At 38.2% G+C, this 72,089-nt stretch overlaps 4 protein-coding genes and 3 pseudogenes across 4 annotated transcripts; 5 read left to right on the top strand and 2 right to left on the bottom strand.

Annotated features, from left to right (window-relative positions):
• Window positions 1-6,211: 6,211 nt before the first annotated feature.
• LOC147476462 (uncharacterized) lies at window positions 6,212-6,870 on the top strand. Its single transcript, XM_086585740.1, has 2 exons — window positions 6,212-6,726; window positions 6,820-6,870. Exons 1-2 carry the CDS (start codon window positions 6,214-6,216, stop codon window positions 6,868-6,870), a joined length of 564 nt encoding a protein of 187 aa, XP_086441866.1. The 5' UTR covers window positions 6,212-6,213.
• Window positions 6,871-26,497: 19,627 nt separating this feature from the next.
• Window positions 26,498-28,879, bottom strand: LOC147476461 (beta-amyrin 28-monooxygenase-like). The gene is made up of 3 exons (XM_086584217.1): window positions 27,842-28,879; window positions 27,223-27,410; window positions 26,498-26,923 (listed from the first exon to the last, which is right to left on the bottom strand). The coding sequence occupies exons 1-3, from the start codon at window positions 28,806-28,808 to the stop codon at window positions 26,612-26,614; spliced, it is 1,467 nt and encodes a 488-aa protein (XP_086440343.1). The 5' UTR covers window positions 28,809-28,879; the 3' UTR covers window positions 26,498-26,611.
• A 1,986-nt stretch (window positions 28,880-30,865) lies between these two features.
• Window positions 30,866-31,627, top strand: LOC147476460 (uncharacterized). Its single transcript, XM_086585739.1, has one exon. It carries the CDS (start codon window positions 30,866-30,868, stop codon window positions 31,625-31,627), a length of 762 nt encoding a protein of 253 aa, XP_086441865.1.
• A 7,034-nt stretch (window positions 31,628-38,661) lies between these two features.
• Window positions 38,662-39,279, bottom strand: LOC147476459 (uncharacterized). Its single transcript, XM_086585738.1, has one exon. It carries the CDS (start codon window positions 39,277-39,279, stop codon window positions 38,662-38,664), a length of 618 nt encoding a protein of 205 aa, XP_086441864.1.
• Window positions 39,280-56,808: 17,529 nt separating this feature from the next.
• Window positions 56,809-57,292, top strand: LOC147476458 (senescence-specific cysteine protease SAG39 pseudogene; annotated as a pseudogene).
• Window positions 57,293-61,357: 4,065 nt separating this feature from the next.
• On the top strand, window positions 61,358-62,030 carry LOC147476457 (chaperone protein dnaJ 3 pseudogene; annotated as a pseudogene).
• Window positions 62,031-71,856: 9,826 nt separating this feature from the next.
• The window catches only part of LOC147476456 (beta-amyrin 28-monooxygenase-like), a 12,361-nt pseudogene continuing 12,128 nt past the window's right edge, over window positions 71,857-72,089 (top strand).

Here is a 72,089-nt window from a genome sequence, read left to right as displayed (position 1 = left end):
TGCACTCACCAATATATTGGAATGAAAGGAAATGCACCAACACAGAAATTTGAGTGGTTTATAGTCGGATACTCAAGACTTTATCTAAAACATATGTATGAACATCACGGTTGATCATATATCAACAACCGAAATAGTTGTGGATCATTCCATAAATAAATATCACAGCAAACATATCCAAATACAATGAAACACCAAGATTTCCCTACGACTCGACCCTAGTGGAATCAAAGCGAAGTTGGGTAACCCTATTGTGTAACCTATCATGCACCTTCTTTTTCATTTTTGAATGAGTGGGTGTTCTAGTAAATAAGTGTGGAAAAGTGAATGGTTGTGGAGAATATGGTAGATATGGATAAGTTCTAGAAAGGCGGCACTTTACACAATGAGGATTTGGTTTTAGCACTGAACTCATTCATTGTGTGTGTAGGGACTGTCTCAATTTTGAAAATGAAGGTGTCACAAAGTTTGTCCTTCTGAAGTATCTGTTTGCTAGGAGGATTTAAAAAATTATAGAGCACAGAAGAAACAACAGGATCGAGTGCAAACTCGGGGTTCCTTTGAAAGGGTGGAAGGAGGGGAATCGAGGTGGATGTTGTGCTAGTTAGTTCTTGATAGGGTGAATTGTCACCTACTCGAAGAAACTCATCAAATTCCTCATCTAGATTGGTCATATCCACATTACTATGGTAGTCCTCTACATCTTTGAGAAAGTCATCTATCCCATCCTCGTCAATAACATGTGTATCGACTAGTGTAGGAATGAAAATATTGGAGTCTGACTTTCCAAAGGAAAGAATTTTGGGCATATGACTATCAGGGAACGTGTTGTTGAAATAATCTCGAGCAAAGCTCGATCATGCTAACCTCTCCATCCATAGGCGAATCGGATAGCTTGTGTCCTTGTTTTAAAAACATTGACCTCAATGACAAGATGGCCAAAGACATGGACATTGAACCATCCGCGGCAATTAATGGCGCATTGGCGGTTGCCAAGAAAGGGCGCCCTAAAATGATCGGGACAGTGGTTAGCGACTTACGTATCGAGGACTACAAAATCACCCGGATAGTAGAAATCCTGAACTTTTACAACACATTTTCGACTACACCCTTAGGATACTTAATAGACCGATCGACTAATTGCAGCGTCATTTTTAGTGGGTTGCATTTTGTCTAGACCTATTTGTCTATACAAATAAAATGGGAGTAAGTTAACACTAGCCCCAGTCTAATAAAAGCGATCGTCGTATAGGAATCTCTAAGGTGCATTATCTGATGGGGCGACCGGGGTCCTTGTACTTAACAATTCCATTATGTTCGGATAAGGTTGGGAATTGTTACGTTAAAAAAGCGTCTTTTGGTATATTGGTCTTCGCCTAGTAGTACACAATTCCTTAAGAAACTTAGCATGATGTGGTAGCTTTTTAATAGCCGAGGAAGGGAAGGTTTATAGTTAGATTCTTAAAAACATCCCTAATCTCCTCATAATTTGTATCCTTAGTTAACATGGCTAATTTTTGTGGAAACGGTGGTTTCTGTCTATATTTAGCAATGGTATCACCTGGATGTTTAACCGTGGCTTTTTGTTTCTTAAGTTGTGTTGTGGCGGGTACCTCTACGGTGGTAGGCTCTTGGTTTCTATTCCGATTATCTAGTAATATAGCGAGGTGTAGGGGGACTCTTGGTGGGGTAACTATAGGCATAGTTACTTTGTTATCAACCACTCTGCCCGAGCGGAGTGGTGATTGCATTTATCTCACCTACATTTTCATATTCATTACTAGTATTATCCGTTACCTCAAAGGCTGTGTTTGTTGTTTTAGGATTAGGTATTGCGTTACACGGAAACACACCTTTGGTTTGGGCTTTATCTTGAGCCAATTTGTTGGGTTAAATTAGTTTACGGATTGTAGAAATTTTGTTGGTTGGATTGAGCCATGGTTTGGAAAAGTTTTTGGCTCACTTGTATAAAGGTGTCAAAAGATCGATCGTATGTGTGGGTGTAGTGGTCCGCGGGTGGTATTCTTTGGAACTATTTCCGTGAATTATTTATTGGTGGATTTTGATAGTTATTATTTCAGGAGCGATACCTCTATTAGCATTATAATTATTATAATTACCTTGACCTTGTGCTTGACCTTGTCGAGGTTGCACTTGGTTGTTATAATTATTAAAATTACCACGACCACAATCCTTGTCGTAGTGGAGCTTGGTTAAAAGCTCTGCGTTGGCCTAACATATTGATGATTGTACCGCTTGAGGTGTGGCGTTTTGGTTATTTCTCCAACCGAAGTTGGGATTTTGTCTCCAAAGGCGTTAGGTTCACTATTAATGGAACAAGCACTGTTCATAGGCTATAGGGGCCGATGGGATTCGGGATGCTTCGGGGCTCAACCAGAAACTACATGGATTTGAATTTACATTCATAGCGAGGGGATTGGCTTTTGTTGTACTGAAATGGCATCTACCTTTTTGTGAGGGATTCAATTAGAGTTTTAAGCTCGGGATCTGATTTAACCTCAAACATCTTGGTAGCCTTAAGCGTGGAAGAAGAACTAGCGGGCGGGAGTAATCGTCACTACCCCCAATTATTATTAAGCTTAGTTTGGTCCTCTAAAAATTTATAAGCCTCAGGGCTCCTTTGTTTTAAGAAACTACCCCATTCATTATGTCAAGGACTTCTTTATGGTGATGTTGAAGTCCTTTGAAAAAGAAACACGAACTAGCGCGTGTCTTTCGCTAAGTTATGATGTGGACACTCTATAAGCAGATCGGTGAAAGCGATTCCAAGCCTCTGAAAATGTTTCATGAGGATTTTTGTCGAAAAGAAATGAATCTTAGAAAGCATCTCATCCGTCTTTAGGGGTGGGTAAAATGTTCCATAAAAGCAATTTGAACAAGTTTAGCCCACGAGTCCTGAAATTAAGGCTTGGGCAGTTAACCAAGGCCGCCCTTATAAACTAAGGTGAAAGGGAATACCCTTAATTTAATTTGTTCGAACCAACCGTAGGATGGTGGAATGTTGTTAGGACTTGTTCAATCCCTACGCGTATCTTTGGTAAGGTTTTCATGGTCTAAACCATGAAAAATGGGTAACAAATTAAAAATATTTGGAGGGATTACGAAATCCCATTTGGGTTTTGCTAGAACGATGCAAGATTTGGGGCTATCGCTCAAGGCTTTGTAGAAGTCGAGAGAGGAGTCTCTCTTTCTTCCCCATTATATCGGTATGGTGTGTGTGATAGTAGTTAGAGGTGTAGTGTGTGGTATACTAGATAGACTTGATTGTTGATGTTGTTGTGTATTTACGTTTGGTGTTTTATGCGACCGGACCTTAATCTCATGCAAGACTAAGTCGAGCTTAACTACACATGCAACACTCCAAACAATTCGATATACTAGTATAAACCTCTAACGAGGAGATCGCGAGGTGTGGAAGAAAGGAATACCTGATTCGTCCTTGCTTAAGCTTATGAATAGCGTCTTGGAGTGCAGCGTGTTCGGTGTTTATAAGAGAATAGAACACTGAAAAGCTTGACAACTTTCGAAGTTCAAATCAAACTGTGGAAATCACGGAAATTCAGAGAGAAAGCTATCTTATCTTGCGGTCTTCAAAGGCAAAGTCGAGCTCGCTCGGTAAGATAAGCGGGTGGCGCTCTCTTTGAAGCGTGGCCTTCGATGTATAAGCGAAGTCCGGTAAGATGGCGGGTCGCGCTCTTTTCTTTGAAGGCCTTCAGTCGTTTTCGCGGAATTTTTCCAAAACTGAAAGCGGCAAACCACGGTATGAATCAAACAAGGGTGGGTGGGTGAAATGGGACTTAAAAATTACTAATTCTATTATGAAAACAATGATAAAGTGCAACTAAGATGGCAGCGGCGCCATTTGATAATAATGAAATGAATAGTCTACCTACGAAATGAACTACGAATCCACAACGTAAGTAAACTAAACTTTCTGATGCTATAAGTTTATCAAAGAATTATTCTACTCTCAACCAATTGAGATATAGTGGAGTAGACAAGTTCGTTCCACTCCTAGTGCTCTAGCATGGATGTTTTCTAATCTAACTAGTCGTTTTTAAGTCTATGAGAGTTTTACGAAGGGAATTATACTACGATGCAACTACCCACAAGATGCAACTAGTGGGTTATCGAATACTAAAGGGAATGCTCGTTGATTCTATGATAAGGAGTTAGAGGGGATTGATTCCACCTTAACTCAACTTAATCCACTAACGGCGAATAATCGTAAGTAATCGAATTGAAGCTGCCCATGAGAACAATTTGGTTATTCCTAATCCCTAATTATACATGGCATTTCTACCAATTCATAACTAGCATGTGAACAATTAAACCCATTCTCATGGTGAACTAATCATTCTAGAGTGGAATAGAAAATACGACGACTCTACGATAATCGGAATCAAGCTTTCATCAAGGCTTCACAACCCCTCTAATGGAGGTTTAGCCTTGAATCATTCATAATCATTTCCATTTATATTAAAACTAAACATAATATAAAGCATTGAAATTTATTTAATTAGACAATAATGAAATCTAATTTAATGACTAAATTGAACTAAGGACATAAATTGAAATTAGATCTAGAATTGGAATTGACAAAATCGAAATGGATAAAGAATACTACTTTATTGATCTAATCAAATGAAGAACAAGATTCAAGGTTTAATCTAATGAAATGAATTAGATATTGAAACTATACTTAATCAAAAACAATTAAATAAAACTAGATCTAGAAGCTATTTTAATGGCTACTTTCTATTCTAAGCTAACTATTATTTTCTAACTACTGGCTACCATTATCTATCTACCATTAACAAAGACTTAAGCTTTTGTTTTTATACATCCAGATCCAAAATTCGTGCATGGGCTTGGAGCCATGGGTTGGGCCGGAGAATCGGCCCAAAACCCAGTCTTTCGATCAAAAGGCCTCTTCAGCTGCAGTTGACTTCCACAGACTTTTCGTCCACTTCTGCTCCTCTGATTGGGTCAAGGCTTGGACCATTGCAAAGCTCTTTTCGAGCGGTCGTTTTGACATAAGGTATGCCCAATTCAGTGGTCTGAGTCCAAAGATACGGCTTCGGAAGTTCTGCGACTTTTGCTCCTTTATCTCGCTAAAGTGGTACATTTCGCACATAATGGACTTTGAAACCTGAAATGCATAAAAACGCGTAATCAGTGTTAACTCTTACTTATTATTCACATAATTGGTCTAACAGTATGATTATTAAGGGGTTAAAACTACAGTTTTGGGCTCTTATCAATAACCCTTTAGAGTAATGTTTATGTTCTTGAGTCTTGACTAATGAGTAATGACCTTGATCACTGCAGCTTTTACGAGTACTTGCATAAGGTCTAGATACAGGGTAACAAAACTGAAGCGGTAAAGCATTATAAGTGAGAAGCTCTTTCTTTGGTTATCAAACTTACTGAATGTATGTTATCAAGGTGGTTTTTTTGGGTGGTTTCCCTTATGCTTGACGAGGGACAGAGTCAAGTTCATTTTGTTGTAGAGAGAGTCCAGTTATTTTGTTGTAATACTTGATGTACATAAATGATGGTTCATACAGAAATAGTCTTGTATATATATACATTTTCACTGTTGTGTAAAAATTAGGTTATATGTACATATGGTTGTTCGATCTCACATGTCAGTAAAGAATCAGTTGTTCGATCAATGTATTCCTAATATTTACTCTTTGACATCTGTTAATAGTTTCTTGTAACTTGTAGTGGTTGTCCTTTCTTAATACTGTTAATATTGTTAACAAGTTACAAGGCATATAACCATGGCGTTTTGAAAGAACAAAAACTTTTCTTTTGGAAGTCTATCTTTTCCTTCTACTTGCGTCCACCTATTATGCGGCTAGAAATTGTATTGTGGGTTGCATATTTTATAGGGTGTTATGTACATATGGTTGTTGGAAGGATGTCATTATTGATTTCCAGGTTATGACAGGTTTAAGTATACGAAATATTGAATAAACAAAGGAAACTCTGCCCAAAATTCGATAGAATTTGGATAGTGTAACGCCTCATTCTATTTCTTCATATATACTTGGAGTTATCATAGCAAGCTTATAAGTATATTAGTTTTACGACTGGGATGATCTCTTTTTTCTAGTGGTTTTCTTTGTACATTGTTTATTTAAATATGGTTTACTAATACTTGTTTTATTTTTCTTTGTAGCGATGGGTCCAAGATCAAAGAATGTGAAGAATGTAGCGAAAACTACATTCAAGGGTGTTAAGAAATTGTTTAGTGGCGGTTCCTCTAGTGGTGACGCAGTTGGAAGAAAAAGACAAAGGGCAGACGGCTTAACGGCATCAGCGCGTAGAGGGGACCATTTGGAAAAAGAGGTTCCTGAGGTTGATTCGTCTAGTGAAGATAGTGTAGATAGTATAGATAGTGATACTAATGTAGGTTTAGATGTAAATATGGACAAAGGGAAGAGTATAGTAGAAGAGGAGAGTGAGGAGAGTGAGGAGGAGGGTGAGGAGGAGGATGAGCAGGATAATGATGTGGAAGAATATGTGGTAGAAGACATACCACCAGTGGAGGAAGCACCTCCGGTATTGGATTTCATAAGAAAATCCAATGATGATTTGGAGTTTCAAAGAGGTGTGTATGGGGGAGGCCCGTATGAGTCAGAGTTGTTGTATGACTATGTGGTGCATGTCGTTCGCGATGTTTGGGAGAGAAGGGTAATATTTTGTTTTTCTTGTGTACTTTGATTTTCTTTTACAAAATCTTTTGTTTTTGTTCATATATATCTAATACGTGCTAGGTTGTTTTAGGAGGATCGCGGAGCGTTGAAGTGTGTTTCACACTTAGCGAAGCTATCCTAATGGAATTTCAAAAATGAATGTGAAAGGTCTTCGAGATTTGCCGTGCAGTTGAGAAGGACTGGGTTGTTTGATCTCATGGAAGGTTATCACGAGCATATGGATCCACCATTGATCTCTGCGTTTGTGGAGAGATGGCATCCGGAGACCAACACCTTCCATATGCCAGTTGGGGAGATGACTGTGACTTTGGACGATGTTGTCCAAATCTGTGGAGTCACAGTTAGAGGAAGAGCGGTGCAAGGGGATAGTGAGCTGAACTTACAACAATCGATAAATCTCCTACATCTTGGTCTGGGGCTCCCTATTGATTTGATTAGGGCAGAGATGGAATCTAGCAGGTTCACTTCAAAAGTAAGGCTAAAATTCATCCGGAAGTATTTTGCGAACAAGGTTCATGATAGCCCTATATGTGACGATGCTGGGAAGGTGGTGGAGAAGGCCTCGAGTTTCCAGGATGTTCAATGGACTGTTAGAGCTTTTATCCTGTTTTTCTTTGGATGTGCCATTTTTACTGACAAGTCTGGGACTGGAGTGCCTATATGTTATCTGAGGCCGTTGTTGAAATTCAGTGAGATAGAAGAGTATGCATGGGGTGTAGCAATTTTGGCGTTTTTGTATAGAGGTCTCGGGGCTGCCACATGTGCAAAGGTGAAAGAGGTTACAGGCTATATGACTCTTCTACAGGTAAAACTTGAGTATTTTAGAGTTTATTTTTTTTAATGTTAATTTTATTACTCTATCAATATGTTAACTATTTGTGTATATCTAGGCGTGGATCTATGAGTATTTTCCAGTATTCATGACAGTCCCAAACTTCAACTATATCTCATCTCAGCCGCGTGCTCATAGACACATCCCATTCGCTCCACACTATTACGATACAACGTATGCATTGCAGTTTTATCGAGCGATAATTGATGATTTGAATGAGTTCAATGTAAGTGTTAAATTCAATGTATGTAAGTATTTAAGTTTGTTTATATTTTTTTTTAGTAATTGATCATTGGAGTTGTTAATGACACATTTGATTTTATTTCAGGTTGTTTGGCATCCCTACAAAAATGTCAGAGATACAAACCCGATCGATGACATTGCATTTTTTGAGGGATTGCCATGTTTTTCAACATTGTCGAGCTTTACGCTATCGCAAGGGTGGTGCGTCAATTGGGTCACGTGCAGCTTGTACCTAAAGATCCTCTAATACCAAATTGGAGAACAAGAACTGTGGCAGGACACGGGTATGAGGTAAGCTGGACCAATATTGGGCCACTTTACTGGGAGTCGTGGCAGAATCATGTGATCCAACCCTGCAACCGAGGACCTATCTCGTCTTATCTATGGGAGTGTCATCAAAACTACATGACTTGGTATGCGAGGAATTCTCCTGTAGTTTTGGTGAACTCTGAGCTTCTTCCTATTCATCCCTCCCTGGAGACACTACCTAACTGTTCACCGATTGTAAGTATTGTGATTTTTAATTGAGTTTCTTTAACTGTGATTTTTTGCATTCGATTGGTAACTTATCTTGATTTTCCTTTTTTCGACAAAACGACATCATCGATGAAACCAGTCGTTTGCTAGAGAGACGTCTGCAATTGGCTGGGAATGATATGCCAGAGGAAGCAAGGTCCTCCTTCGAACAGGCGTACAACTTGACTAGGTGCAAGTACATTGGTGGGCGCTATAGTTCATGATTTGTTTCAGTTTAGGGTTTGTAACTTTGTAATTTGTTTGATGGATGGATTATTTGAAACTTTGTTAACTTTGTTTCAGTTTTAGTTTGATGGATGTAATTTGTTTCGGTTTAGGGTTTGTAATTTTGTTAACTTCGAATGAATGGATGGATATGATGTTTGAATGGATGAATGATGTTTAATGTTTGAATGGAATTTGATGAATATGAATGGATGAATTTGATGAATGAGTGTTTGATATTTGATGTTTGAATGGAATTAAGTGGAATTTGATGAATATGAAAGTGTTGTAAAAACAAAATGAATTTTGAATTTTTTTTTTCCAAACGATCCAGCCGCATCATTTGGCATAAAGGCCAAACGACCTCATCAGATCGTTTTCCCTTTATACCAAACGACTTCGGCAGATTGTTCTCTTTTAATCCCAAACGACCCATCCACATCGTTTAGGATTAAATTCAAACGACATGGTCAAGTAGTTTGGCCTTTATACCAAACGACATGGCCACATCGTTTGGTCTAAATGCCAAACGACTTCGCCAGATCGTTTGACTTTTATACCAAACGACATGGTCACATCGTTTGGTATAAAATACAAACAACTTGTTCATGTCGTTTTTCTTTAATCCCAAACGATGTGGCTGGATCGTTTGGGATTAAAGCCAAACGACTTGACTGTGTAGTTTCGGTCATTATTGACAACATACGAACGTTATTTCAAATCACTCGATTGCAGTCCGAATCAACTAGTCGATCACTCAATTGCCATCCGAATCAACTTAGTCGATCATTCGATTTCCAAATCACTCGATTGCTGTCGAATCAACTTAGTCCATCGCTCGATTTCCAAATCACTCGATTGCCGTCCGAATCAACTTAGTCGATCACTCGATTTCCAAATCAAATCAAATAAAAGCCTTAACATTATTTCCAAATAACATAAAAATAAAATCAAATTACACTTGTTCCAAATTACATCAATATATCACTTAGTCAATCGCTCAATTTCCAAATCACTCGATTGCCGTCCGAATCAACTTAGTCGATTACTCGATTTCCAAATCAAATCAAATAAAAGCCCTAACATTGATAACTTAAAAATCAAATCAAATTACACTTGTTCCAAATTACATCAAAATATCATATCGACAACATACAAACAACTTAGTCGATAACATATACTGTTGGGTCTTAAACAAACTCGTTTTCCCATATTAAATTGGGAATGTTCAATGCCATAAATTGCAATTGCCTTGCTGTCAAAGCCAAATTCCAACTTTCAGCAATATCATATCGAGCTCTAAGCCATTCATGACATGGAGGAACCGGACAATCTTCAACAAGTTCAACATTGACAAAATGATTTCCACCAACATGTGCGCTACCTAACACTTGGGTCACTCTCTCAGGACTTGCTTGGGTTCTCAGCGGCATGAGAAGGAAGCACTGACGAGCTCCTAAATTCAGAAGGACAACATTAAATCTTGAAGCAAATAAGTATCCAACAAAGGGTATGCTCATCCACTTATTTAAGGGTGCGTAACCTTCTTCATGTAGAATTTCCTTCATCGAATAAAAAACCTCACTTTGATTTTACAAAGTACAATAAAGGGGGAGGTTGTCAGTGAGCTCTTCGTACAACTCCCTTCTCATCTGTGGCCATTCTTCTTGACTTCTTCCTAATGTAATGCAGAAAGCTCTACAACCGCAGTTGCCATCGCCAACAGGGTCATGGACTCTAACAATGTATTTATGCATTTCTTCAGGAATATCCAACCCGTAATCCTTAGGACCCCTCGTCTTTCCAAAGTCTAAGCCATCTCTCACATTTCGTGGTGTGACTATTTTTGGAAAAGGCTTATTTCTTGGTATGGTTATTTTTGGTGTTTTTGGAGAAGGTTTATTTCTTGGTGTGGTTGTTTTTGGTGTTTTTAGAGAAGGCTTATTTGTTGGTGTGGTGTGGATGTTTTGGGTTAGTATTTTTGGAGAAGACTTCTTTCTTGGTGTGGTGTGGGTGTTTTGGGTGGGAGTAGTGTTTGGTTGTGACGAGACCCACTCTTTCATGGTCACGTTGAGAATGTTCAGAATGAGATGTAATTACTAAAAAAAATAATATATTTTTTTTAGTAATTGATAACATAAATGTAGTTCTATAGTGTCCCCAAACGACCCGGACATGTCGTTCTATAGTGTTACCAAACGACCCAGCCATGTAGTCCTATAGTGTAACCAAACGACTCGGACATGTCGTTCTATAGTGTTCTCAAACTACACCGCCATGTAGTTCTATAGTGTTCCCAAACGACCCAGCCATGTCGTTTGGGCTCGGGTTTTGCATTCATTCAAGTGTTTTGCATCCATTCATTCATTCAATCAATCAAATGTTTTGTATTCATTTTAATCAAGTGTTACCTCATTATTTAGGTTTGCACTTCGTCGTCGACGATTTCTTGGCATCTCATTTGCTCGACTTGTCGCATCTTCAAATTCTTCACCTTGACCTTCAACATTTTGTTCCACTTCTTCACTTTCAACATATCTTCTATTTTCTCATTCTCTAATTTGTTGTTATTCTCTAATTTGTTGTTATACCTCAAACATTACCTCAAATACTTCTTCTTCGTCTTCATGTTCCATTTAGAGAAACTTAAGTATTCTAATATGTAGAGAAACTTGAGTATGTAGAGAAACTTGAGTATTCTATGTAAACCCTAAACTCTAAACTTAGTGAATGAGTATTCTATATATATTTGAAATTTTGATATATTTCGAATAATTGAGTGAAATATATTTGTAAACTCTCAACTCGAAACCCCCCAAACTAGTTTATTATTTACAATTGAATAAAAAAAATGGAAAATAACAAGTTTAGATATAAAACAAATTATTATTTTAGATTTGGATAATTGAATGAAATATGTTTGAAATTAAATTTTTTTTATGTCGGTACGAAATTTGTAAACCCTAAGCCCTAAACCCAAACCCCAAACCCCAAACCCCCAAACCCCCAAGTTTATGATTCAAAATTTGAAAATAAAAAATAAAAAATAATAAGTTTATAAATAAAACAAATTATTATTTTGAATAATTAAGTAAAATATGTTAGTACGAAATTTGTAAACAACTCTAAACCCTAAACCCTAAACCCCAACCTAGTTTATGATTCACAATTTTAAAAATAAAATAAAAAATAACAAGTTTAGATATAAAACAAATTATTATTTCAAATAATTAAGTGAAATATGTTGGTACGAAATTTCAAAACCCTGAACCCTGAACTCCAAACCCCAAACTAGTTTATGATTCACAATTGAAAAAATAATAATAATAACAAGTTTAGATATAAAACAAATTATTATTTTAGATTTTAGCATGTTTGATTACATGTTTTAACTTGGTTATAAAGATACTATGTCATAAATGGATAAAGAGTCTTGCGAGTGCATGTAGTTTTATTGGTGTAATTGTGTTGTTTCTAACCCAATTTTTTAAATCGGATTTCAATTTTTCTAATTCAATTGAAATTGTTTGAGTGCGTTTGGGTGTGTTTGAGTGCGTTTGGAATCATTTGAGTGCGTGTCCACGTCATTTGAGTGTACACTCAAACTACGTGACCAAGTCGTTTGAGTGTATACTCAAACTACATGTCCACGTCGTTTGAGTGTACACTCAAACTACATGACCAAGTCATTTGAGTGTATACTCAAACTACATGGACAAGTCGTTTGAGTGTTACTCACACTAACACTCAAACTACGCGGCCATATCGTTTGAGTGTACACTCAAACTATGTGACCAAGTCGTTTGAGTGTATACTCAAACTATATGTCCACGTCGTTTGAGTGTACACTCAAACTACATGAACTATGCGGCCATATCGTTTGAGTGTACACTCAAACTACGTGACCAAGTCGTTTGAGTGTATACTCAAACTACATGTCCAAGTCGTTTGAGTGTTACTCACACTAATACTCAAACTATGCGGCCATATTGTTTGAGTTTACACTCAAACTACGTGACCAAGTCATTTGAGTGTATACTCAAACTACATGTCCACGTCATTTGAGTGTACATTCAAACTACATGACCAAGTCGTTTGATTGGATACTCAAACTACGTGGCCATATCGTTTAAGTGTATACTCAAACGACTTGGTCATATAGTTTGAGTATACACTCAAACGATATGGTCACTGATAAGCACCCAAAAGTGTATTATGAAACCCCATTGAGACATATAAATTTGGTTAATTATGTGTTTAATAATCATGAAATAAATATGTTTTCATACTTTTGCGGTATTTGCAAATAAACATGGAAATATTGGCATGAAATAAAGCACGAGGAACGGCGATATATCTGAATTCTCCCAAATCCACGAGAACATCAAACTTCCAAAGCTCCTACCCTCGAACCGGGAAGTCGCATACGACCACGAGAGATGCTTTCGTTAATCGAGGCGATGAACTCTATGCATACGGGAAATTGTAACACCGCCCCAAAATACCGGACCGCCATTGATCTGCACATGGACCCACTCGGGGCCACAAGATTGGATGAGTCATCAATCATGGAGCATGTCAAGACAAAGATAACAAATTATTGGTGCAAAGTTGACACCTTGCATGTAATAAATTAGATTAGGTGTTAATAGTGAAAAAAGAAGGCAAGTTGTCACTTTGTTTTAATGTGGTGGATAAAAATTCATTAATGTGGTTTGATAATTCACGTGGGAGGAAATGAGATTTCTCTCAAATGGAGAAGAAATTAGACAAGGGTGGGGGACACTCCATTTACTCCCTTGACTTATTTTCCTCACATGGCATTATTTTAGTTCCTTAGTGAAAGAAATGTTAAGTTAGTTTTTAGTTTTTATTAGAAAGCTTGTAATAGTTTTAATGGAGGAAACACTTGTTTTCTTCTAGAAAATAAATAGAAGTGAGTTTGATTGTTTAGCTTCCCTCTCTCTCTCTCTCTTTTGTGTTTTTTTAGTTTATAAATCCTTGTCCCAAGGATCATGAGCTAACTTCCCTTTTGGGGAGTTAATCCAACTCATGTGAGGGTAAATCAATTTTTGTTGGTTTGGTAGGTTGTTAGGAAGAACAACTAGCTCTACACCCTATCCCAAAATGATAGTTGGTGTAGTGTCTAGTTAGGAATCAAAGCAATGAGCTTAGAGATAAGTCATTGCTTAGTTCCACTTGCTAGCATGTGTGAGCTCTTAAGTGAGCCATACATGCTAGGGATCAAATCTTTTCTTCCATTAGGGGCTTGTCTATGAGTCTAGGAAGGATCAAATAACCTTTTTCAAATCAACATCTAATGATAGTTTCACATGAGGAGGATTAACTCTCCACCTTTTCTTTCAAATCTCTATTTTGGTATTAAGTGCATGTTTTCAAACTTTAATGTCTTTCTTAATGTTTGTGTAGGAAGGAAATCCTAGCTTTAATATTATAACCTTACTCCTTAGTTCCCTTAATTGTAACATCAAATTTGTAGTTGTTCTAAACTTTAGGTTAGTTCGAATCCTTATTCAAACTCTACGAAACGAAGATCGTGGAGTAAGGAAAGTGCTTTTGCATCAATTTTAGAGTTCAAACCTCTAAGTAGTGTTAAAAAAATATATATCAAATGGCGCCGCTGCTGTTCTAAAGCCATAGAACTTGTGCTAAAGATTGGAAGTTGCATCAAGGGGGAACCCCCATTCTCTTCCTTCCTTTCCTTTTCGTTCATTTACGTTTTTTTGTTGTTTTTTCGTATTTTTGCCTCATGATAGATTTGTAATCTAAAAAAATTCGTTCCAAAGTACCAAAAGTTAGGATTTGGGAAAGATAAATACAGGCGATTATAAGACTTAGAAAATTTGAAAGTATTGAATCATCGGACAGCGAGAATTGCTGTTCGAGTCGCTGTGAAGCGAGTGGGACCCGCGTCTGCGGGTGAATTTCTTCAGTTTTTGCTCCTGTTCAACCACCAGCATCTCCTGATCTACCTTTATCCATTTCTAGGCCTAAATATCGGACTGTACCGAAAAAATTCAATAATCCTTTGGGATTAATTCGAATTAATTGAAACGTTTGTTTTCAAAGGGAAAAACGCGGAAGCCACAGGGTTCCAATTTTCAGTATTATTGTAATTTTTTTTTATTATGTTTTTCTGCATGTATGCCATGTATATAGTATTAGGAAATATTTATGGATTATTATTTAAGTTTTAGCCTTGAATTATGTATAAATCAAGTTCGTATACCGGTAAATATTTATATATGATTACTTGGACATGATCTGCATATTAATGTATATTTACATATTAATGGTACTGTTTTGCATGGGTATATGTCTTTCTACGTATAAATGTTTATTGTTACATGTTTGATATTTCTCTACGTATACGTACACGGTATTGTCTAATAAGTCGATTTTGTCAAGAAAGAGGAGAACATTCCAACGAGGGTTAAAATCTGAGTTGGGTAAGTTGTTTCTAAACCCTACGGGGTAAAGTTGCTCTCAATAGGACATTCGCAATCTCAATGAGTATTGTCGAAATCGATTTATTATGCAATACAAAAGTCGTATTTTAGTTTAGGTATAATACTTTGCATATTTAGTTTTGTCGTCTATTCTGGCAGATGTATAATCGTATTAGGTATGCTAATGTCTTTAGATACATTATGGGTGATTCAAATTAAGCTGTTTCTTTGTTGATATACATTTACGTAATATCGATTTACAAATTAGCGCATACATATCATTATTATCGATGTATATTTGCCTGCAGACGTATGGAAATATTTATCGATGACACAAGCTTGCCTATTAGGTATAGCTATATTATGAGAGTAGAGTATCTTCACATGCTACTGCACTTAGTATTGTATGAGTAGATCGTATTTGCATGTTTGTATTTTAACCCTTGCATAAATCTTAAAAATAAAAAAAAAAAAATAAATTAAATTAAATTAAATTAAATTAAATTAAATTAAAATTAATACCACCTTTGCATAAATTTTAATTCCATAAATCTTAAATCATATTCCAATGGTGTCTAGGAAACTTGAAAGATTGAGGTTACTTAATTAGAACCGTGCTTGCACGGAAAGCCTCCCTCATATCTCTCTTTTGACCTGGCTGTTGGTTTATGCACACGTATTCCTAGCTTCACTGCTACGTTAGCAGCAACTTAGGCATATGTTGTTAAAATATAATGCTTAAGATAATAATAAAATTCGAGTCCTACTAAATTCCTTCTGCTTGCATGAGATTAAGGTCCGGTTCCACTAAAAAATTGAACATACCTATCGCCGAAAAAAATACGATAAGCAATTGCGTAAGTTCTCACCCTAAAAATTGTTCTTTTTACGCTAATTACCTTCATCACAATCCTTCGCCGCCATCAACTTCTATCATTATGGCCGACGATCCTCCACTGCCAGAAGCCCCTCTCGGACTTCTATCTTGCATTACAGGAAGGACCTTCTTATATCAAGATCAAACTTGAGGACATTGTCGGTGATTTTCGTATCCCACCAAACGTTTTCAGTTTGTTACCAATATATCATGGTTTGGAGCACGAAAAACCGTACAATCATCTTCATAGGCTTCAACAAGTGGCAACAACATTTCATCATCTAGCAGTCTCTAAGGAACAACTCTTGCTTCGACTGTTTCCATTCACTTTAGCGGAAAAAGCGTCAATATGGCTAGCAGGACAACAATCACAATCCATAGACACATGGAATAAACTAGTTCGGGCTTTCATGCTTCGGTTTTACACTCGAGAAAAAAACAACCTGAAATGCTTGAAAAATTCAATTCTTTTCGTCAAAATCCTCATGAATCTTTTTCTGAAGCATGGAGTCGCTTTTCTCGATCTTACGTTAGAATGTCCTCATCACCAACTGGAAAAGTTTGTCCATGTTCGTTCATTCTTTAATGGTCTTTTCGATCATCAAAAGAAACTCTTGATATAATGAACGGCGGTTGCTTCATGGACAAAGGACTCTGAAGCTTATACTTTTCTTGAAAACAAGCGAAAAAGGGTACACACCGGGTAACACCGAAGTCGTCTAGGTCATCAAAGGACAATGTTACAAAGGCCACATCTATTTTTGAGATAAAACCCGATCCCGAAATAAAAAATTTGATAGAATCCCTAACTAAAAAAGTAGATGCCCTTGCGGTTCAAGTAAACGATCAACTACCAAAACCGGTCATGAACATTGACACGCCCCCTTTGTGTCCTTTGTCTTAGTCCCGACCATCCCGATGCATATTGTCCCTTGTTATATGCTTCCCTACTCAACAATCGGAGGAGGCATGTGCATTCAACATTCCTAATGCACCGTGGAGACAACATCCGAATTTAAGCGGCGCCAAAATAACCAACAAATGGGGGCTCCTCCGGGTTTCGCTAATCCACTGTTAAGCCCTACCAACAATTTTATTCCATACCGCCAAGGAAATAATCAACAATACCAACAAGGTCAATTTCCAAATAATTCCAATGCTAATTATCAAACCAACCGCGAGCCTTGTTCCAAATTTTAATCCAGATCCCAACTATAATCAACAACTTCTAAGCAATAATCGAGAACTACTACATTTAACAACTGCGCCAACCATTATGGATAGGACAAATGAGACTTTCTTGGCTTACATGAACCAACGGTCTCAAATTTTAACGTCTATCCAATAATCACTTCAAAGCAATTGGCACAAGAAAAGAGTCGAAGGCGTGTTTTCTGACAAGCGGTTCAAACCCTAAACCAAAGAAAACACGCCTTTGAACTCGAATTAATGCCTCGGTACAAGCACCCACAACCAAGGTGAGGTGCATGCAATCACTACTCTACGATCTGGAAAAACTGTAGACAATCAGATACGTATGCCAGATGATCAACCAAAAGAAAAAGAGGGTTCCAAGGAATCTATTTCTAATAATGAACCTACGGAAGATTCCCCAGATTCAACAGAGTCAACACCTCCGAATGTAGGAAACAAGCAAGTAAACCCTTTTGCCAAATTCCGCCCTAACGCACCATTTCCTGCGCTTTGGCAAAGAATAAACCCGATGAGAATTTTCTTTGAAATTTGAGACTTTTCAAAATTTAACAATCAACTTACCTTTTCTCGATGCCTTAAAATTATTACCAAAACATGCAAAATTTCTGAAAGATATGTGCACCACAAAAGGAGAACTAATGTTCCTCAACCAAGCGTTCCTCACTGAACAGTTTCCCTCCATCACCGAACACAATGGTATAGTAAAATACAAGGACCCCGGTAGACCAACGGTTCCATGCACCTTAGGTGACAAATACACGGCCTACTCTTGACTACTAGACCTAGGAGCTAGTGTGAACTTACTTCCATATTATTTATTTAAACAACTAGGTCTTCATGAGCTCAAACCTACCACCATGACTCTACAGTTAGCCGATCGTTCCATAAAGTATCCAAAAGGAATTGTGGAAAACGTCCTTGTAAAAGTCCAAGATTTCTTCTATCCTGTAGACTTTGTTATTTTGGATACAGAAGTTGCATGTGATTCCATTCCGATCATCTTAGGGCGTCCGTTCGCCTCGCCACCGCTAATGCTCTTATTAAGCTGTCGAGATGGTTCCATGACCATGTCCTTCGAAATCTTCGGTCGAGGTGAATGTGTTCAAGTTGATGAAACAACTTCCAGAGCCTGACATTGATGGTGAGGTCAACAGGATTGACAGCATTCCGCAAGAGTATTTCACAAACTCTTTTCCTGAAGATGAAGTGTACCAATTTCTTTCCTTTAGCGAATCTGAATTTGAGGACGATGATTACACACAAGAAGTAAATGAGTTATTAGAGTCAGTACCATTATTTGACCCTACAACAGTGATGTCAAGTAACTTGGATGATCATCAATCTGTTTACTACATGGATGATGACCTTCCTCAAGAATCTTTAATACCCACTCCGCCCACCCCTGAATTAAAACCACTTCCTTCGGAATTAAAATACGTACAGCTTGATGCTGATGGTCGTCACCCAGTTATTATTTCTTCACAATTAACTGACGATCAGGAAGCTCATTTAATTAATGTCATTCAACAACATCTTTCTGCTATTGGATGGTCCCTCGATGACATTAAAGGCATTGAACCTAATGTGTGCACCCATCGCATACACCTGGAAGAAAATGCTAAGACGTCGCGTGAACCACAACGTCGCCTAAACCCTACCATGAAAGATGTGGTCAGGGAGGAAGTGTTAAAATTACTAGATGCGGGTATTATTTACCCTATCTCTGATAGTGTTTGGGTGAGTCCCCGTATTACACGTGGTTCCAAAGAAATATGGCATTACTGCCAGCGAAATGATAAAGATGAATGCATTTCCATTTCGTATCCGATAAAATGGCGAATATGCATTGACTATTGCAAACTTAATGTCGTCACTCGTAAGGATCACTTTCCACTTCCATTCATCGATCAGATGCTCGAACGTTTAGCCGGTCATGCCTATTACTGCTTTCTTGATGGTTATTCAGGTTATTTTCAGATAGTCATCGACCCTGCTGATCAAGAAAAGACAACGTTCACCTATCCATTTGGTACATTTGCATATAAACGAATGCCTTTTGGCCTTTGCAATGCACCTGGTACTTTTCAACGGTGCATGCTTCATATTTTCAGTGATATGGTTGAACGGTTTATGGAAGTATTCATGGACAACTTCTCAATTTATGGAGATTCTTTCGATAGCTGTCTATCAAATCTTGAAAAGGTCTTTACACGTGAAGAGAAAACCTTGTTCTTAATTGGGAAAAATGCCATTTCATGGTTACTAAATGAATAGTTTTAGGACATATCGTTTCAAAGGACGGAATCGAAGTCGACAAAGCTAAGATAGAAAAAATTGCTTCACTTCCTATACCAAAAGCAGATTCGAGACATTCGGCAAGATTCTTAGGACCGCGTAGGTTTCTATAGGAGATTTATTCAAGATTTCTCAAAGGTTGCTAGACCTTTAACCAATCTCCTGCTTAAAGATGACGCTTTTGATTTCAGTTTCAGTTGCAAACAAGCCTTTGAGGTATTAAAAACCGCATTAACTACCACTCCCATAATTCAACCACCTAATTGGTCTAAACCTTTTGAATTAATGTGTGACGCGAGCGACTATGCTATTAGAGTTGTACTAGGGCAACGCCGAGAAGATAAGTCGGTTGTCATTTACTATGCGAGTAAAACCCTTAATGAAGCTCAACGTAACTATACCACCACTGAGAAAGAGTTTCTCGCCGTTGTATATGCGTTAGATAAGTTTCGTCCTTACCTAGTGGGTTCTCCAACTATTGTCTACACTGATCATGCGGCACTTCGTTATCTATTAGCGAAAAAAGATGCAAAACAAAGGTAGCGAGGGGCACATGGGGCAAGGAGAGTGACCCTATCAAGCTTCTATGCCCATCAAAGAGAGAGGTAGCGGAGGGGATAAACCCTTCGCTGACATTAAAGCTGGGGGGGAGCCTGGAGTAAGATGAGTTGTTCCAGCATGCTTCATGGCCTGATCGAGCCCGCGGAGTAGGATGAGCCCTCCGCGGATCAGAGATGCGAGAGACACATGGGGCAAGGAGATTGAACCCATCAGGCTCATATGCCCATCAGAGGGAGAAGCAGCAGAGGGGATGAACCCTTCGCTAACACTAGAGCTGGAAGGAGCCTGGAGCAAGATGAGTTGTTCCAGCAGGCTTCATGGCCTGATCGAGCCCGCAGAGTGGGATGAGCCCTCCGCAGATCAGAGATGCGAGAGACACATGGGGCAAGGAGAGTGACTCTATCAGGCTTCTATGCCCATCAGAGGGAGAGGCAGTGGAGGGGATGAGCCCTTCGCTGACACTAGAGCTAGGGGGAGCCTAGAGCAAGATGAGTTGTTCCAACAGGCTTCATGGCCTGATCGAGTCCGTAGAGTGGGAAGAGCCCTCCGCGGATCAGAGATGCGAGAGATACATGGGACAAGGAGAATGACCCCATCAGGTCTTCTACGCCCATCAGAGGGAGAGGTGATAAGAGCCCAAAACTATAGTTTTAATCCCTTAATAATACTACTTTTAGACCAATTATGTGAGTAATAAATAAGAGTTAATGCTAATTACGTGCTTTTATGTATTTCAGGCATGGAACTAAATTATGTGCAGAAATGTGCCACTTTGGCGATATAAAGGAGGAAAAGGTTGGTTGCTAAGAAGTTCTGTGATAAAAGCCAAGATTCAAGAATACAAAGCCTTTATGAAGCCCAGTTAAAAGCTAAAAAGTTAACACGGGCAAAAACAATGCACAAGTTAGCAAAACTTTCGAAGATCATATCTTTGGACTCAGGCTTCGGATTTGGGCCTACTTTACGTCAAAACGACTGTCTCAGAAAGAGCTTTCCAATGGTCCAAACCTTGACCCAATCAGAGGAGCATAAGTGGACAAAAAGTCTGCTGAAGTCAAAGCCAACTGAAACGGGCTCTGTGGACTGAATAAAGTGGGCTTTGGGCTCAATTTTCCGGCCCAAAACATGGCTCCTCAGCCCATGCACGAAATTATGGATCTGGTCTCCTGCTTTAGATAAAACAAGACTTAGCTCTTAAGAAATATATAGTTAGATAGCTTAGAATAGGAAGTAGCCATTAAAATAGCTTGTAGATCTAGATTTTTGTATTTTTTCAATTAGTTAATTAATTAGTTTCATACATTGTTTTAGATTAGTTATTGGAATTATTGTTCTTCATTGATTAGATAAATAAAATAGTAGTTCTTGATCATTTTGATTTTTGTCATTTAAATTTATAGATCTAATTTCAATTCTTGTTATTATTCAATTCTTAGTTATTAATTAGATTTGAAGTATTATTAGTTAAAATTAGTAAAGTTCAAATCTTTATATTATGTCTAGTTTTAATTCAATGGGAAATGATAGTTTGATGAATAAAGGCTAAACCTCCATTAGAGGGGTTTGATGAAACCTTGATGAAAACTTGATTGTGTAGTATAGAATCGTTGTAAGAATCTATTCTACTCTAGAAGGTCGTTGATTCGCCATGAGAATGGGTGGACGACCTCACATGCTAGTTATGAATTGGTAGAAATGCCATGTATGATTAGGGATTAGAACGACCAATTCTTACTGTAAGAACGTAAGAATTGGTTTACAACAATTCTATGCTAGTTTATTAAGTTAGATTCAAGGTGGAATCAAATTCTCCTAATTCTTTATCTAGATTCAACTCTTAGAAATTTGTCATTTCGTTATTCGTAGCTTGTTATTTGAATTCACATCGTCGTATAAATTCCACCATTACTCTCATTAGACTTTGGATAGACTCGTCAATTGTAGAAAACTTGAATGCTAAAGGACTAGGAGTGGAACGAATCTTCTATTCCAACTCTACGTCAATAGATTCGAGAGTAGAAAACAAATATCTTTGATAAATCTAGCATAAGCTATAGTTTATAGTTTTACTTTCGTTTAGACTTCATCGTTTATTCGTAGTAGAATTATATTCACTTTTATCGGGTTATCAAGAGGCAGCAGAGGGGAGGAGCCCTTCGCTGACACTAGAGCTGGAGGGAGTCTAAAGCAAGATGAGTTGTTCCGGCAGGCTTCATGGCCTGATCGAGCCCACAGAGTAGGATAAGCCCTCCGTGGATCAGAGATGCAAGAGACACATAGGGCAAGGAGAGTGACCCCATCAAGCTTCTACACCCATCAGAGGGAGAGGCAGCGGAGGGGATGAGCCCTTCGCTGACACTAGTGCTGGAGAGAGCCTAGAGCAAGATTAGGTGTTCCGGCGGATGAGCGATGTAAGAGACACATGGGGCAAAGAAATTTTCCTTCATCATGCTGCACCGCCAACCAGGGCATGCTGCATGACCCAGCCGAGGTAGCGGAGTGCCCTAATGAGGTGTAGAAAGCTTCAGGGGTGTAACTTTAAGGGTGCACTAAGGAGAGGGCAAGGGAGTGACCAGAGACGTGAAAAGCTATATGTGGAGATACTTTGCAATTTAAACAAGTAGATAGAGTCCAAAGATAAAAAGACAATATTCACACCGAGCAAAATCAAACATTATAGTCGCAAACGAAATGGTAGCAAAATAGTCGCTAAACAAGGAGCAAAACAAATCACGAGTTTGTAACAATGTCTTAATACAAAAAGATTTCTAGGGCATCCCCAAGGTGGGCTCATCAATGGTCATCTCCTCAGTAGCTTCTTCAATGGCTATAGCGGTGGTCTCATCAGTGGCCGCCGCCTGGGTGGGGTTTTCTTCTATCACAGGGTGTTATGGAATGACATCAGTGGCCGACATTTCTTCCATTGCGACCTTAGGGGATTCGATCACCGGGGTGGCAGGCCTTTCGAGGAGAAGTCGACCTTCCTGTACGAGCCGCGCATGTTCCTCTTGAATTTTCTTGGCTGCCCTCTTGTCGGCCAGGAGCTTGAAGCAGTCGCGAAGTACAGTCATGTTTGTTTGGTGCTGCTGCAGTAGTTCGGCGGTAGCATCCTGATGCTTTTGATTGAGGGCGTCCACGACTTCCTTGTGTTGTTGAGTGAGGGCATCCAAATTGAGCTGGTGTTATTAGAGGAGTTCTTCCCTTTGATGGCTTAGGCGTTTGTTGACCTTATCCATGTATTGTTCATGAGATGACTCCGCGGACTTGAGCTCATCATGGGCCTTGAGTTTAGCCAAATTAGCAGCTTCTAGATCCGATTGGAGGCCGACATAGGCAGCTCTTAGTCCAGCAGGGCCGTTAAGTTCTTTCTCCATGGATGCCACCTTGGTCTTCGAACTGAAAAAGGCCACGGATCATGAAGGAGACATCCAGGCTCACCTAGGATCAAAGAGGAAGATGGATAAAAAAAAAAAAAAAAAAAAAAAAAGGTTGTACCTTCTCCCAGTTGGTGTACAGAGAAGTACGGTACTGATAAAACAACCCCCGTCCGCATATGGCATGTCTTTGGGCAAGTGAGCATTATAAAATAGAGAGGAGGCTACGGCCGCATTGTCCAGATTGGAGTCCACAGTGTTCACCCTACGATTGCGCACCTTGAAAATAGGACAGAAGTCCTCTGCAGTTGCAAACTCGGATGCCGGGGCAGTAGGCGGAACTGGTTCTTTGTCAGACTGGCATGTGCGGGGGGAAGAGACAACATGATGAAGGGGTGAAGTGATAGGGGCAAGTTCTTTGGATGCGGAGGTCCGCTGAGTGGTAGGGGCAGGTTCTTCAGATTCTGAGGTCCTCTGCTTCTTGGATGGAGTCTTGTCAACAGGAGCCCGCACCTTTGTGGAGGGAACCTCCCTCACCTCATCATCATCGGAATCACTGTCGAACATTTTTTGTTTGTGGACATCCATATCATCAAGAAGGGAGTGGGGAAAAGTGTATTGATCTTCCCAATTGGAGATAAAGCGGTATGAAGGGACGTCTTCAGGAGCAGAAGAGTTGGGAGGATTGTGAGATTCAAGGGAGGCAGGGGAGTGTGAGGAGGTTCGGGGATGATGGCGGCGGGAGGTATTGGTGTGAGTCCTTTTCCTTGGAGGAGGAGATGCTCTGGGTTTCCGCTCCTTGGGAGGGGGAGGACGATATAATGGAGCGGAGAAATCGCCGATATTGTGTAGATCGGGGATTGGCAACAGGGGAGTATCGGTAGTGGGATGGATACCCATGCGGTCGGCTTGAGCGGGACCGAGTTCGCGGAGCCTTTGGAAAATGGGGCACGAGATGCCAGAGTAGATTCTGGACTTGGAATTTGGCCGCCAACCTGCAAAACAAAGAGGAACCACGATTTAGTGATAACAGGGGCAACACATCAAGAGAGAAGGGAAGAGATAAGACACTCACCATGGGTTATGAAGGCAAGATGGTTAAGAGCTAAATCAGAAGGAATGTCTGCAGACAGAAATTGTCCCGATACGTATAATGGGTAGTGATGCCACACTTTATCTAAGGTTGTGACACGGAGTACGAAGGATTTCTTCTGAGGGCGTACACAAAAGAACTGGTACTCCACACCGACATCTTTTGATACTTTTCTTGATGTAATATTGAGAGAAGATATCTCGGCTCGCTCGTAATCTTAGGTTCTTCGATCTTATTATTCGAGTTCGCGGCATACATGATTCTCCCAAAATTCCCTATGCCTTGGCAGGGGGGATGTTGAAGTGATTACACACCTCAACGTCAAGTAGGGTGAGTGGAAGCCGTAGACTGGCGACAATTTGGCCAACAGTGATGACAAGACACCCCGGGCGTCAGGGAACCAGGTGAGGGTAATGGGTGACAAAAGGCACGTGTTCTAGAACTATGTCGGCCAGAATTCCATAGGCAACCCTAACTACACCCAAATTAGGTCTATGGCACCAAGAAGGAGGCGGCAGTAAGGAAACCTGGCGACCAGAGGTGGAGGGGACCGCAGCAGGGGCAAGAGGGGGTGGAGGCACTACCCTATCGGACTGGGAAGAGGAAGAGCCACCGGATTCATAGCCCGACATTGGGAAAGGGGAGGAACAGACGCGAGAATTTGAATCAAATCAAATACACAGTGCAAGCAAAAGAAAGAAGGGCTTAGAGAATGTACCTACGAAAGTGAGGAGAGGAGAGACCATCCCGAAGAGAGTGCTGGAAGGGAAGGAAATGCGTCGGAGAAAGAGAGGACATGCATGTGAGTCGGAGACTAATCGGAGATGGGAGAGTTGGCAGAGCAGCAAGAGAACGAAGGAAGATGGCAAAAGCAGAAATGAGAAAGGGAGGAGAATGAGAAGAGTTTAAATAGGGGAAGGGCAAAAGGGTAATTACAGAGGGTTGAGAAAATCGAAGAGTCGAGCAAGTGATCCAGCCAAAGGGTGACGCGTGGAAGCTTGAGGTACGAGAGGCTGCAGAAAATGCGCGTGATGATTTCCATCACATCACACGCAAACCGATGAAGGAAATATGAGCGGCACAGAGAATGAAGCGGTGGGAGTTCTCGACCCCGGGTCCTTCACCAGGACCGCGGAGTCGAGAAGGGGCATTTGTAGTGGCCTAATAAGGAGAAATAGACTAGGTCAATGGAACAAAGAACGACATGTAACATAATAGGGGGATTCGGGAAGCAGTAGATCGTGACCGCAAAACCCTAGACCACGGACGTGGCATTTGTACGGCGAGAAGGAGAACCGCGAGATGAGGAGACAGATGGACGATCTATATGCAGGGTGAAAGGAGTATAAAAAGAAGAGGATGGAGAAAAAAAAGGGGGAGAGAAAGAAAAAGGAGAAAGAGAGTCTATGTCTAGGTTTGAGTTTTTAGCTCTTCGGTTCTTACTTGTAGTTTTTAGGTTCATACAGTTAGCATGAACATTAGAGAATGCAACATGTTGCATCTCTAAATACTTTTTGTATTTTGTTACTTTTCTTTTAATACAATTTAACTTACCTACCCAAAAAAAAAAAAAAAACACAACATTTGTTATTCAAAACAATCAAGTGTTTGGAAAAATACTATGAGATCTATCAAAAATCAACCAAAAGTCAACAATTGCATTTGGACTTATAAATTGTTGGGCTAGCCCATCTGAATTGGGATGGTGCTGTATTTATAAAACACTGATGGATCTTTGATGGTTGGCCCTATTATTTTTTTTTTTCATAATTGATCGATGACCTGTGTGCCACACTAACATGTGATCGTTGACCATCGACCATCTTGCTCTTCTCCATTAATTTTCCTTTTATTCTCGAGGGTTCCTATTTAATATCCGGAAGTCTAAGCCTGTGAGTGTATCCACCGTGTTTTGGTATATCTCTTGTGAAGCATTGAATTGGACATTTCTTGCACCATAACTTAATCAAGGTGTGTCCCCTGTTTGCATCTGTTGATTTTCTATGTTTAACCTTAATATTCACCTTACCGTTTAATGTCCGACATCTCCTTCATTCTAACTTTTGGATTAAAACAGAGAAGAAAACTGAGACAACAGCTTTACAAATTTATTGAAAAACAAAACATGTCTTCAGAATGAATGTACATATATAGTCATCGATCACTTCTCCAGATTGACAGAATGAGCTTGGAGTCGGATTGGAAGTCCTTTTTCTGGCACGGCAAGTGGTACAAAAATCGTTTTCTCGTTCGGAAGCACTTCTTCCCACCTAAACTTGGTGACAAGATTGTGGATGAAAACCAACATTTCTAACCAAGCATAGTCTATTCCAGGACACATACGTGGTCCTCCACCAAACGGTACAAATGTGTACGGAGCTGGACCTTTTCCTTCAAACCTTGAAGGATCAAAATTTTCAGGCTCTGGAAAGTATTTTGCATTTTTGTGTGTTGAATTTGTGCTCCAGAATATCTGTAGAAAAATAATTACTCCATTACATACAACTTTCTATAAATCTAGTAAACTACTTTTCAAAAATAAATTTAGGAATAATATGGGGTGTCAATGTAGCCTGAGAAAGCATTTCATCCAATCAAACTCCCGCCAAATGTCACAAGTATTTGCAATAAGTTTACTTTTAGTAAAATTAATTTGTAGATCAATAATGTCTTTCTTAAAACCCAAGTACCAGAATTAATTGGTAATACAAGAATTGAGGGCCAAACCCACCCAAAAAAAGAGAAAAGAAAAAAAGAAAGAACATTCAGTACCTTCCACCCTTTTGGAATTGAAAACCCTGCGTAAGTAAAGTCGGTTATTGCTTCTCTAAATGCTCCTTGAGAGGGAGGCGTGATTCTCATCACTTCACATGCAACATTTCGTGAATACCTCATCTTTTTAATGTCTTCCCAGTTTAGCAGTTCTCCCTCTTTTTTGGACTTCAAGATCTCCATTTGTTCTATAATGAAGCATACATTAGATACATTTGAAGTCCTAATGATTCCAATCATAGAATAATGTCGAATTCATGCATGCCCAAGCCCAACCAAAAGCTTACTTTAACCCGTTAGGCAGGGGATTAATATTTAAATGCTCATGGACAAATATCTTCAGTCTGCAGTCACTTTCATAGTATGCTATCTCAATATTTAGTGACTTTTAAACGATATATCTTTTCCATTTACTGTTCACTCATTATATATTAATCAAAGAAGTTTGTCGAGATGGAATAGGAAATAAAGGGAGAAAGTGAAACATGAGAATAAAATCACTTGATCGAAAGCTCTTACGATGCTGATGCTTAAATAAAAAAATTAAGTTCAGCTAGTCAGCAAGACATATGTTAATGATTGATATAAGAAAGAAATAGCAACGGAGAGATGGACTTACCCTTTAAGACTTCATTGTAGATGTGAGGAAATTTTGCAAGATACTTAACAACAAAAGTAAGGGCAGTACTGGCAGTATCATGACCTCCAACAATCAAACCAAGTATTTTATCTGCTATGTCCCGTTCCTCCATTGGCTGCTCATCCTCAAAGGTTGTTAACAACATATGTGACAATATATCCTTCTTAGGCGACGCCTTATTCTCAGCTAAATCCAACTTCCTCTGCCTTATTATCTCAAGAATATCTTTTCTTATAATGTTTGATGCTTTACCCGCTTTATTCATCGCTGTTCCAGGTAAATCAATCGGTATACACAGTATACCAGCTGCCAAAAGAGCGAAAGGATCAGCAAATTTAGCTAGTTGAACGGGATCCTCTATGCTCATGAATACCTTGCAAGCTATAGACATGGTGTAAGCTTTGGCTTGAGTGAAAGCCAGTACTTCCTTCTTGTCATCCCAGTGCTCTTTTAGGTGTTTTTTGGCAATGGAGTCCATTGTTGGAATATACTTTTGAAGTGGTTCTGGTTTAAGAAAGGCTGGAAGCATCTTACGCATTTTTTTGCTTTCTTCATTAGCTGAGGATTCTAATGAGAAAGGGAAGATCTTATTGACTGAACTAGGAAACCAAACAGTAACAAGTTTGTTCTCGTTCGAGAACAAGAACTTGTTCCCAGCTGGGCCACATAAAACTACCATGGACTCCCCTATTAACGAAGTTTTAAAGACTTCGGAGCCAAACTTTTCGGTCCTATCATTAATGAACTTTTCCGGAACACCTCTACGTCCATTGTTAAGGAACTCTAGACTTTCGCCGAGAATTGGCCATCCCATCTTACCTGGGGGAAACTTTAAGCCGTTAATAGATGATTCGGATTTATTTCTAGTGAGGAATAATATCAGAGGAAGTAGGGAAATGAAGAGTGATAGGAGTAGGAAGGGAATAGAAACGATAATGATCTCCATATGGTTAGTATGTCCATCTAGCTCAAGGGGACTATAAATAATAGGCGAAAGTAGAAATGTAGAATGGCCTTGGATTTATTCAAAATGCCCACCCCCCCTTAAATATCCTATCAGTATATCGCGGATATGTCACAAACTTTCTAGTTTCTGCAAATGAAATCGCTAATGCGGCCGAAGTTTCAAAGACAATCTCTGAATCTCAACAAATATCGTGAAACTTTGCAATATATCTAGGGCATTTAGTACTATGGATAAGAATATTGAGACGGCTACGATGATGTCAAAGGGGGCAAAAGGTATTTTCAGGCTGTGCCTACGGCGACAACATTTATCTATAGAACAAAATAAAATTTTTCAGAAAGCATTGAGTTGTGTTGTTGTATACTGTCTCTCTCAAACAAATAATTCGTGATGTCATCTTCAAACATAAAAGCAGTGCGTTATTCTGTGTAACTATTTTTTTTTTTTTTTTATATTTTTGTTCGCTGAGTCGTGCTACTGCACGTGAACTGATTTTTTTATTTGTTCCCAGTAATTATAAAATTGAAAATAAAGAATCTAAATCTTCGGCCATGATGTTGATTGGTGAAGAGGATAAGGAATTTTTTTTTCTGTTTTTTTCTTTCTTCCTCTCTTGATTTACTCAATGATTTTGTTTTTCACGAAGCAAACTGGGACTCTAGATTTTGTTTATGAAAATTTTGTTTTTTGTTTCATAAAATTTACAGCTTCTACTTAGGATGGGCTGTTGATAATTTGATATCAACGCCGTAAATTTCTTCGTAACTGAGGAACCAATGAAGAGCATTATAATTATTTTACCATACACAGTCCAGTATATATAAGTCAATCTAGACATCTAGTCTAGATACAGAGACGTTCTAGGGAACTCATCATCCACAATTTGGTAGGAGACCAATATCTAGTCAATCCGGATCAAAGTATAATCTTATTTGTTACAAACCTAAATTTAAATCAAATGATATTTTAGTGTTTACAACTAAGAGACACAACTAAATCAAATGATATTTTGCCAACCTTTTATTGAGAGAATAACTGCTAGAATTCAAGATTGGAAAGCTCGGTGCCTCTCACATGTTGGAAGACTTCAGCTCAGTCACTCTGTTCTCTCCTCCTTTCATATATACTGGGCTCGAACCTTTGTACTCCCTGTGACTATCCTTGAGCATGTCACTAAGTTATGCAATAAGTTCCTTTGGAATAGCCCTTCTATGGGTAACAAAATGCACCATGCAAGTAATTCTATAACTATTCTCACGAAAAAAGAAGGTGGCCTTGGAATCTTGAACCTGAAAATTTAGAATCAGGCTGCTTACTATTGCCTTATCTTCAAAGTTGTAACAAAGGGCGAAAGTTTATGGGTGCAATGGACATGGGCTCAACACATTAAGAATAAATTCTAGGAACATTTTAGAATCTCGAGTTACTGCTAGAAAATTCATTAGACACTCTATTACCAATGGAGATGATACCTTCCTATGGCATGACGTATGGTGCTCTGAGACCCCTCTCTTTGAAAATCTGGATGCAAAGAGCTTAATTCATCTCCCTGATGATTCAAGAGTTAGAACATTGATTTCTAATGGTGCTTGGAATGACATCGTGCTCCACTGCCGTCATCAACTCTCGAAAGCTTGATACTTGGCACTGAGATCAATAACTACCTTTCTCATGATATGGTAGTATGGACCCCAGACCATACAAGCAAGTTTTCTTCCAAATCTGCTTATAATGCGCTTAGGGCTCCAAGGGAGAGAGTGCGATGGTATAGTCTTGTATGGGGAAAGTATGTACTGCCTCGACATTCTTTTACAGCTTGGCAACTGTTTGCGAGCAACTTACCCGCTCAAGATAGACTTATACAAAAGAAGGTATTTCATACGTCAACATGTTGCTTTTGCAACAATGCCAGAGAGAACTCTTTTCACCTCTTCTTTGAGTGCAACTATACCAAACACATTTGGAGGAACGTGAATCAACTCCTAAGAATTAGGACTCATTCTCATAGCCCAAATAACGAATGGATTGAACTTCTTATGATCTACGGCAAGAAAACCTTGAGTGCTAAAATCATCAAAGTATTCACATGTGCCACTATTAGTCATGTGTGGCAAGAAAGAAATAATAGGCAATTCAACAACTCTGCTCAACCATGGAGGGCAGTCAAGAACAAGCTTATTAGTGAGATAGTCACATACCTCCAAGGTCAGATCACTTCAGTTCATGCCAGTATCCAAGACAGAATACTCATTGATCGCCTTGGTATTCTTATGGACTACATAACCAAGTTACCAACACAATGTATTTGGTTGAAGCCAGATGAAGGGGTTACCAAATTAAACACAGATGGATCTGTCACTGACACCAGTTGTGGTACGGGAGGAGTTGCTAGGAACTTTCAGGGAGAAGTTCTATTTGCATTTGCAGGTGCTAACGGAAGAAAATCAATTTTATTTCAAGAGTTGTCTGCCATTTTGCAAGGAATTCACAGTTGTTTAGTAATGAACCTCACTAAGATCCTAGTTGCCTCAGATTCTTTCGGGGCAATAAATATCTTACTGGGTAGGGAACCACCTCCATGGTATTGTCAGAATGTTGTCAATGCTATTAGCATTCTTACTAGGAGATGTACTAGTATCATCTTTAATCATGTTTTCAGGGAAACAAATCGGGTTGCAGACCATTTGCCTTCTTTTGAAACTGAACACACTTGTATGTACTTTGTACCTCCTCTAAGCTCTCTGCTTACCACTTATATTGAGGAGGACAAGAATGGAAACATCTATCTCAAATTCTAATGCAGGTCCCAAGGTATGCCTAACCCTAAAAACTTATTAAAAAAAAAAAACCTAAGAGACATTGTTGAAATGAGAACCGATGCTTTACATCTCTTCATTTTACATAAATGACTGATTACATTTTCCTTTACTCAAGAGAACACTAAACCTTAAGGCTCAAACCCATCTATAATAATAGAAACAAAGAAGTATGATAAATTAATATCCTTACATGAATTTTCTTTTCTTATATTGGAGCTTTTTTCACTTCAAATATATATGGTATGAAAGTCGAAGAAGACCATTATGACACTACTCTACTGCTTTGCTAATAGGGAATTACCACTAAGCATTGCAGAAACCAAGATATGCTCACAAATTTTCGAGTAGTTGTGATGGTGGTGTTGGCAAGGGAGCCAAATCGGATGATGGTAAAAAAGATAAAGTTTTGCCCCACACAATATCCCATGCTGCCTCTGAATGATCTCTACAAAACTGGAATGCCTCAAATCCACTTTCACATGGCCAGCTAAATAGGTAGACAATGTTGTATATCGTACCCCATAAATCCATCCCTAATATTATATCCCAAGCACTCATCTTAGGGTACTTGTGTAAGAGATTGCAAACTGGTTGAGCTGGGGAGGATGAAAAAATATATGCATTGATGTATTAGATGATTGTGTTTCAAGAGAGTAATTCATTGCATGAAAATCAATTTGCTAATAATCTGTAACCCAAAGTTGGTAATTGTTTCTCATTAACTAAAGCCTTGGAAATCAATTTTGAAGTCTTTATAGGCAACAAGATTCCTAAATCATAAAAACAGTCTCCAGCAAAGTTACTGAAGATCATAACATAGCCTTTTGGTACCTATAACATAGAAAATGACAATGCCTATAACATCTATGTGGATTCTAGATTCTAGCCATTATATTTTCCGTAACTTTGCTTGTATAAGTTCAATAAATTGCCTACTCTTGGAAAAAGTCCATCCAAGGCCTAAGGCAACCTTAAGCCCATCTGGTGTTCTCATTTTATGCAATCTCGTCAAATTCATTTTAACCTGCTTTGGTTTCATTCTTCCATATTCTAGATACAACAGATGGGGTTTTTAGTTGCGTACCTTTTTGCAACGCTAAACAATTGTTGCTAAAAGATATCAGTTGCCACGCCTTGTAGCGTTGCTAACTGTTTGTCGTTCTATCTGTCTTGGTCTTACTTGGATTTACTATTGCAGCGCTTAACGCGTGGCAAATGGTCTAATTATTATTTTATAAAAAATATTTTTAGAGAAAATTAACCTTTTTGCAACGCTTTTGCCGCTGCAACATTATAAGTAATCAACAGCAACGTCATGGTCATAACAATAAGTTTTTCTTCATACAGTAGATACTTTTGATTGATCTTTGCTGCCACAATCTTAGGGTCGCTAATGGAATATTCGTTTTTGTGGTTCTAAGTTTCAGTTTTTGGCGGGCCTCTTTTTTATTATTGGCTCCAAGTCTCCAACTAAAAAAATAAAAATTAGAAAACCTTAAAATTAGTTATCTTTGTCCCTTTCCAACCGCCCCCTTATCTTTTCATTTCCTCACTTAAAACTTCGCAAACTTCAATCCTCCACCTCTGCAAAGCTAATCCACCACCACAAAGCTAATTAAGGTAAGACATAAGCTAAATAGATCTCTCTCTCTCTCTCTTCTATTTTTCATGCTCCGTTAAAGTTCAATTTTTTATCGGTTTTTGTTTTTCGTTAATCCTCCACCACCATCGGCAAAGCTTCAACTTTGGTTTTGGGGTTTAAATGATTTTGGTTCAATATGTGTTTTTAGGTCGTTAACTGATTTTGGCATCGACAAGGCACCACTTTCTTTGTACTGATTCAAGTATATATTTTTGCATAGATTCAAATATTTTTTTCTTAGTTATATTCCATTAATTTGGAATTGAGGTGTACGGTATGGTAATATTTGTTCTTAATTAAATATGCTTGAGGTCCTCAAATCACAACCCACGCAAGCTCTTTGGTTCGATATTACAATGAAACAAAGGGTGTTCTCTTTTCATCTCATCTCTTTCACAACAAAGATTATTTTGCAGGTACTTCTAATTTGAAAGTTCTTTTATCGTATGGTTTGATATGGTTCCGATGTTATTAGATCAAGTATATTGAATATTTATTGTTTAGCTCATTGTTTTCACTGAAAATGACTTGTTGGTAGTTCTTGATCATTATTTAGCTTATAATGTCTTACTTGGTCTGAGTTGAGTAATGGCTTTTAATTAGCTTTTAATGTCTTACTTGGTCTATATTTCCCTAGCATTCTCGTTATTACTATTAAAGATATGTTAAAGATCTGTTATTGTTTTATGTGTTGGTTGCATTAGGGGCTACTATTACATTGAGTTGGTATTTATGGTTCTAAATGCTTAGTATTTTATTCTTTGGTGGCAAACATGTTTAGTTGCATAGATATGGTGGTAAGATCAAGTTCCACTGGATTTTGTGTGTTTACCAAGTTCAAGCACAAATACAACTTATAATACAATATTCATTTTAATGCAGAAAATTAGCTAGTAGAATTCAAATAATTGGCAAAAGCTCCCAACAAACCATTGTGGTGGTTCAAAGTCATTTCTACAATTCTTGGAGGACTTGGCGGTACTATTTTTTATTTACATAATATATATTAGGTTGGTGGTTGCTTTGGAGTTGTGTAATATTATTTAAAATAAATTATGTAGGAAGGACTAAGGTGCCCTATAAATGGATAGGTTATCGATATAGTTGACAGTGAATTTTAGGCATACAAGATTAAGCCCAATATTAGTTTATGCAGTTAGGAGCACCTTAGTACCCTTTTTTTGCCATGAAAATTAGGCTCCATTTGGCAACACTCAAATGAAAAGAACTTCACTAATTGATTTGTTGTGGTTGATGTTGAATATGCTAGAAAAGATAGATATATTTCCACCTTGAGTCCTTCGTAGTGACTACGGTAATGGATGCACCTTGAGTGTGTAGTGTGTACATTAGCTTGGTGGCCTGATGCTAGTGAAGTCAATCTGCCTTTTGTAGTTGAGCTTGTTTGCTTGACTTACTTGATGTTTAGCCTTTGGATTTCTTAATTTATTGTTTGGTTGCTGATAACTTCATGACGTACATGAGGTTTTCAATGGTTTGACATTGACTTGTTTAGTTCAAAATCTATTAGCTTTTGGTGATTTTTTTCTTCTTATTTGATTTGTACATTAATGAATGTGAGTTGTAACTTTGATAAGTTCATTATAAGCTATCTGCCATTTTTCTTCTTATTTGATTTGTACCTTAATGAATGTGAGTTGAAACTTTGATAAGTTCAGTATAAGCTATCTGCCATAGGCACCAATTGTGGCATATATGTTGTAGCGATACATTGGTACTTATGCATATGTTTTAGTTGGTAAAAATAATTTTACATGCATTGCCAACTTGAGTGGAAATTAGGTTTATTAATGTTTTGAATAAATTTACGTACGTGACTTTTTTTTTTTTACTTGTATCAAATTAGCCAATCCGTCGTCTGTGCAGTGGATTGAAGAAGAAATTTCGGGAGGGTGTTGCTTAAATTGGGATACTATATACACTATTTGTGGAATTTTAGTTTTGAATAATTTATCTAAATTTAGTTGATCAATATTAAGATTGTGAGACGATGTTTTTTCAAAGAATTATTATGTGGATTCTTTAAGATTTTTTGTAATGAATGATTTTAGTTAATGAAATACATTATATTACGATTTCTAGTGAATTGTTATGGGGTTATATATATATATATAAAGTGTATTGGGCAGGATTGTACAGGTACATGAATTACACCATTTTCCATGCTAAATGCATCGCCAATAAAGTAGGTGTTTTCATTTGGATTTTATACCGTTAACAACAATTTTGGTGTAGCTAAAAACTTTGATTGTACAGTGATGAAGTGTATGGTAGAGACATCTTTTGCCACACCTATCATGCGACTAAATGTTAAGACACCTTTTGCCACACCTAATGCGCAGCTAAATATTCATATTTCCTTCCAATAATGTAGCAAAAGGTTTGTCTTTTGTGACGCTTAGTAGTGCAACTAAAGGTGTAACTATTGCCACGCCATTGTCGTTAGTACAAGTTGTCTTTTGCGACGCCATGCGTTGCAAATAGTTTGAAATAAATTTACAATTAATTTATTTTCAAAGAACAAAGTAGCAACGACAGTAGTGTATTAACAACGCCAAATGGCATGGTAGCAAACTCGGATCTTTTGCAACGCCACTTTTGGCATTGCAGTTGAGTATTTGTGACCCACATTTTTTTAGCGGTGAAAAAATATAATACAATTTTAGGGAAATCATTTACAATGCGCCATCTTTATGCGATTAATATATCTCATTTTTGGAAAAGAGCATTTGCATCGCTTTAAGGCACTTGTTGCAACGGTGCATGGCGCTGCAATCATATTAGGGAACCAGTATTCACACCAAATTGAAGGAGAAGAAATGCTTAAATTGTAAGTTTAATCTTTGTATGAGATTAGTGCAATAACTACGGGCCTGCCTACCAAACTTTATGTAGGGAAAATTGTGGATATAACAAACTGAGGAAATGAATAAAAAGACGAGAAGAAAGAAACAAACCTGGAATGAGGCAATTGCATTTTTACTATCCATGAACTTTTTCTCCTACTCATTTCCCCAAATTTATCACCTTACTCTCAATGGCATGCATTGAATAAAGATTAGTGAAATAAAACCAAGAGAACAACATGATAGTATGGACGACATGTTGATTGTCTACATTGCATTACTTCAAACAACTTGCAACATGTATAGAGGTTGAATTAGATAGTTAACATTTTACTGGTAATTGCTCGACTGAACCCAGACGGAACACACGCAGATCAATTCGGAATGATCATATTAATAGAATGTCTAAACAATAATAAGCTTCAATAGCAAATCTCGCAAAGTAGTACTAAACCCAAACTTAATATATTGAACATATCATATGGACTGCCAAGTACCGCCAAGTACCAACCAAAATGGTCTTCCCTCATAGTACGTTAATTAAGTGGATTCAAATAACCAACAATAATATCATGAAAGTGAGAGCCAAAGCTCCAAAATATTTATATTTTGTTCTATATCATAGACGATCTCAATCCACAATCAACGTTAATAATTGCTTGTGTTTCTTACTTCTATCTTAAAAAATATATATTTCATCTTCTACTAAAAGCCATTCACATAGGTCATATATTTGCTAGATTGCCTTAAAATCGTCGAGACCATTCATCATCACAACTAGAAGGTACTTTTGGTATGTCATGCTTTTGGCTTTTGGTGGTCATAGTGTCATACCAATCTTCTTTTCAGTCACATAAGATGTAACATGGTTTATCATCAACACCATCATAAGGCACAGTTTAATCAAGGAAAAGATCAAACAGTGGGTCCACACATACTACTACCTTGTACTGACATGGTCTTTTGCTTGGAAGGAGCTATGCCAAAAAAAGAAAAGAGAAAAAAACAAATCTATATTACTTTAGGTGCTTCATTCAATTTAAAGGTGATCCATCAATTTTGTTGTGAAAAATATGATAGCTCATGTGCAACACACATGCACTATTGCTAGTGTAATGCAAAGCATCCTAATTAGATTGATAGATGTTTATGCACTACTTATATTACACGAACATGAAAGAGTGTCATACTTACAGAGGTCAATGATGCACGCACTCTATAAGATCCAGCTGATGTCTTTGCTTATAGTAGTTCATCCTAAAAATACACAAACCAACTCAGAACAATGTTTGACTTAAAACCAAAAATTGTAATCCCCTTGGCTAACAATGGAAAAACCAAATGAGGCATGGTGGTCATCTCGAAGTAACTTGTTCAGATTATATACATGAACTAAGGAATTAAGTGCAGAGAATCAACAATCTACTCGATACAATCTATGAAGTGAAACAATGAAAATTTTAATATAATGACCAAAACCATAATAGAAAAGCCACACATTCAAAAACCCTATCCATGGCACTCTGAAATTCAATTATGAGATCTCGTTGTTTGTTTTTTGGTGAAATTCCTCTTCTTACTTGTGCATAAATAAAATGATGACCAACTCAAGTTACAATGACTAACGACAAATAATTGTAAGAATCCAAGTGGATAAGCAGTTTTATTAAGAAAAAATTATTGTAAAAAAATCATACCTTGCAATATAGTAATTATGTGTGAAAGATTTTGCAAACAACGAATTCCATTTTTGCATGATTATTTGTATTGAGGTCAAAACTCGAAAAATAATGAATTGAAATAATTCTATTTTTAATAGAAACGAAAGGGAAAACCATACCTCTACAAGTTTGCAGGAGTTAGTCCAATCGATTCTGTTGCAACAAACCCAAAGCTAAACTATTACTACCTACCTATCAGTGAATTATTTTTTCACCATCACAATCTCCACGTACTGTCAAGCAATGGTTTTCTACTTAGACACAAAATAAATTGAACATCTAAACAAATCAATAAACGTGAAAGTAAATATTTCAATTTAAAAAATTGATTTAAAATTATCAATTTAGATAAACAAATAAATGAGGATATAGTACCTGGAATATATGAATTAGATTTAGCAATCTATCAATCGGAAAAAATATAAAAGCCTTGAGTTCAAGAAGCACCAATAGCGTATTGTAAGTGAATATATCTCGATCAATTCCTCTATTAGCCATCTCATTAAACAAATTCTTCCCTTGCTCTCACAACCCACCACGACTACAAATAGCAAAGATTCCTTATGAATATAAAATTTGGGATATTGAAATCCATCGAACATCTCTCGACACACAAAGGACTCAAATACAAAAAAAATGGTGCTTTGGTTTCGAATAAACAACATCAAGTTCAATCAAACTGGCTGCCAGCATCAATATTCCACCCCGATGCCTCCATCTCACTGGTCATTAACTTTTTTTTGGAAAAAGCTAGGGGTTAAGGGTACCCCAACCTTTATTTGATCATGATCTCAAGTACAACTTACCTTTTTCATCCTCTTTGACCAAAACATGTAGCCTTTGGTCTAAAGGGGGAATGAAATACAAAACACTTTCATCTTTAGAATTGCTAAGCTTAGATAAATAATCTGCAGCCTGGTTCCCTTCTCTGTAAACATGTTCAAAGTCCACCAATTCAAACTCTGTAATAATACGCCTGATCTGTGCTATGCTATTCCTCTCAATCCAAGGTGGCTCCTCCTTCAAGTTCAGTATTCGCACAACCCGCATAGAATCAGATTGTACATGTAGTCTCTTTATTCCCATCTGGGCAGCTCCTCGCAAGCCTTTCATGACTCCTAGCAGTTCCTGACGAAGCACTGAGGGAGATTTTGACGATCCAGTAAACCCAAAGAGGACCTTACCGTCTTGGTTTCTCATTAACCCACCATACCCTGCCTTGCTGAGCTTCAACGAACCATCTGTGTTCAGCACAGGTACCTGATCATTCGGCTTTGACCAGCACACCCAATGTTCCTCATCTTGCTTATAGTTACCTTCGATTCCTAGCCTTCGTAGCAATACCCGCAACTCATGGCTCTCCTTAACGGACTGCAGTGTTTTTCCAAGATACACTTTCATTTCGTTTAGGATCTGCATACTCAAGATACTTGGTAATCTTTTCCTACCTTTCTTTATTCTCCAGTTCCCCTCATTCCATATTGTATGGACTATTGCACAAGTGATGGCCCTCAGAATTTCATTTTGCATCGAGTTCACTCTGCATAATCTCATTAAGAAGTACCACTCATCATGTGATTGCTTCACCTACCCAGATAGGCCCATAGCTAGCTTGATCCTCGCCCAAACTTGCATTGAGTACGCACAATCAAAAAAAAGATATGAAGAACATTCCACGTGCCCAGTACACAGACAACAAGTGGATTCATATATGACTTTCTTAAACATAAGTCTATTTTGGGTAGGCAAAGATCCAGAGAAGAGCTGCCAAACAGTAAAAGAGTGTTTTTGCACCGATAACTTACCCCAAACTAGCTTGAACCATTTTACTTGTCCTCGACTTTTCTTAAGAGAGAGATACGCCGATGCAAGGGAGAAGCAACCAGTACTAGTTGGTGTCCAGATGACTCTATCCTCTGTCAAGTAACTGTTTAACTCCATTTCCATGATCCACTTTTTTAGTTCGCAGCTCGGTAATTGGCAAATAACATTTGACTAACTCCCATTTTCGATTATCGATCCAACACAGGCATCATCAGGAATAGAAGTCGCTAGCAGTTCTCTAGCTTGTGCGTTGAAGAATAAAGGACCAGAACACCATGGATCATGCCAAAAGCTCGTTTTCCACCCATTTGCAATACTGTATCTCACACTTTTCCAAGTAGCCTCCCTATGTCTAAGGATGCCTCTCCACACCCACCCAAGAACAGTCCTTGGGTTCCTTCATAGTCCAGAAATTTCCACCCTTTATTTGATGCTCCCATGTTGATAAAAGATAAAATTGAATAGTCTACCTACGAAATGAACGATGAACTCAAAACGTAAGTAAACTAAAACTATCTACGTGTCTATTTTTTTATCAAAGATTCTACTCTCAATCCTATGAGATATAGTGGAGTAGAGTGATTCGTTCCACTCCTAGTCCTTCCGCATGTTGTGTTTTCTAGTCTAATTACTCTACTCTAAGTCTAATGAGAGATTTACGAAGTGGCAACTAGACTACGATGCAACTACCTACAAGATACAACTAGTCGGTTATCAAAATAACTATGGGAATGCTATGTTGATTCGATGATAAGGAGTTAGAGGGGGATTGATTCCACCATAACTCGACTTAATCCTATTAACGACGAATTGTCGTAATCCGAATTGAACTGCTTCACAGAACAATTGGTTCTTCCTAATCCCTAATTACACATGGCATTCCTACCAATTCATAACTAGCATGTGAACGATCAAACTCATTCTCATGGTGAACTAATCGTTTCTAGAGTGGAAGGGAAATTACGACGACTCTACGATAATCGGAATCAAGCTTTCATCAAGGCTTCTCAACCCCCTTTAATGGAGGTTTAGCCGAGAATCATTACGCAATCATTTCTGATTAAATTAAAACTAAACATGATATAAAGAATTGAAATTTACTAATTTAAATTAAACAATAATTAAAATCGAATTAATAACTAAGAATTGAATACCAAGTAATAAATGAAATCAAATCTAACACAATGTAAATGACAAGAATAGAAATTGACAAAATAACTATTTTATTTATCTAATCAATCAAGAATAATGATTCAAAGACTTAATCTAAAACAAGAATTGAAAATGGAACTAAAACTTAATTAATCTACTGAAAACTAGATCTAGAATTATCTATATTGTTTTAGGTCTAACTAGCTACCATTAACAAAGAGTTAAGCTTTGGTTTTTATACTTTCAGATCCAAAAATCGTGCATGGGCTTGGAGCCATGTTTTGGGCCAGAGAATCAGGCCCAAAACCCAATTCTTTCAGTCCAAAAAGGCCTCTTCAGTTGCAGTTCGCTTCAACAGACTTTTCGTCCACTTCTGCTCCTCTGATTGGATCAAGGCTTGGACCATTGGAAAGCTCTTTCCGAGCCGGTCGTTTTGACATAAGGTAGGCTCCATTCCGAGGTCTGAGTCCAAATATACGGCCTTTGGAAGTTCTGCTAACTTGTGTGCTGTGTCTGCCCGTGTCGACTTTTCAGCTTTTGACCAGGCTTTAGGAAGGCTTTGTCTTCTTGAATCTTGGCCTTTAATCACGGAACTATGTAGTAACCGACCTTTGCTCCTTTATCTCGCTAAAGTGGCACATTTCTGCACATAATGGACTTTGAAACTTGAAATGCATAAAAACACGTAATCAGTGTTAACTCTTAATTATTACTCACATAATTGGTCTAAAAGTATGACTGTTACAGGGTTAAAACTACAGTTTTGGGCTCTTATAAAACCACCCCCAAACAGCATTTTGCTTGTCCTCAAGCAAAGATGAGAAATTAGAATAAGTGACCAAAAATAGAGTTCTATCTACTCTCGTTTCACTGAGTGCGATTGCATTGACCATATGCAACAAGGCCTTAAACCACTAGAAATTCTCTAGTAGACGAGTTATAGCCTCGTGAGAGTTTTCCAGTGAAGGTACTCACAAACTTCATCTATACTATAACGACTAAGAAATAAAACTATTGTTTTCTTATTCATGCTCCAAACTATCTATACCTCTCACTAGCTATGAACAAGAATAACCAAGTCAAAAACCTAAGCTATATGCATAATAATCAATCATCTATAATAAATATATATACAATGAGTAATACTATGAAATGCAATAGCAGGTCCGTTTCTGAAACTTGGAATAGCGCCCTTAAGTAGGTTCTCACAATAATAGTCAAGATACAACACTCGATTTTTCCACTCAAGTTTAAGCTACTAGTGCTAGCAATGGGCACACTTTTCCTTACAATCTCAATGACAACAAGGAAGCCGGAGTCGATCAAACACATCTGCCACTTACTATCACACTAACCTATTCCTAATTAAGCTAGAGGTCTTTATTAGGTGTTGCGGGGATTAGGAGATGGTTTAAGAAGGAAGGAAATGGATATTCAAAAGGACAAGTCCGAGATAATATAGTCTTGATTATGTAACTAGAGAAAACCTTGTTATTTACTTTTGCTTCTACACTTTGTTTCCATCCTTAGCCATTTTTTTTCCTTTTTCTTTTCTTTGGCTTTTGCCTCCCTTTTATTCTATTTTTGGAGTTTTTAGTTTATTTCTATTTTTATTTTTCTTTTTTTCTTTGGATGGAAATTTTTTTCTTTATTTTTTCAAGCCATTAACTAACTTTTGTTTACATAAGTTTTCTCTTCTTCTTTCTTCCTCATTCTATTTTGGACTTATCTAAATTGGGTAGGTTGAATTTTTTATTTTGTTTTGTTTTGTAACAGGGTAAAGGATTTGTGGTTTATGAAAGGCTAAAGAAAGGCTCAGAGGGGTGACTAGCGGAAAATAATTCATAGGTTTGAATTTCTAGCTATATCGATCCAAAGAGGGCCTAAATTCTCGCTTAGGATATGGCATAGTGATCAAGCAAGTGGACGTGTGATTTCTCTATCCGGATTTTACTTCTCCCTTGTGTCATTTCTCAAATGTTTCGGGCTTCATATAAGGCTTTAGGCTATATTCTCACAGGATTTGTAGAATAAGTACTCTAGCCTAGATTTTAAACTTTTTGCTAACAATCATAGATACTCATGTAATATATTTATAGATAGATGCAAAGATTATTACCTACATATTAACCTAAGTTCCTAACAATTATTCTGATGCAAAAACTACATGAGACTTTTAGATTGTTAAGAGCATAGAGAAGGAAAACAATACCAATATTCCTAAGTGTATAGCATGAACTTATTTATTTATATTTTTGAATTTTTGAAATTTTAACTAGAAAACAAATGCATATTATACATATCTATATCCTAGCAGATGCCTTAATTACACGTGTTTCTATGCCCCCCCCAAACAAGAAGCATGCTTTGTCCTCAAAGTATTGTAAATAAAGAGGGTAGGAAAAATACCATTGAAACGCGTGTGAAATTCGTGAACATCCGCAAAACAAAGTTAGAACGCACTAATATAGGAAATAAAAAACCGACTTAACTCTATAATGAAGTTCTACCCATTATGGGGTTAACAAGAATGAAATTGCTTAGGACATAAGCGCACACTAACTAGAATGAAAACTTACCTTATCTCGTGATTACTCATTATCTTCCTCATCCTCTTCTTCCATAAAGAAGTGAGGTTCCTTTAAAGCGATCTGCCATGCCATGATAATTTGCCGGGCTTCCCGCCATTTATCATCTATTATTGCTAACCTATTAAGGGCCACTTGGTCCGACGGGTGTAGGGTGCAACCCGATGAGGTTGTATCCTCCACCCCTTGCCAAGTCATTGCACGGAAGGATCGAATAATACTATTGGTGGGTCGCATGCGTCGAATCGACCGTAATCCAATCCATGAAACGTGTACAAAAACAGGAAAGAAACATAGCATAATCACGGGAAACTAGAACATGCATAAGAAGGAACTTATGCCTCATGCTATGGGATCGAGCTAAACTAGACACATCAAGGTTGGGGAAGGTCATGACACATACGCCCCCGTGGCTAAAGCAAGGAAAACGCTGCAAGTGGCATCATTCACAGAAGAAAAACGCCATTCCCCTAAAATGTTTAGCATGATCCAAAACATAACAGTTCCTATGTTCATGGACAGGCTACCAAAAGCGACGTTATAGTCCCCTTGGTCCTCGATCATGAAAAATGCCCCATACGACTCATGCAAAAACTCATAAGTGTAGACATACATATTATCTACCCAATAACACCATGGGTCTTGTATTTCAGCGGGCATAGCAAGTCCAAGAACAAATGCTAGCAAGAACCTGGTAATTTCCATTGGTTCATTATCAATGTTGATGGAGAACACTTTTGTTCTCCATCCGGTCTTTCAAAGAAAATGCGGTTATCGTAAAAATAAGATGCTAGTGTTGGAGAATAAAGTGCATCAGTCTTACCATAAAAGGCTCCCCAACCAACGATGTGATCGCCCACAAAACCAAGCACCATAAGTAGTGCTTTGGAACAAATCTTCGAAAAGACTGTTCCGGTATCAATGTTGGAGATGTCATCTCAAAATTATGCTCTGGAATAGGTGCGAATGATCCGGAAACTACCCGAAGAAAACTGGAATTTTTCAGGTCCACGGAAGTCGGTAGCTGAAAAGCGCGCTCGAAGAATTGAAATCCAGTGTTTGGCGGTGGCGCCACCTTTGGCGCCGAAAGTGCACTCGACAAAAACTGAAAAAAATTGCAGGCCTTGAAAGCGCTTCCTGAAAGGGCGAGCGCTTCGGAGTTCTTGAAACTTCGGAAAATGAGACAAAACGTGGGATTAGGTGGGAGTGAGCGGTGAGTGATGGAGGTTAGGTGTATTGTGAGTTGTGAGTGTAGAATGTATGAAGTTTATATAGGTTTTAAGTTGCTAAACCGGATTGGGAAGTTGCCAAAAGGTTTTTACGGCAGTTTCCGGAAATACCAAAATTTCCAAACCCGAAAATGGAAACAAGTCATTTTCTTGATTCTAAAACAAACCTAGTATCTTTTAGGTTGAATTTATGATAGAATCTACCTATTTAATCGATATTTCATCCTACCATGATATTTATTCATAGATATGCCTAAACGGCCATATTTTCACCTTGACTCCGCAATAAATTCTAAGACGAGGGTCATATAAAAATAATGCTGGAATAGATAAAACCACCCCCAAACAATTTGGGAAGGTGGGATCAATATTAAACAACCACGCACAATGAAAATAACCTCATTATATTAAAATTTTCATTCGAAGTACATTTCACTACAAAATTCAAATTACGGAATTAAACTTACATTAAAATAAATAACAATAATGAAACTACAAATAAACATCAAACGATACTATCCCTAACCACTTCCCGGTCTTGGTCGCGGAGGGGACACGCCGAGGAGATGGCTCCCGAAGCTCGATGGGCCAGCACCATTAAATCTTTTCGGCGACGACGCTTCGTGCCTCGATGGTGTGTCCTCGGAAGGAGAATCCCGTGAGGTGGGAATCGTGCAAGCATGTCGGCCCGAACCGGCGGAGCTTTCTAGCTCGGCCCTCATCTGTTCCCACCTCTCATCCTCTCTTTGGGTACGGATCTCGAAGTTATGATGGATAGTTGCCTGTCGAGTCCGGAGGTCTTCGCAGATGGTGTTGAGCGAACGCATGCCACGATGAATTACGACCATGCGTTCTGCGTCTGACCATCACCTCTCCAGGGCATCCGCATCAAAACAAGTCAAATCCTCCTCATCCTCCTCGGCATTCTCGTTTCCCCCATCCTCCTCGTCTTCTTCTCTATCCTCAACCAACCTCCAAACTCGTTGGACACACTCCTTATAGATGCGAGGGTTTCGGTGTAGGGTGATGTATGTCCTATCAGACGCCTGAGCTGCTATCAACTTCAGTATGATCTTGGTTATCAACACAGGGAGAGGTGCAACAGACTTCCCTACTCCCCTAATCATACTAAGTAAAAACTCCAAGATCTGAATCTGGTACTTCTCGCTCCGGAGTATCCATAAGATGTGGAGGCGATTCAGGCCGATGTGACCTTCTCCTTCCCGGGATGTTCGACCAATCATCGAGCTGCGGCCACCGGTTGGTCCTAAGGGATGCCTGACGAACACAATGCGATCTCGCATTGTAGTTCCCTTCTGTAACCGTCACGTTCATCAATGGCTCTACCCCATTATATTGGGACTCCTGCAACGTGACATCCAGATGGATTCTAGGCGGAATGCCTAGAATCTCAGCCAACAACCCAGTAGTCACCTCCTTCCTCCTCTTCGCCACCACAACAAAAATCCTAGTCCCTTCCAACTCCCTCGTATTGTAGAACCGTCGGACTAAGTCCTCGTGGTAATAGGCTTCCGAAAGTACCACAAGCTATTCGATCTCTCTCGATCATTTTAAATCAACTTTGTAAAAGCGGTAGCGAAGTGGTCGCCGATAAAAGCTTGCTCGCAAAATTCGGCGTTGTTGAGCCATTTTAGTGTTTGGAATGTAGTGGGGGTTTAAATGGGATGTGGTGGTGGAATTTGTATCGACCGACCTGGAAGCAAACAGTGGTGGTGGTGAGCGGGTGGCGCTGACAGGTTACAAATTTTTTTAAATTTTCGTGGGTTTTGGTGATGTAAGTTGGTGGAGGTTGTGGGCGGTGCGGTTGGAGTCGATTTGGGTTGGGTCTTGGATTGTGGGCGTGGGTAATTTGGTTTTGTTTTTATTTATTTATTTATTTTTTTTTTTAAGGTTTTTGGAAGCTTTGTTAATAGCGTTAATGGCGGTTTGGAGAAGATGAACGCGATTGTTGAAGGTAAGGGCGCGGGTGCGTTGTCGGTGGGCGCGGGTTGGGCCCAAGCCCAATTCGAAATTTGTGAATTTTTCGATTTTTTCGTGAAACTTCAAATCAAAATTGCCGCTTCGTTACCGGTCCAATTTTTGCGAATGATATATGAAAATGATCAGGAGAGAATTTCCAATCCATTGATCCATAAAACACTCTATTCCGACCGTGGATGACATATAAGATAGTGGAAAATGCCTCGAAGTGCGTGCATGACGTACGTTATGCGAACGACTGAACTCTAAATTCATAGATTATGTCAACCCGAATCGGAATACAATTAAACGGCCTAAGCAAATCTAATGGGACATAAAACATTTTAGGGGAAAACATAACGAACACCACCCCCCAAACAAATTTTTTTTACAACGAAGCTTAGAAAATTTGTTTTAGCGATGGGTCTTTTAAAGTCGATTCGAGACTTCCTAGATTACTATGTTTATTCTTTTTATATATATATATATATATATATATATATATATATATATATATATATATATATATATTTTTTTTACTTAAAAAAAGAAAAAACAATAAACAAGAAAGACATAATTCACCCCATAGAGAAACATGACTCAAAAAATCCGAGAAAACATGCAAGAGTGGAAAGCGCGGAATTATGTCAAAGCGTGGACTTAGGATCCGGTACTTACAGCCACACCCTCCGTAGGGAGGGCCCGGTTACCTTAATGGTGCACTCACCAATATATGGAAATGAAAGAAAATGCACCAAACACAAAAGTTGAGTCGTTTATAGTCAGATAGTCGAGACTTTATCTAAACATATGTATGAACATGCAGTTTATTATATATCAACAACCGAAATAGTTGTGGATCATTTCATAAATAAATATCACAGAAAACATATCCAAATACAATCAAACACCAAGATTTCCTATGACGCAACCTAGTGAAATGAAAGCGAAGTCGGATCACCCTATTACGTAACCTAGGATGCACCTTCTTTTTCATTTTTGAACGAGTGGGTGTTCTAGTAAATAAGTGTGGAAAAGTGAATAGTTGTGGAGAATATGGTGGATATGGATAAGTTGTAGAAGGACAGCATGTAAACAATGAGGATGTGGTTTTAGCCCAAAACTCATTCATGGTGTGTGTAGGGACTGTCTCAAGTCTGAAAATGAAGGTGTCAAACGCTTTTGTCTTCTGAAGTATTTGTTTTCTAGGTGGATTTAAAAAATAATGAAGCACAGAAGAAACAAAAGGATCGAGTGCAAACTCGAGATTCCTTTGAAAGGGTGGAAGGAGGGAAGTCGAGGTGGATGTTGTGGAAAGTAGTTCTTGATAGGATGAATTATCACCTGCTCTAAGAAACTCATCAAATTAGTCATCTAGATTGGTCATATCCTCGTTACTATGATAGTCCTCTACATCTTTGAGAAAGTCATCTATCTCATCCTCATCCGTAATATGTGTATCGACTAGAGTAGGGATGGAAATGTTGGAGTCTGAACTTCCAAAGGAAAGAAATTTGGGCATATGATTATCAGGGAACGTGTTGTTGAAATAATCTCAAGCAAAGCTTTCGATTATGCTAACCTCTCCATCCATAGACGAATCGGGTAACTATGTCTTTGTTTTAAAAGCATTGACTTCAACAGCAAGATGGCCAAAAGACATGGACATTGAACCATCGCGGCAATTAATGAGCGCATTGGCGGTTGCCGGAAAGGGACGCCCTAAGATGATCGGACAGAGTGGTTAATCGACTTCTCAGATCGAGGATGACAAAATCAGCCGGATAGTAAAAATCTTGAACTTTTACGAGAACATTTTCGACCACACCCTTAGGATACTTAATAGACCGATCGCTAATTGCAACGCCATTTTAGTGGGTTGCATCTCGCCTAGACCTATTTGTCTATACAAATAAAGCGGGAGTAAGTTAACACTAGCCCCCAAGTCTAATAATAACGCGATTCGTCGTATAAGAATCTCCTAAGGTGCATTATATGATGGGGCGACTAGGGTCCTTGTACTTAACAATTCCATTATGTTCGGATAGAGTTGGGAATTGTTCTTGTTAAAAAGGCGTCTTTTGGTATATTTGTCTTCGCCTAGTAGTACACAATTCCTTAAGAAACTTAGCATGGTGTGGTAGCTTTTAATAGCTTCGAGGAAGGGAAGGTTCTGAGTTAGATTCTTGAAAACATCCCTAATCTCCTCATAATTTGTATCCCTAGTTAACACGGCTAATTTTTGTGGAAACGGTGGTTTCGTCTATATTTAGCAATAGTATCACCGGATGTTTAACCGTGGCTTTTCTGTTTCTTAGGTTGTAACCTGGTACCTCTACAAGGTGGTAGGGTCTTGGTTTCTATTTCGGTATTTAGTAAAATAGCAGGTGTAGGGACTCTTGGTGGGGTAACTATAGGCATAATTACTTTGTTATCAACCACTCTGCTAGAACTATGGCCTCTAGCTATGGCCTTTAGCTCACCTACATTTTCATATTCATTACTAGTATTATCGGTTACCTCAAAGGCTGTATTTGTTGTTTTAGGATTAGGTATTTCGTGACTTGGAAACACACCTTTGGTTTGGGCTTTATCTTGAGCCAATTTGTTGGGTTAAATTATTAGCATTGTAGAAAGGTTGTTGGTTAGATTGAGCCATGGTTTGGAAAAGTTTTTGGCTTACTTGTATGAAGGTGTCAAGACGATCCGGTTGTGTGGGTGTAGTAGTCACGTGGTGGTGTATTTGGAACTATTTCACGTGAATTATTTATGGGTGGATTTTGATAATTATTATTTTAGGAACGATACCTCTATTAGCATTATAATTATTATAACTACCTTGACCTTGTGCTTGACCTTGTCGAGGTTGCACTTGGTTGTTATAATTATTAAAATTACCCCGACCACAATCCTTGTCGTGGTGGAGCTTGGTTAAAACTTTGTGTTGGCCTAACATATTGATTATTGTACCACGGAGGTGTGACGTGTTGGTTATTTCTCCAACCGAAGTTGGGATTTTGTCTCCAAGGGTTAGGTTCACTATTAATGGAACAAGCCTGTTCATAGGCTATAGGACAGTGGGAGTCGGGATGCTCAGGGCTCCAACAGAAACTACATGAATTTGAATTTACGTTCATGACGGGGATAGGCTTTTATTGAACAGAAATGGCCTCTACCTTTTTAGTGAGTGATTCGATTAGAGTTTTAAGCTCGGGATCGTGTTTAATTTCAAGCATACCGGTGGCCTTAACTGTATTTGATGAACTAGTAGAGCGGTGGATATCATCACTACCCCCCCAGTTGTTATTTCGCTTAGTTTGATCCTCTAAAAATTTATAAGCCTCTGAGGCTCCTTTGCTTAAGAAACTACCCCCATTCATTATGTCTAGGACTTCTTTATGGTGGTGTAGTAGTCCTTTGAAAAAGGCACGAACTAACATGTCTTTCGCTAAGTTATGATGTGGACACTCTATAAGGAGATCGGTGAAACGATTCCAAGCCTCTGAAAATGTTTTATGAGGATTTTGTCGAAAGAAATGAATCTTGGAAAGCATCTCATCCGTCTTTAGGGGTGGGTAAAAATGTTCCATAAACAGCTGAACAGGTTTAGCCCACGAGTCCACAGAATTAGGCGTTTGGGCAGTTAACCACGACGCCGCCTTATCGGCTAAGGTGAAAGGGAATACCCTAAGTTTAATTTGTTCCGCACCAACCGTAGGATGGTGGAATGTTGTTAGGACTTGTTCAATCCTACGCATGTGCTGATAAGGTTTTTCATGGTCTAATCCATGAAAAACGGGTAACAAATTAAAACTATTTGGGGGGATTCGGAAATCCCCCACTGGGTCTGCTAGAACGATGCAAGATTTTGGGCTATCACTCAAGGCTTTGTAGAAGTCAGAGAGAGGAGTCTCTTCTTCGTCGGGCATTGTGTCAGGTGATATGTGTGAATTAGTAGCTAGAGGTGTAGTGGGTGGTATACTAGATAGACTTGTTTGTTGACGTTGTTGTGTAATTACGTTCAGTGTTTTTGTTCGGCCAGACCTTAATCTCATACAAGGCTAAAACCAAACTTAGCTAAATACATCAACACTCCAAACAATTCTGATATACTAGTATAAACCTCTAATAGGAGATGCGAGGTGTGGAAGAAAGGAATACCTGATTGCGTCCTTGCTTCGCTTTATGAATAGCGTCTTGTTTCTGGCGTGTTCGTGTATATAACAAGTTAGAACACCGAAAAACTTGAAAAATCAAAGTTCGAAAGTCAAAACGGGTTAATTAGGAAAAATTAGCAAAGGCGGCGCTCTCATAGGCTGTGATCGGCCTCCGTGTATTTTCAAATTACAGTGTTTTAGGGCTGGTTGCGCCACATGGGGGGTGGTCGTTCGTCGTGTTCCAGTATATATAGCAGCCCTTATAGGCGTGGGATTGGCTTCGTGCATTTTTGTCAGGAACTTTTCAACGATGAATCGAAAACCACAGTATGAATCAAACCAGGGTGGGTGGGTGAAAATGGGACTTTAAGAAAAGTACTTACACTACGAAAACAATGCGAAAGTGAAACTAAGATAGCAGCGGCGCCATTTGATAAAAGATATAATTGAATAGTCTACCTACGAAATGAACGATGAACTCAAAACGTAAGTAAACTAAAACTATCTACGTGTCTATTTTTTTTATCAAAGATTCTACTCTCAATCCTATGAGATATAGTGGAGTAGAGTGATTCGTTCCACTCCTAGTCCTTCCGCATGTTGTGTTTTCTAGTCTAATTACTCTACTCTAAGTCTAATGAGAGATTTACAAAGTGGCAACTAGACTACGATGCAACTACCCACAAGATGCAACTAGTCGGTTATCAAAATAACTATGGGAATGCTACGTTGATTCGATGATAAGGAGTTAGAGGGGGATTGATTCCACCATAACTTCGACTTAATCCTATTAATCCATTTAATCGTCATAATCCGAATTGAACTGCTTCGCAGAACAATTGGTTCTTCCTAATCCCTAATTACACATGGCATTCCTACCAATTCATAACTAGCATGTGAACGATCAAACCCATTCTCATGGTGAACTAATCGTTTCTAGAGTGGAAGGGAAATTACGACGATTTCTACGATAATCGGAATCAAGCTTTCATCAAGGCTTCTCAACCCCTCTAATGGAGGTTTAGCCAAGAATCATTACGCTTAATCATTTCGATTAAATTAAAACTAAACATGATATAAAAAATTGAAATTTACTAATCTAAATTAAACAATAATTAAAATCGAATTAATAACTAAGAATTGAATACCAAGTAATAAATGAAATCAAATCTAACACAATGTAAATGACAAGAATAGAAATTGACAAAATAACTATTTTATTTATCTAATCAATCAAGAACAATGATTCAAAGACTTAATCTAAAACAAGAATTGAAAATGGAACTAAAACTTAATTAATCTACTGAAGACTAGATCTAGAATTATCTATATTGTTTTAGGTCTAACTAGCTACCATTAACAAAGAGCTATGCTTTGGTTTTTATACTTTCAGATCCAAAAATCGTGCATGGGCTTGGAGCCATGTTTTGGGCCAGAGAATCAGACCCAAAACCCAATTCTTTCAGTCCAAAAAGGCCTCTTCAGCTGCAGTTGGATTCAATAGACTTTTCGTCCACTTCTGCTCCTCTGATTGGGTCAAAGCTTGGACCATTGGAAAGCTCTTTCCGAGCCGGTCATTTTAACATAAGGTAGGCCCCATTCCGAGGTCTGAGTCCAAAGATATGGCCTTCGGAAGTTCTGCTGACTTGTGTGCTGTTTCTGCCCGTGTCGACTTTTCAACTTTTGATCGGGCTTTAGGAAGGCTTTGTCTTCTTGAATCTTGGCCTTTAATCACAGAATTACTTAGTAATCGAACTTTGCTCCTTTATCTCGCTAAAGTGACACATTTCTGCACATAATGGACTTTGAAACCTGAAATGCATAAAAACACGTAATCAGTGTTAACTCTTAATTATTACTCACATAATTGGTCTAAAAGTATGACTGTTACAGGGTTAAAACTATAGTTTTGGGCTCTTATCACATGTCCATTTCACCCACAAGCAATCATATTTCTGAGCAATCTTGACAACAAGCCCACAGTACGCGGCTTTATTCCAAGTTCTAGGATCTAGCAGCCCAAGCCCACCTTGGTTTTTAGCTAGTCTCAGAGTTTCGTGATTCGCATGGTGCATCGTTCTCACCATAGAAGGTCCAGCCCATATGAACCTGTTGCATAGCTTTGCCACCTTGTCCAACATAATTTTCGGCAAAACAAAAGTTTTCACCCAATAAGTTTGGAAGGAGGCTAGGACTGACTGAACAAGCTGCACCCTTCCTACTCGGCTAAGAGATGTGTTTTTCCAATTTGAAATTCTCCCCGTTATTTTCTCAATGAGTGGGAGGCATTCCCTAATACCCAATCTAGTGGCTGTGAGAGGTAAGCCTATGTAGGAGACTGGAGGAGTAACCAAGGAGATTCCTAGAACATCTGCAAGTTGTAGCCCTTCTTCCTCAGACATGCTTCCAGTGAGGAGAGTGGCTTTTGCATTACTGAGCTGTAGCCCTGTTGCATTAGAAAATGAGGCCAATATATCTTTTATCGCCAGAAGAGACTCCATATCACCTTTACAGAAGAGCATTACATCATCGGCAAAACAAAGATGGGAGATACCAATCTTTCTACACTTTGAGTGAGCATGGATAGACTTAGACCTTAGCCCTTGTTGCAGTATAGCACTTAACACCTCCATCACAAGAACAAAAAGATACGGGGAGACCGGATCGCCTTAGCCCATTTACTAGAACTGAGTAAAATGGGGACGAGAAGCACATCTTCAGCCATTCAATAAACAAAGGAGGGAACTTAAATTTTTGTAATATCACCAAAAGGGATTTTCAGCTTATAGAGTCATAGGCCTTCTTGATGTCTAGCTTTATTGCACACCTTTTTTGTCCTCTCTTTTGGCCATAAGCTCGCAAAAGTTCATGAGCAAGCAACAAGTTATCCTGTATAGACGTCCCAGGAACAAAAGCCGATTGTGCACAAGAAATCAAGGAAGAAATACATGATTTCATTCTATTTGTGAATACTTTAGATACACATTTGTACATAATATTGCAACATGCAATAGGTCTAAAAGAATCAACACAAGAAGATATTCTATTTTTAGGAAGAAGACTAAGAATAGTGGAATTTGTACCTCTTGGCATCTGCTTATGTTTGAAAATGTGTTGGATAGCTCTTGTAACGTCATTTCCAACAACATCCCAACACTTTTTGAAAAAGAAAGCATTAAACCCATCAGGGCCTGGAGCTTTATTATCATTCATATCAAAAAGAGCTTATTTTATCTCTGCATTAGTGATAGGGGAGGCCAGCTGTAGACTTGTGTGATTATCCACTTCAGAGATAACTAGCTCATTAAAGATTGCATGGTCACATGTAGCAGGCGAGGTGACACCCAGAAGGTCCTTGTAGTACTTAATAAAAGCATTTTTAACCTCCATCTGGCCCTCTCTGAGATTTCCCTCCTTATCTTTTATACACCATACGACGCTCCTAGTCTTCTTCTCCTTTATTGTATTGAAAAAAAATGCATTACATTTCTCCCCAAAACAAAGCCACTCAATATTAGTCTTATGAAAAAGGTCCGCCTCCTCCATCTTGATCAAAAGACATAGTTTGTGCCCTGTGGCACTCTCTTGACAGCATAAAGAAGAGTCTAGAGGGTTCGCCTGAAGTCTCTCTTGAAGTTGTTTCAGCTCTTCTCTTGTTTCCTCCACTAGCCTGTGGGCATCATAACAAAAGGAGCGAGCCCAGCCCTTTAGAACAGCCTTTAAAGCTTTCAGTTTACATGATAACATGTATGGTGGGTTACCATGGTCTTGTATACTCCAGTATTGAGCAAGGGTAGGTGCAAAATCCTCATGAAGTCTCCAAAAATTGCAAAACCGAAACGTTGCATACTGGTCATTAACTTAACAAAACTCTAAATTGACTTAATGACATGTGCCTTTGAACTGTAAGAAAATGAGTGGGATTTAAACCTAAAATATGAAGATTGTTGAAAGCAGACAACGTTACATATTGATAAAATCTCTTCTCCAACAACCTAATCTCTTTGTTAGACTCGATCCTTTGCCTTTACCCTTACAAAGTTAATCTCGGAGTCCTTGAGCTTGAGCTGAGTCCCCAATTTCTGACCGCACACCAATAGCTACCATTTCATCAAAAATAATCTCAACATCTACTATCTATATACTAAAGTAGAGACCTCTAAAAAAAAGTTTTCTCTCTCCTAGGTGACACTCTAATATGAGATATAACCTTTTATCTAAACCTACTAGATAACTGCTAAGCAGTGTGGGGCGTGAGCGGAGGGTGGAGAAGAGAGAGGGAGAAATGGGTTTGTGGGTGGGGAGAGAGAGAGAGTTAGGGTTGGGTTGAGAGGGAGAGGGAGAGAGAAGGAAGGAGGGAGAGGGAGAGGGATAGAAAGAGAGGGATAGATGAGGATAGATAGACGAAACCTAGCTACCAAACTATCTTTCGTCCCACTTACCCCCACCCTTCCAATAAACGTTCGCTCCGCTCACTTGATTATGCCACGTGGAACCTTTTGGAGATTTTGAGTGTGAAATAACTTGCTTTTACCAAAACTTGCTAAAAAATAGGAGTAGGCTACGTAGAATCTTTTTGGAGAGTTTGAGTGTGAAATAACTTGCTTTTACCAAAACTTGCTAAAAAATAGGTGTAGGCATAGAACCTCTTTGGACTAAACAATCTTCACTTACTATTCATATATTTATGCATAATGCTAACATCACAGCCAGGCTGCTCCAAGTCTCGAGTAATACAGTAAGACAATGAACTGGAACTTTCAGGGAAGCTGACTCAACATACCATTCGTTTGCTAAACAGCTTCTTCAGTTTGACTTTGGCCATGGCTGAAAACTCCACATCTTCACCAGCCTTGAATTTCACAGCCACAATGAAAAAAAGTGACTTCAGAGAATAGAACCGTATTCACTTGGATCTTTTTCTATCTCATTCTATAATTGATTATGTATATACAGACACCTCATTTTATTATATATTTTTGAGTATATACATATAATATTGTTTTCTAAGTTACCAATTTGAGTATATACTATAACAAATAACTTTTAACTTTTTGACAAACCACAAGCGCCAGTAATCTATCCTAAATTGTGCAGTGCCAAGAGAACGATAACAATACTTGGTCTATAACACAGTAGCAGCATGTTAACATCATGTTAATATATGGAATTGATAAATTTACATGCTCTATTGGTGACTTTCTTTTTGGAATGATTAAAGCAAAGAACTGCTTCAAGCTAGATTATGAACAACCATCTGTACAAAGTGGAGACTAAAATGGCCAAGTCCAATGTTTATGAGGTTCTCATCCTAATCTCAAGATGAGAGATAGAAATATGAGTGTAAGAGGTGCCGTATTCTTGCCCTTGACATTAGCTCTGAAAAGTTCCACACTTATAACTTTCCTCCTGCTCTTGAGCTCTTGAGCTTCCTGACTACTACATACTTACTGAGAAATTCTTAACTCAGTAGAACCTATGCATTTAAACTAACACAGAGTCAAGCACTGTAGAAAACCAATCACCCTCACGAGTGGGAGTCACAATCAAGTGACATTATGGCATCAACAATTGAGACAGCTATTGATGGGGCTGAAGATCTACTCCATTTTTTAATTAACACTCCTTCTCTCTACAAACGATTTAAGCTCCTGAGTTATATTAAATGTGACGTTAATACCATAGTGTTATTTACACTTTCTTTCATTTTTGTCAAAGATTTTATGGTTTTACCTTCTATACGTTAAATCTTTTTATAAACATTTGAGTCCTTGATAACATCCTTCACAGGCAAGCCAATTATTCTTGCATTTAAAAAATATGGAACCTAATTATGACTTAAGGATGAAAATTTAAGGACAATGTTGAACGTATTCTTTCTTCCAAGAATACTAGAAATCGATCATACGCTCTTAAGTATAAATAAATTTGGAGACCAAACAAACGAAGAATTTAAGGCTTCATACAATGGTTTCAAAACAATGTCTTTAAAAATGATTTATGAAACAAAAATCTTTAAAGTATGAGAATGTATCAATTGTACCTAGTAGCTTGGATTGGGCAAAGGAAGGTGTAGTAACCCTTGTCAAAACCCAAGGAAGTTGTGGTAAAGGACAATTTCTTTGGTTAGTTATTTGTTAATTTTTTACATTTAGAATTCTCATGTGCCTATGCAATTATAACACATGCAACCTTTGTGTTTCAGCTATAATAATGTTTACATAAATCAATTTCAATTTCATTTCCTATGTTCATTTCTTTTCTTCTTGAATGTAGGAAGTTGTTGGGCATTCTCTATCGTGCAGTGGCAGCAATTGAAGAGCTAACCCAAATCACAACATGTAATAAGTTAGTATCTCTATTTGAGCAAGAGCTTCTAGACCGTGACAACGAAGGTGAGAACTGGGTCTGCTTGGGTGGTTACATAGACGATGCTTTTAAGTTCATTCAGCACAATGGAGGTCTCGTATCTGATGTTGACTAAATGGTACATGTGAAGTCAATGAAACAACCACGTACGCTGCAAAGATTAATGGCTATGAAGATGTTCGTACCAATGAGAACTCATTATTATTAAAAGTCGTAGCCAACCAACCTGTTTCCCTATTTCCGTTACTGTTGTTGGCTATGGAACAAGTGACGATGGTATTAACTACTACGTATTGACTGGTGAAGAATTCATGGGGTACTAATTGGGGCGACCAAGGATACATTAACATGAAGAGGGACGGTGATGCCAAAGAAGGTTTGTGTGGTCTTGCTATGATGGCCTCATACCCTATCTGATTGAAAAAATTGAAACCAAGATACACCGGATATAGCACCCTGAAGTGGTTGATATTGGGTACTTGGGATGGGATGGAATTGGCAATTACATCAATGTAAACGCATATATAGTAGGCAAGGCCAAACAACACAAAATGGCATAATCGATATGTTTTGAAAGTTGAGGAAGTTTGGCATATCAACACCATGATTACATTAAATTTGGAAATTTTACATTTATTTATACCTCACAAAGCCAATTGTGCATACTACGCAAAATCATGCACAAAGTTCTTCACATGAGAATTTTCGACTAGCTGGAAGGACTTATGCCTGACAATCGTAATTGTTAATCACCAATCTACATTGAACCTAAAGTTTCATAAGTTGATGTAAGCAACAGTAGGGAATGTGAAGATTTGCACTTGAGAATAAAGATGAGGCCGACAAAACAAACCTCAACCGTGTCTGGAGCCCATATTTTGCACAAATCTGGGCTCTTGAGGAAGCGATAAAATCTTCCTAGCTATGTTAGTGGACAATTCTCCCAATGTGAAATGGGATTCCACAAAACAAAAAGAATCAAATCTAAAGTAGCAAATAAGATTAATCAATTAGATTTGTCAATTGGAAGTTTTCTTTTATGTATTTGCAAATGATTCATGGAGCCAATTTGATGACCTGAGTTGTCGAGTGGTTTCCCCAGATGGTCATGTTTGACACATTATCATAAAAGAAACCTACTTTTAGAGCAAGCTACTCAATTTGATTTCATATAAAATCATCCTTTTGTGTGGTAGTCCATATTAAGGCCCATAATATCGCCGAGATATCCGAGATATCGCTGATATATCTCGTTTTTTGGGTACACCAAGATGGAAATATCTAATATATCTCAACCGAATATTGAATATGTTTTTTCCTAATATATTTCTCAATTTCCGATATAACGATATATATATCGACCGATATATATGATATATCCAATATAAATTGTTGACTTTGACCGATATATTGACGATATTTGCGATATAATCGACATACAAAACAAAATTTTGATTGGTCAACAAAAAAATGGATATCTCCGATATTTATGATATATCCAACATATCTCGGTTTTTGAGTACATCAATGTAAAACCCCATTTTTGTTGGGCCTTGGGATAAGTTGGGCCTTTGGGCCTAAGGCGGATGGATGGCAAGGAATGGGGGAATAAGGGCAGGGAAAAAAACAAAGTAAGAAGACTCTCGGTCTTCTCTCTCTTTCTCGGTCTCGGTCTCTCGATCTCTCTCCAAAATTTGGGGGTTTCTCTTCCTTGGTCTCCCTCTCACAATTTTGAGGGTACACTCATCCACCTCGTACAGTACAAGTTAGGGTTTTTAGTATGGTGTTGAATTGGAAGCGAATTCTAAGGAATTTCATGAAATTGGAGGTAATTAAGCACTATATGAGTTAAGCTAAGTAGTCTCTACCATAAATCCTCTTAAGTTTAATTAGAAGTTGAAATTTCTATGAGTAGAAATATATGTAATGATTATTGTTTGTCGCATGCTTGTTAGATAAACATTTTTTGCTATTCTATTCATAGTTATGATTATCAATATGGTGTGTGACATGTTTGAAATGCATGTAGCTAACCATTAAAATCAATTTGATTGGTACGACGAATTGTTTAAGTCGAGTGGTGGCTGGATAAGTGATGGGTTGTTTATTTAGTTGTATTAATCATCCCATAGTTTGGTTTTTCATGTTTTAATGGTATGTACAGGAGATTATAGTTCGATGTTTATGGCTTTTATAGCTAAGGTTTTAGTTTGTGCATGACTATTGTCATTAAATTTTATTCTTGGCATTGAATACGCATGAGACCTAGTATTCCAATGTTGAACTGTTGAGTTAGTTCTAAAGAAGAACTACGTATGGCTTGATCCCTGAAAGGGTACGTAGGCAGCCGCCTGGCACAGCCGCTTCCATAGGTACCCACCCTATAGAGTTCTTTGTTTCCGATGTTTGATCGTTGTTTTATTTCATAACTATATATGTTAGAGCGTGCTTAGTGTGATCTGTTTAATATTGGGTCCTCACGTATTTTGCTTGGAAGAACTGATATTAAGTGATTCATATTTAATATTTTACGTTCATTTGGTTACGAATAGACAGATGCAGAAATTGCACTGAGAGTAAGTTTTACTATAACTTAAATATTTATTGCTGAGTGTCATTATTTCTAGTTGTGTTTGTATCCACCCGATTTTCATATTAGAGATATTTTTATTTATTTAGTTTGTTTAGTCGATATTAGTTTGGTACTCAAGTGAACTAGCTTTTGTCAATCCTTCGTTTATGGGGGTATCTGGAATATGTAGGGTTAGATGGTTTTGTTAAGGTTGTTCTGGAGATGTATGTATGTTAGTTGCGTGGTATAAGTTGTGTATTAGGGTTTCAGGGATATTTGTATATTTATAGTTTTCTTCTTATTCGAGGATTGGTTACTTGACTTAACTGACATTGGTCGAGATGGTTAAGTAGCTGGTTCTACGAGTAAGTATATCTTTTAGTAGTTAAATTTATGATTGAGGTTTTATATTTGGTTTGGATGTATTCTTATTAAATTTTCAGGTTATGACAGGTTATTATATTTATGAAATGTTGAAAATACAGAGGAGGCTCTGCCAAAATTTTCCAGAAAAGTTACGTAATTTAGGTATATAATTGTTTGAGATTTGGGGCGTTACAATCGAGATATTCACCGAATTTGATATTTTGGTCCTTGGTCCATATGTTAGATTCATCAACAAGAAGTAAGGCATGAGTAATATACGACTTTCACCTGACATGTAGCCATGTTCTCATCCAACCTGATCAAAGCGTGAAAGTTCTTTGCAGGCATGTTTGTTGCATTTTTAAAACAATTAGAGCATTACACCCGGGAGAAGCAATTAATAGGACTTGGCATCATACCCTTACTTCTATGCAAAGTCTTAATTAGTTGCAGGAAACTTTTTTACTTCGTATGGCATGTGTTGCCCACAACTATGACTTTAACATTATGTGATGCTACCGCATTAGTGCATTTGAAGGCTTCATATAGAAAAGCGGGTTGTGTTGCAAATCAAGCTATTGGTTCAATTAGAACTATTTTTTCTTTAATTTCTAAGGGTAATTTGGCTGCAAAATATGCAGATTTATTGGAAAAGCTGGTGCCGTTGGAACTAAGCTTGGGTTCGATGAGGGTATGGTGCTGGAATGGAGATAATCTACTTGGTCACATACTCAACATGGGCACTAGCATTTTCGTATATATAGATCTATCTTGGTTGCAAAGCAAGAGATCACAAGTGGTGAGAATATTATTCTAAAGTAACTGAACAAACCTTAGTTACTGCGTGAAAAGATGTGAAACAATGATTTGATACATAATAAATTAGTTACCACATGAGTTTTCAATACAAGGAGTGTGAAGCTGCGAGAAGCAATGAGAATTTTTCAATTTTGGCAACAAATCAACATTGAAGAAAGACAAATTGGAGTGATAGCAAGCTACTTTTTGTTCTTGGGCAGGGAATTTTTTAGGGAAAATTACAAAATCAATACAAATTGGGAGTAACAAATTTCAAAATCGACAAAAGTGATGATTTTCTGACTATTATATCATAATATAAAACACTGTAAACTCATGTATATATAAGTAGAATAAGTGGTGGTCCAAAAAGAACATAAAAATTTTTTCTACTCTTTATATGTCTTCCTTGTCACTGATTTTGCCTGAAAAGGTATTGCGAAGATGTTTCGAGAGAGAGTACTACCGAAGACTGATAACACAAAGTATTATGAGACTTTGGGCTTTTCAAAGAATGTATTACAAGATGATTTGAAGAGAAAGTTGTTATTAAGAATCATTCTGATAAGGATGGATATCCAGAGAAATTTAAGGAGTTAGCTACGTTTATGAAATTTTGAGTGATCCAGAGAAGCGTGAAATATATGACCAGTATGGTGAGGATGCAATCAATGGAGGATTTCCCCATGCAGCTGGAGGCCATGGCCCATTCGACATATTCCAAAATTTCTTTGGTGGTGGCGATGGCAGCAAGGGAAGGAGGTAGAGGAGGGGAGAGGATGTAGTACATCCCTTGAAGGTATCTCTTGAGGATCTTTACAGTGGAATGTCCTCTGCTCCAAGTGCAAAAGTAATAAGGGATTTAAATCTGGTGCTTCAATAGAGTATTCTGGCTGTCAAGGTTCTGGTACGAAGGTTTCAAGTAGGCAAATTCGCCCTCGTAGGATTTAGCAGATGCAATATTCATGCAATAAGTGCAATGGAACTGGAGATCGAGAACATCAAGGACAAAGACAGATGCAATAAGTGTGAAGGGTTAGAAGGTTGCGTAGGAGAAAAAGGTTTCGAAAGTCCCGCTTGGATGGATACTTCAAAGTTTCTCATTTGTGAGGTGTAGTGACTCCCTTGGATCTAACAGTCATTCAATGCAATGCACGTAATATGACAGCGTTGGGAATGGTTATGCATACTTCAACCCTTCTTCGATATATTCTTGGGTTCAAAATGCCATTAATTACTTTGCTCACAAAGATCATCGGACTGTATCAACATTGACTATGAGCATTTTAATTTAAAACTAACCCAGACACCTTCGCAGAGTGCGTAGGAAAACTTTTAAGAACACTTAAAGGGAACAACATTTTAAAATGAGCATTTTAACTCATTTTCCTTGCTTCTATAACACCTTTTGACGATGACCAAATTCAGAATCATTATATGGCACTGTAGAGTAAGTATGGACATCTCATAAACTATGTCAACTTTCAATTCTACGCATATGATAAGGGTACAAGTAATAAGGCAGACCATCAACTGTTTTAGTAGGCAAAATATTTAAAAGATCCCGGGCATATGCCTGGGTCTAAAATCTAGTCTAAACTAAAATCCACACCCCCTTTGCCTAAAGCATCAATGACAACATTATAAGTTATCAAATAAGGCTTCAACGCAGACATTTTTATCAAATCAAAAAATTGAGAAGAGAGAATGGGGAGACGAAGTGAGAGACCGAGACCGAGTCCAAGATCGAGAGAGAGAAGAGAGGAATATTTGAGAGTTTTAGGGATAATGATGGTGAAAAGACTAAAATACCACCACAATAGAAAATGAACTGACGATTTTGCCCCTGTGACAGACACAAAACATGACACAAAATCACTATTCTTCAACCCCCACATTTTTCTAATATAGTAAGATACTAGATAAGGCTTCAACGCAGACATTTTCATCAAATCGAAAAATTGAGAAGAGAGAATGGGGGAGACGAAGTGAGAGACTGAGACAGAGAGAGAGAAGAGAGGAATATTCGAGAGTTTTAGGGATAAAGATAGCGAAAATACTAAAATACAACCACAATAGAAAGCGAATTGACGATTTTGCCCTTGTGAGGGACAGACACAGACACAGAATCACTATTCTTCAACCCCTACATTTTTTTAATATAGTAAGATATGAACAAAATAGTTCAAACTCGAGGCCTTTATGGTTACCCGAACTGAAACTGGAACCGAGTAGGAAAGCAAAAAATGTCTGCTTCCTCCTTTTGAGTGAGTAGGGATATGGACTGGGCCAGACCTGAGGACCAACAAAAACATCATACCAATGGCAAAAAGAGGAAATAACAAGGATTGCGCCCTTGTTCTTACCATGAAATGTATAATCAGGAAGCAGCGGTAGAACATTAGGAAGAGCTTTGATCTCATTTAAGGTGTCTTCAGCAATTTCAGCCCAAAATCCAAATGGAGTACCACATCAAATTAACAATGTACATTTTCTCTTTCTCGTCTTCTTCACTTCCAAGAACTTTTCTTGCATTTGAATACATAAATCAACACTTTGCTGTGCAGTTCTAAATTTACCATTAGGTTGCTTACTTGCTTTAAAACAACAGGCAAGTTATTCGGATTCCGCTCCAAGTTATTGCATTCAGAATTTCAGACATATGACGATGATTACATATATCGTTAAGATGGTAATTTTGGCTAAGTGGATCGGAGTGAAACTAGCGATTGATGTCATTTTACGACAATTGATTATTAAGTAATCTGGAAAATTTGCTAGAACTCCAGGCATATCTTTAAGCTTATTTGAGATCTCTGTCTCAGTTTCGATGCCGTCTACCAAGACCGAAAAATGGTTCTCACAAACAATCCTGTTAGTTCCCCTTCTTTGCTTCTTGTCTACTTCCAAGAACCGTAGCCAGTGCCCGCGTATGAACATCAATCTTCATTGGCGTAGAAGAAAAATACACCGTCTCGTTTCAGTTTCTCCATCCATTATAAGAAACCAGTGTTTGCTGTCGAATGTTTTGGCTTGTTTAATCTGACGAGGATCTTTTGCGGCGTAATTAAGAATCAAACTGCATGCTTGAGTCTGTTGATATATTCATCAGATGCACCAGCATGTTCCGCCATACGAATAACTGGATCTATATAATACATTAATACCTAATATATAATCCATGGGATGAAGCCATATATGAAGGACAAAACGTACAGGACTCCCTGATTATTGTCCTTACATCACAATGGAAAATCTGGAAGCACTTGTAGAACAACTTGGTGACCTTTAAGCTTATTTGAGATCACCGTACCGATTTAAACGCCAAAACCGAGTGGCGACTCTTACCAAATAATGTAAATGCTCTTTTTTGCTTCTTCTTCCCTTTCAATAATTTAACCTTGGCTACTACTCTAACATTAAATTGAACAGTTTCTCATCTGTCCAAGAATCCAGTGTCAGGCTTTTATAGTATAATAAACCAATGATCAGAAGAATTCCACACCCAGTTTCGTTCAAAAACATGTCAATAGCATAATATATTGTCAAGTCGGTTATTCTGGTTGAACAAAGTGCATTGGGCTACTAATTGTTCACTAAGGTTCCTGTTCAGAGCACTGTACCGGTATAAAAATCTTCTGTGGTGTACGCAACATAACCACAACCTTCAAGCCTATACTACGCAGTATATGAATTGATTTCAGCGTCAAAACCAAACAGCTACTTACGTGAAGGGAAGTAAATGCAGTAAAAACTTTTGTTTAAATTGAGCTGATCCTCAGTACTCGCCGCCCTCACTGCAGTAAACACATTCTGCTATGTTTTTCTCAAGATAAGTGGGGGCATAGTTCCTCCAGCGTCATGGACTAATAGAATGTCAATTTGCGGGGTGTACGGACGACAAATCATAAAAGTTTAGCATTCATGTCACACATCGTTTTTCCAAACACTAGAAGTTAAAGAGATCCAAAGTTTTGATGGTAAAAGCTACTACAACCCTGTCAAACAACTGTGTTGTGGCGAAGGGCCATTAATAAGTGAGTGCAGAGTTAGGCTTCACAATTCATACTATACAATAAATTGGTGTCCTAGCACCTAGTAAGCAATTACAAGGAAAATACAACTATCGCATCAGTTCATTACGAGAACAATCGTGTAAGGAGACGTCTGTTTTTAGTGAGAATACACGATAATAAAGTTGGTTTAATTTCGTGTATCAAGCTCAGTAAATGATTTTCTCTCATTTGATTCATTCATGTTTGCTTTCTAGTAAGGTTGATTATTTCCTTCAATCTTCAATATGATTCACTGAATTTAATAAACCAAGTCTTCACGAGTTGAAACATCAGTTTTAATGATTCGGTTCCAGTAATCTATCATATTATATATGCTGACAAGCACACGGAGAGAAGTAAATTTTGGGGCCGACCAATGCGCTAAAAAGGGATCAACTCTCGCAATTGGTGAAAAGCTATGGTGGAACACTATTTTTTTGCTAGAAGGTAATTGTGTACATATAGCAAAAAGAAAAAGTTGCAGTTAGGTGATAGGCTCTTATAGCCCCTCCAACATTACAACGATTTAAGCAATAAATCTATAGTAAGTGAAGTGTTGGTTCTCCACACTATGTAGGAAGTCTGGTCTGTGAGGCTATTATTGTTGCTCCCCATAGCTAAAGTTGCTCCTCTTTTGGCACATTTATCTGCTCCGAAATTCACTTCTCTCTATGTACTAGTGAGAATGATGGCTGCTTTGGTCTTGAGTATATTCCATTCTGTTTTGCATCTCCAATGTACCTTGCTTGATTGTTTGGAAGGCTTGAACAACCGCTTTCGAGTCAGATTCTACCACTCTATGGTGGAACACTAGAGCCACATTTGTAAACAGAGTAGAGAACCGTTCCCTACATATCTTAATTTATTGCTTGATCTTTTGTAATGGTTGAAAGTCTACTCAAGGCCTTCAGTTGATGTAACAAACTTCTAATCATTTCATTATCGCTAATACAAAATTAGCTTCTGGTATAAAATAATAAAAAAGATTACATATGCACGTCTATGTTGGCTCATTTCTGTTCTGGATATAAATAAAACTTAGATTCTACTGTGTACTCCAATCATTTAATAAATAAATAAATAAATTACTCCCACGCAAAACGGTTCTAAGTCAACTATACAGTATCTAAAGTGAGCCACACCCTTCATTGTGTTTATGTGTCGAAATTTTGTCAGAAACAAATTTCCTCTGTAAAGAGTGTAAATTGCCGATGTACTTGCCAAGATTTCAAGGTCTTCACTAACAAAGGCCATGATACGTACTTCGCCAATTTGCCTATTTAAATCCCCATAGAGCATTTCTAGTAAGTCGAACAAGTGAACAAAAAAGCAAGAATATGGAGGTCATTTTTGTTGGAGTGACTAATGGGTAGAGTAGGTATTTCCTTTTGTTGGATTAGGGTCAGTCTTATAAGAGCATCTTTAGTAGTGATATCACCTAGCATCAAACACCAAGAATTTGGTGTTTTTTCAACTTCAGCAGTACTACATGTTGATGAAAACACCAAAAAAACACCAAACCAAACACCAAATCGACCAATATTTGGTTCCAGGTTTGATGCTGTATCAAATCACTCACGCGGTGGGCTTGGGCTGCTAAATGGGCTTCTATGGCGCGGTTTTGGCAAAACCACATGGGCTTGGGCTTCAATGGGCGCGGTTTTGCCAAAATCGCGTGCGTTTTTTCTGAAAATTAGAACTGTGGTGCATAGAACTTGAAAAATTATGAGTTGTGCATAGAAGTTAAAAAATTAACAATTGTGCAATTGAAGAAATTAAGAATTGTAATTCAAAATCGAAAAAATTAAAGAAATTAAAAACCTATGATTATGATTATGATTATGCAGTCAAAATCTATGATTATAATATAATCATATAATATCTAAAATAATCCAAAACCTATCATATTACATCAAATTTATTTAGCTCTCTTCTTACGCCCTTACCACTCGATCCCTCTCCCTCTCTATTTGGACGTTCCGAGTCGCTCCTCTAAGTTCCTAATCCGAGAGACCGATGATCTTCTCCCGCAGACGGAGGTTAACTACTTGACTGAAGTTCTTTATATCCCCGATGTTCTTTGCGTGTACACTTGTCGCATATCCTCATACGCTTTCCGAAGTCTCGCCATACGCGACGGGATGGGATTGTTAATATGTCTGAGATTATGCCTCCTCTCTTTCTTGGCTATAATGATACAGGGCAGTCCTCATCCCATCATACATGAGAACCTGGTTCTCATATCTTTCCCGAACCTCAGCCTGAAAATCCAAGAAAATACAGTGTGAGTACATATTATATATATAATGAAGAAGATAAATAAAACAATTAAACTCACCATGGTATACTGATCAATATGCGGCTCTAACTCAGAGAAACGATCATGAGGCACCTCAGGAATGGAAATATAAGTAGGCTCCCCATCAGTCCCACACACCGCAAACATCCGAGGATTACCGCGCAACTGTGAGTCGGCCGATATGCATTCGAGAGGTTGTGGGTTGTAAACAGTCGCGGGCGGATGAGGAATATGTAGTTCACGCCTCATCCCTTCCAGCCCACAAACTCGAAGTTGCTAGCCCGACCAACAGGAGGCAACAACAGACCCATGGAGACAAGGTTCCACCATCTATAATATCGATCATCCATCACCGCTTCAACAACAAAAGAAGACGCATCTCGCCAAGGACCACCACTGGCATGAACTTCATGAACTTGAATTCTACCCCATGACTTTGCATCACTAACATCTGGCATGGGAGCACATGGAACTCCATACGTCCAAATCATCCGCTTCCAACATCCGCCGCCACGCATTCAAACCCGAAACCACGCGGCGCAAAAAACAACTTTGTGACGTGATAACACACAAGCATGTTGTACAGCTGGATCGTCAAAGGTAGTAGACAAACGCCAAGGTCTCCACTCAATAGATGACAATGATCTAATATCAATCTGAGCACGAGCCATACAGATATTATTCCTAATCGCCCTATTTACGAGTCAAGTGAGGCCCCGACCAACTAGCAAATCTAGGGCTTAGTATCGCAATCATGTCTATGTTAGGACAAAGACATCGAAAAGTACTCATAAAACCAAATCTCTAAAAGTCCCGTGAATCCTGCTATCTGAGGACTTCTACTTCTGAATGTCTTTGAAGCTTTATCTAATGCCGATATCAATGTGGCATATACTGAGCTACCCAGGTCATAATCCCTCATAGTATGCAAATCAGATACATAAGCATAATATCCCAGTCGTACCGTAGAATGACCATTGGGAAACAAAACATGCTCAATAAAAAACATCAAAAAAGCCCTAACATACTGATCAGCACCCTCACTACCAGGTAAAACAGTCAAAGCTAACTCCGCTCGTGTATCAGGATGCAAGAGGGGTTCCATATATGCAGTCTTAATATGAGATAGCTTAATCCCAGAAGAATCATAAACATCCGCACCCAAACGAGGAAAACTCATAAGCATACTATCCATATTCTCATAATGTGTATGAAAAGGTATCGGTTGGCCTATACCGATACTCAACCCAGAAATCATAGTGAAGTCTAGTGGTGTGAACCCTAACTCCCCACAAGGAAAATGAAATGTATGAGTTCTACTCCACCATCTTTCTACTAAAGCTATGACCACTGCCCAATCAGCCTTCTCATAATCCGTATCAATCAAAATACCCAAAGGTGTATACAAAATACTATCTCTAATATGTACAAACTCATCCAAACTCCTAATAACCTTCCACCACTCTCTAACACCAAGTAAAGCCGATCTAACTCGGTAGTCAACAACATGCTGATATTATAAAAAAATAATAATAATGCGTATAAGATAAATAATTAATTGGTCCAACTCAACTAATTAATATTCAAAATATTTAATCAAAACTAATTAATTACCTGAGTATTAGCCACTGCACTCGACACGTGTTTTGTATCACGTGTAGAAGACACAATTTCCATATCAAGTGCTTCTCCAGGTGTAAATTACCAATCGAAGTCATTTATCTGATACTCCAGTACGTACGGATGTCTATCAGTCGGCGCGACATCCTCGGGTTCTTCTCCCCCACTGTCTTCTCCCCCATCACCAATGTCATGTGTGTACTGCCAATTATCATCGTCGAAAGGTTCAAAGGGATCCATATAAAATTTCAAGAGTTTAGGTAGGTTTTTTTTTTTTTTAACTAAGGAGAGGGTTTTATGATTGTGAGAAGAGGTGAAAATGACTGAACCGCGCGGCTTTGGAGCTGCTTATATAGAAGTAGCACGCGGTGTTCTGAACACCGCAGCGGTTTTGGCAAAACCACGCGGGCGGGCCCCTGTCGGTTAGACCGATTGGCGGTTTTGCCAAAACCGCGTTGGCTATATGGCGCGGTTTTGGCAAAACCGCGTAGTTGCTTGGTGTTTTTTTGATGTTACTCCTGAAGTTGCTTGGTGTTTTTTTGGTTTGGTGTTTTTTTGGTTGCACTGCTAAAGATGCTCTAAGGTATTGTATGATACGTTTTGGTATGCTATTGAATATATCGTTATGTTATCAAGGTATGTTATCATGTTATCATGGTATCGTTACGTATTGTATGTTATCATCGTTATTGTATGATACGTTATCGTTATGCTATTGAATATATTGTATGATCGCACCCAAAGAATCTCTTTCCCCATAGCAAAATGGTTGATTGCACTTCTCTTCTACTTCTTTTAATCTGCAAATCTATGGTTTGATGCAGAAGGTGGCACCTTTATTGTTTGAATAGTAGATCTTGCAACTAAGTCTGAAACTATTGATATGCATATTAGTTTGGATATAGAGGCATTCGTTCTTCACTATTACGCATAGTATTTACTGGAGTTGGTTGTTTGCAGCAGTTCATCTTTCTTTCTCTAAATGCATTAGTTTTGCAAATTTTACAAAGGTATCTTTTTTTTTGAACAACTTGCATCTTTGGATAATAGTATAACACTAGTAATTTGTGGAACGAGAATTCTTCCAATCTTTGGATAATAGTATAACACTAGTAATTTGTGGAAAATGGATAGTGGACAAGATGATTCTCTCCAAGCTATTAGTGTGAGTTGAATGGAGGTAACTATGCATATTGGGAGTATGTTACGAGAAATTTTTTGTTGGGAAAAGATTTGTGGGTTTATGTGTCTGGAGATGTGGTTGTTCCATCTGATAGTAGTGTTGGGAATTATACCGAATTGAAGGTTTCTTGGCTGAAAAATAATGCTAAAATTATTAATTGGATTAATAATTATGTTGAGTTGTCTATTGGAATGCAATTGGCAAAGTTTGCTACAACCAAAGCAGTATGGGATCATTTAGCAAAGTTGTTTATGCAATCCAATTTTGCGAAATGCTTTCAGTTGGAACAAGATATTAAAGATGCACAGCAGGGAGACAAAAACATACATGAGTTTTATACGACTATGATGGGTTTATGGGATCAACTAGCACTCTTGGAGCCTACTGAACTAAGTGCTAATAAGGTATACACTAAGTTTAGAGATGGGGGGAGGCTAGTTAAGTTTCTAATGGTTCTCCGAGATGAATTTGAGGTACTTTGTGGTTCCATTCTCTTTTGCAAACCCCTTCCTTCACTTGATTCAATGGTTAGTGAGCTAGTAGCTGAAGAAGTGTGACATAAGTCACACACTGATATTCGTCTTCTTTCTACACAAAGCGTTATGGCTGTACCATGGAAGTTCTCTTCCAATAATACTTCTAGTCAACAACACTTTAGAGTTTCTCTAGATCAATGTACTTTTTGTAGGGAGAAGGCTCATTGGAAAATTAATTGTCCTAAGTTGTGCGATCAAGGGTAGCAACAACAACAACAAAAACAACACCGAAGTTTTCCTTCCGCTGCACATGTATCATTTGTATTGGAGGAGCAGATGCAGAAGTCTCTATCCATTAGTGATCACCCTAATGGATTCGATGGTTTGGTTGCACCAGCTATTTCAACATCTTTTACCGAACAAACTGATTGGGATGTACCATAAGGGTTTGAGTGACAATGGCGGTAAGGAGGATGGTAGTGGCAATGATATGACAATGGTAGCATCAATGTAAATAGCAGTGGCATGGCAGATGGCATTTGATGGCAGTGGCAATGACATTTGATGGCAGTGGCAGTGGCATTTGATTGCAGTGGCAGTTGTAGTGATTGCAAGTAATAGTTGCACTTTTTGTTCTTCTTTTGGCAAACTCTCAATGCGTAACATCGTTAGTTTGAAGTGGGTGAATGACTAATGGGTAGTGTAGGTATTTCCTTTTGTTGTATTAGGGTCAGCCTTAGGGCATTTACAATGCGGGGTGTAAGCCGTATAGAGTGTAAAGTTTACACTCTAAGTGTCAAAAAACTCTTTCCACTTGGGATGGGGGTGGTATACCATAGGTAATAGACTATTAGTTGATAGAGGAGGTGAAAAATTCCCCATCTCGCTATCAGTTGATAAATAGTTTTTGCGACACTTTAACCAATGTCCGAACAAATAAAATTTCGGACGTCACTTTAAGTAACGTCCCTTTCAAGTTCGAAAGTTGTAATTTGAATTTTTTTAACTTGAACGTCTTAGTTTAAATTAAAGAGAGACGTCACTTTAAGTGACGTCTGAATTTAAAATCTAATTTTTTTTACAATTCTCTATTGGGGAGTATAGAGTGTAGATATTTATAGGCTATACAATAGTATGCAATTAGAATTGTAAAATCCTAATGGCACCTACGTGGAGGTGTAATTTTACACCCCTCATTAGAGATGCCCTTATAAGGCATTGTATGATACGTAATGGTATGCTATTGAATATATCATTGAATATATTGTTATGTTATCAATTTTCTTCTCCATCCTCATTCTCCTCTGATCTTTAGAAACAAATCCCAATCATCTATTAACGCCATAAAACTCCCCCCAGGGAAAACGGGATGGCCATTCATTGGCGAAACTCTGGAATTCGTTAAAATGGGACGTAGAGGTGTCCCTGAAAAGTTCTTTCATGATAGGATGAGAAAATTTTCCTCTGAGATCTTTAAAACTTCCATAATGGGAGAGTCTGTTGTAGTTTTTTGTGGCCCAGTTGGAAACAAGTTCTTGTTCTC

This window comes from Coptis chinensis, chromosome 9 (assembly GCF_015680905.1).
Source record: "Coptis chinensis isolate HL-2020 chromosome 9, ASM1568090v1, whole genome shotgun sequence".
NCBI classification, from domain to species: domain Eukaryota; kingdom Viridiplantae; phylum Streptophyta; class Magnoliopsida; order Ranunculales; family Ranunculaceae; genus Coptis; species Coptis chinensis.
The sequence above is the reverse complement of the archived record's forward strand: the minus strand, read 5'-3'. Positions and strand labels throughout refer to the sequence as shown.

Excerpts from the sequence above, each read along its gene's own strand:
- LOC147476462 (XM_086585740.1), top strand. The coding sequence starts at position 6,214 with ATGGGTCCAAGATCAAAGAATGTGAAGAATGTAGCGAAAACTACATTC. Across the intron at positions 6,727-6,819 it reads GCGATGTTTGGGAGAGAAGG|GAGGATCGCGGAGCGTTGAA; the intron begins GTAATATTTTGT and ends AGGTTGTTTTAG.
- LOC147476461 (XM_086584217.1), bottom strand. The coding sequence starts at position 28,808 with ATGGAGATCATTATCGTTTCTATTCCCTTCCTACTCCTATCACTCTTC. Across the intron at positions 27,411-27,841 it reads CTACAATGAAGTCTTAAAGG|AACAAATGGAGATCTTGAAG; the intron begins GTAAGTCCATCT and ends GCTTCATTATAG. Across the intron at positions 26,924-27,222 it reads CAATTCCAAAAGGGTGGAAG|ATATTCTGGAGCACAAATTC; the intron begins GTACTGAATGTT and ends ATTTTTCTACAG.
- LOC147476460 (XM_086585739.1), top strand. The coding sequence starts at position 30,866 with ATGATCTACGGCAAGAAAACCTTGAGTGCTAAAATCATCAAAGTATTC.
- LOC147476459 (XM_086585738.1), bottom strand. The coding sequence starts at position 39,279 with ATGAAAGTGTATCTTGGAAAAACACTGCAGTCCGTTAAGGAGAGCCAT.